The sequence below is a fragment of the Lygodium microphyllum genome, chromosome 24 (assembly GCF_053477565.2).
Source record: "Lygodium microphyllum isolate KBCC chromosome 24, Lygodium_microphyllum_v1.1.10, whole genome shotgun sequence".
Taxonomy (NCBI): Eukaryota; Viridiplantae; Streptophyta; class Polypodiopsida; order Schizaeales; family Lygodiaceae; genus Lygodium; species Lygodium microphyllum.
In genome coordinates, this window is record NC_141158.1 from 5860320 (window position 1) to 5932408 (window position 72089).

Consider the following 72089-nt stretch of genomic DNA (forward strand, 5'->3'; position numbering starts at 1 on the left):
TAGAGTTCCTTTGGCTTACACAACTAAGAAGAGGAAAATTGTTTTCAGCCTCCACCTTTGTGTGTATTCCCCCATTGTGTAAGTGAGAAAGCTACAAGTGAGACTCCTTCCTTCTCTCCCACAATCTTGACATGGTATCAGAGCTTGGTTCGTGGTAAGGAGCTCAAGAAAGCAAACCAAGTTCGTGGCGTTCTCGTAAGAGGACCAGTGTTGCTTTCATTTTTTGAGTTTGGGAATAAGTCTCTGTAGGTAGCATAGCCGAAAACTGCAAGTGTGCATTGTCTCAGATTGAGACGCCCTTCACTGTGTAGCAAGAGGGCAGTATATGCTGCGGGCAAGGACTTTAGCACTTGGTTGCCCTATTTTTTTCATTTGAGGCCATTTCAGGGCCTGTTTTGGAGGCGGAAGTTTTCCACACGCACTCAAGAAAAGGCCCTGTTTTTTGCTGTGCGACCATTGTTCTACAGGTCGGTGAAAAGTTACCATAGAAATTGCATCGTATGCCTGTGCGCAGAGACATTGGGAGTTACAGAATCATCATTGTTGCTTGTTGATGCAAAATCGTCACTAGGAAGTGACTGTGTGGTCAAATACCACTTTCGTCAGTTTTGCAGATTTGCCCTTGTGAGGCTGAAGCTGTGTTTTTTTGCAGTGGCAGAATTTTTTGTAGTGTTCTGTAATGGCGTCTGATTCTCTTTCACAGATTGTCACTGAAAAGCTTGACAAGAACAACTTTCAAGCATGGAAGTTTAGAATGACGAATTTCCTTATGGGAAAAGGATATTGGGAATTCGTTGCAAGAAACGAAGAAGAACCAGTTCTTCCTTATGTTCCCAATCAACAACAAATGCAGGCATTTAAAGGATGGCATGAGAGAGCTAGAAAAGTTATGTACTGTGTCTATCAGTATTTCAGACTCTATGATTGTGCATATTCAGGATGCAAGTACGCCAAAGGAGGCATGGGATACTTTGTCAAAAATGTATAGCACAAATACGCAAGCCAGGAAAATGCAGCTCAAGCAAGAGTTGCACAATGTGCAAAGAGAAAGTATGAGCATCAATGACTACCACATGAAGGTGAAGAAGATTGCAGATGCACTTGCTTCCATTGGGTCGCCAGTGGAAGATGATGATTTAGTTTCTGTGACCTTGAATGGTCTAGGAAAGGATTATGCACAGTTCCGAACATCCATTTCCGTCCGTGAAAGATTTCCTGATTTTGAGGAGTTGATTGTTCTTCCAATTTCTGAGGAGCAGAGAAATGGTGGTGCATCTTCTTCATGAGGGACTTCAAAAGAAGTTGTCTTCTACTCAAATGCTGGAAGAGGTAGAGGCAGAGGTAGAGGAGGCCGATCTGGAGGCCGTGGTAGAAATCAAAATATGTAGCAAACTCAAGAAAACTAGTCCTATGGAGGAGGACATGGTAACTCTAGAGACAGAGGGAGCCAAAGAGGTCGTGGTGGATGGCAAAGAGACCAAAATGTAAACAGCAATGTTGAATGCTACTACTGTGGTAAAATGGGTCATATGGCTAAAGACTGCTATAAAAAGCAGAATGACATCATGAATAGAAAATTGCAACAAGGAAATTATGCATCTTCTAGTAGACAGGGTGATGAGAGAAATGAGCATTTGTTTATGGTACAGCACATGACCAATTCTATGACAAGTGTAGAAGAAAGAAACAATGTGTGGTATGTTGACTCAGGTGCATCAAACCACATGACAAGTCATGCAGAATGGATGCAGGATGCAAGGAAAATGGAAAAAACCAGGATTTGTGGAGACTGGTGATAATACTACACATCCTATTGTGCAAATTGGAAAAATTCCTTTGTCTATGCAGGATGGAAAAAAGAAATACCTATCAGATGTATTTCATGTCCCGAATATCACCAAGAACTTGGTTTCTGTTGATCAAATGGTTGAGCATGGCTTGCAAATCAGATTTAATTCTCATGGATGCTTTGTTGAGGATATGAAAAATAAAGGTCGCTTGATAGCAAAAGGAAAGAAGAAGGGCAGAATGTTTACGTTGGATGCAGACATGCCTGAATTGAGTGCAGCAATGTTTGCACATGGGACCGGTGTAGTTGCAGATATTGATATCTGGCATAAACACATTGGTCATGTTAATGTACAGCGACTTAAAGGAATGCAAGCCCAAAATATTGTTGCAGGATTGCCTAAATTCAAGGTTGCAGAAATGCATAACGTATGTGAAGCCTGTCAATTTGGAAAACAGGCAAGGAAACCATTTCCTAGACATGTTCAAGAGAGTAAGAAGCCATTGGAATTAATCCACTCTGATGTGTGGACTACTAAAGCTGCATCTATTGGAGGCTGTCATTATTTTGTCACTTTTATTGATGACTATAGCAAAAAAAATTGAATGTATTTTATGAAAAAGAAAAGTGAAGTGTTTGGGCATTTCAAAACTCTTAAAGCTATGGTTGAAAAGAAACAGGCTTGCAAATAAAATGCCTAAGGTCAGATGGAGGGGGAGAGTACCTCTCAAATGAGTTTGCAAGGTTCCTGCAGGAGCATGGCATAAAGCAACAATATTCATGCAGTCATACCCCACAACAAAATGAAATTGCAGAATGGAAAAACAGGCATATTGGAGAGGTATCTCGTGCCATGCTCAACAAAAAAGACTTACCAACTTTTTACTGGGCTGAAGCAGTTGCTACAACAACCTACATAATGAACAGGACTCCCACTGCAACAATAGATGGGATGACTCCAGAGGAGAGGTATACTGGTAGGAAACTAGATATTTCTCATTTGAAGATTTTTTGTTACATTGCCTATGTTCATGTGCCATATGAGTTGAGATCCAAGTTGGATCCAAAGGCTGAGAAGTGCATCTTTATTGGTTACTCTCTGCAGCAGAAAGGGTATAGATGCTATAACCCTCCTACTCGTAAGTTTACAGTAAGCAGAGATGTTGTTTTTTATGAGATGAGTAGCTGGTATAAACTAGTAAATGTGATTGATGATGTAGATGCACAAAATGCTGCACAGAATTCATAGCAGCAGTCACAAAATATTAGTGGACCTGGAGTGTCCTCTAGCAGTGGTTCACATTCTTCGCCATGGATAGGCAGATTGAGATCAGGAGAATCTTCTCAAAGCAATGCAGATAGCGGTATGCAGGTTTCATGAAAAGGAAAAGAGAAGGTAGATCAACCCATGTTTGATGTGAATGCGGGTCACTCTTATGTGGATGGTGAATCCAGTGGCTCAGAACAGAGCATTGATGATGAGTTGGGTATTCCTTCTATTGTTACACCTGGAGTAAGGAAGACCAGGGATGTTTTGAGAGCACCTGGGAGTAAACCTACTTTGCGCAGGTCTACCAGAGCTAGGTATCCTGTGGATAGGCTGAAATATGATGGATTTACAGCCATTCACTATGCCTATATGGTCAAAGTGATATAGGAACCAAAAACCACTTCTTTTGAGCAAGCCATGGGAAAAGAAAAATGGGAGAAAGCCATGGATGAAGAAATGGATACCTTGGAAGAAAATGCTACATGGGAATTGGTACCTTTGCCTAAAGATAAGAATGCAATTGGTTGTAAGTGGGTTTATAAGATGAAGCACAATGCAGATGGTTCTGTGAATAGATACAAGGCAAGATTAGTAGTCAAGGGGTATGCACAAACATATGGCATTGATTATGAAGAAACATTCAGTCCGGTTGCAAGGATGGCAACCATAAGAGCAGTCATTGCTATGGCTGCATCAAAGGGATGGTATTTACATCAGATGGATGTAAAGAATGCCTTCTTGCATGGTGATTTGTAAGAAGAGGTCTATATGGAGCAGCCACCAGGTTATGTGCATGCTGTTCATCCTGAGTTTGTTTGCAGGTTGAAGAAAGCCTTGTATGGCTTGAAGCAAGCACCTAGAGCATGGTCTGACAAGATAGGATTGTATCTTGTCACTATTGGCTTTCAGATTTTCAAGGCAGATTTCTCACTTTATTTGAGAAAAACAGAGAAATGTATTATGCTACTTGTCATTTATGTTGATGATTTGATTATGACAAGTGATAGTAATGAAGATATCCTTCATGTGAAAATGCTATTGAAGCAGAAGTTTGAGATGAAGGATTTGGGAGAGCTGCGTTATTTTTTGGGCATTGAGGTGATTAGATCACTAAGTGGGATACGGCTCTTGCAGAGGCAGTATGGATTGGACATACTGTCCAAATATAGGATGACAGGCTGTAAGCCTATTTCAGTTCCTTTGGAGCAGAATGTGAAGTTGAGTGCAGATACAAGTGAGCTTCTCGAAGACCCTACTATGTACAAACGCATAGTAGGAAGTTTGATTTATATGACTATTACTAGGCCAAATTTGAGCTACGTTGTTGGATTGGTAAGTCAGTTTATGCAAGCTCCAAGGAAACCACATTTGGATGCGGCTAGACGCATACTCAGGTATGTGAATTCCACATTGGAGTATGGACTATTTTATGAGACTAGGGTTCAGATACATTTGCATGGATACACTGATGCTGATTGGGCTGGTAGTATTTCTGATAGACAATCTACCAGTGGATATGTGTTCTCTTTTGGGAGTGTTGCAGTCACTTGGAGCAGCAAGAAACAGCCTACAGTTGCCTTGTCGACCACAGAGGCTGAGTACAAGGATGCAGCAATGGCTGCATGTGAGGTAGCTTGGTTGCATAAGCTAATTTATGATATGCATCAGCCTACACATGGGCCAGTTGTCATTTATTGTGACAACATGAGCAGTATACACTTGGCAAATAACCCAGTCTATCATGCTAGAACAAAGCACATTGAGATGCATTATCACTATGTGCGGGAGAGGGTTTTGCTAGGTCTTATTGATCTAGTTTATGTCGGCACAGAGAATCAGGTAGCTGACATATTCACGAAGGCATTGGGCGCAGAGAAGCTGCGCAAGTTCAGAGACCTGCTTGGTGTGCAAGAATTGGAATTGAGCTCGAGGGGGAGTGTTGAGGTATCGAGCTCCACTCGTGATATGCCAGGGTGACCATTGTGCATTTATGTCACCGACTTGTTAGCTGCAAATGCGGTTGGTACACCGCCCATGAATAATAGCTAGATGACAACTATCCTTATCTACTCTAGTGCGTGGCTCAGTTAGTATGCCACCTTAGTTAGTTGAGTTTGGTTTGAGACCCATATGTAGGGTTCTTCTATTTTTCTATACTAGAGTTCCTTTTGCTTACACAACTAAGAAGAGGAAAACTGTCTTCAGCCTCCACCTTTGTGTGTATTCTCCCATTGTGTAAGTGAGAAAGCTACAAGTGAGACTCCTTCCTTCTCTCCCACAATCTTGACAAGTACATGCTCAAGCCACTACTGAGCGATCTATTCCTCCTTGTACCTTATCATTTATGTGTATTTATTTATTAAAAGCAAAATAAAAGAGACAAAAAAAATTTAAAAAAGAAAAAAAGAAGGAAAAAAGGAAGAAAGAAAAGAAAAGAAAAGCACATCCACATTCACTACACCTAGGGAAACACCCTAGTCCCTTCCCCACATCGTTACCTCAGGGCACATCAAGAGTGGGACATTTTAGGCTTGCTTGGATGACCTGTCACCCTAAGGATAGCACCGCACCATACTCTCTCACCAACTAGGTCCTCAAATGTGGGACAAGATTCTAGGTTTACTTGGATTTTGATCCAACTCCCAGTTGCACATACATGAGTATACAACTACTGTATGAGTAGTTAAACATATCCCTTAGTAAGAGCACATGACAAACAAGTACCATAGAGTTCCTCAAATCCCATCAACATTGGTAGCCCCGTATCTATCACCACCCCTTCAACATGGGCCATTGCCTCTTCCTCCTCTCCAACCTAACTCCAAGACTCTTAGTTCCTTTTACCCCTCGCCACCCACATCTCTTCTACCACATCACACCATTCACTCCTACTATTTCCCTCATCATACATCCTAAAGCCTTTCGCCAACAATAGCAACATTCTGTTGATGAAAGTGCCATGAGGTTGGCACTCATCTAAGAGGGGGAATAAATGTTAACAAGCAAGACAGTTAACAAGAAAGACAAGGAAAAACATACCTACAAATTTTGGAGAAAATAAATATTATTGTAACACTTGGTGTTGTTATTTTATGAGAGTTGGGCTCCCTGCCATGCAAATTGTACTTAGTAGAGCTAGGATTCTGTGACTATTGTCGCTATCACTAGCAACCGCTGAGACCCTACGAATCACTTATCAAGTCAAGCATTTCAAGCTAGTGGCAATGGCTACCTCTCACATAGCCGTGTATACTCTCACATAAGGACATAGTGAGCTTACCATTGAATCCGATTGTTATAGTCCTTTTCCTCAACTCCTTCGAAGGCTCCACGATTCAAGGTGCTATCAAGCAAGCTCCATCTCCATGCTTCAAGCTCCAACCTCCATAGTCGTGCACGTGAGAAAAGAGAAGAGAAGAAGGAGAAGAGGAGAAGAGGAGAAGAAGAGCTTCTCCACAATCCCTCACTCTCACACACTTACACTCTCCCTCTCTCATGCATAAGTAAGAAGCAAGAACAAGAACAAAAAGATAGCTAGTTTGCACACACACCGAGAATGAGCTTATCCATTCACTTTTTGGCTTTTATACATGCCCTTCTCCCTTTGGCCCCCAACCCATTTCCATGACCGGTCATCTCATCTTGGTCCTCTTTTTCACTCTTTTCCTATTCTTTCCTATTCTCATGGCTCTTTTACATGCGCCTTTTCATTTACACCTTGCACAAGAGGGGACCTGGTGCTCTTTTACAAAGGACTAAAATACACTTTATCTCTTGTGTGCCTTGTTCTTGATTTTAAAATTTTCCCCATACTTCTTGGTCTTCTTTTTCCATCGGGCTGTCTTCTCAAGCCTTCTTTGTGCCTTGTGTTGTTTCGCTTATGCATTGTGTCATTTTGAGGGTTAACATTACCCCCGTCCTATCTGAGTGCCAGTTCCATGGCAGTGACTAATATGGATTGGAGAGGTTGAGGGTGGTCTGTGAAATTGTACTTGGGGCTTTTGGGAAATTGGTCATGTAGGATAAGCTTGTGACATATGATCGGAGATTGCCGGTGCGCTGAAGATATATGGACTGATTGAAGAGTGCCTCCAGAGTTGTTGGCTAGCTGCACAGCTATAGAATGTGCGTGTAAAGGAAGAATAGGTGCTCCCCAAGTCTATATGTTGGAGGATCAATGGTTACTACAAGATCATCCTCTACGAGTGGGGTAATTGTGTCTTCAATAGCTCCATCCAAAATGCCCTAGGTTCTTCATCGTGCCAAGCAGTTCAATTTCTGGTACTATAACTCGACAGCCAAGCACAACTCTTACCCCAAAAGTACCTTCTGAAGTTACAGGGAAAAATGTGGAGATAATCAAAGAGGGACCCTACAGCTGCCTTATCATCAAGAGGTCATCCAAGCAGGCTGCTCTGATCCTTCTCTAGGAATGGAGTCTTGGAAATATCCTCCCTCTCCAATTTTATAAGAATATCCATGTTACTAATAATCCTTTGGTCCCATAAACTCAATGCCTCTACTTGCTTTCAAAACCTTGTGCCATGTTCTTGTAGCTCACAAGTCCAGTTTTTAATTAATGGCCATGGCATTGCCTACTGGTACCAAACCTTGCTTAAAAAGGGACAATACCTCAGCACAAGTGAACTTGACCTCACCTGCCTAGGTAGGGGCCATAAATTTGTCTATTACATCAACTTGTTTCTCGTTCTCTTAATCTACTTGAGCAAATGCACTATCCTAGTTTGCTACACTAGTTGTATAATCACCTCATTTCTCTTGTTTTCCATCTTCCTATCTCTATCTACAACTAGGCGTGATCACCAACTGTATGAAGGAAAGTGGGTTCCTGACTCACAGCCAGCACTTAAAACCCCTGAGGAGAAGGTTGTTCTAGGTGCCTACGCTATTTCATCTAAAGATTGCTTTGAGGCATTGCAAAAAAATGGTCCATTCCTAAGAATTTGACCCACAGTGTGCATCCACTTCCATCGCTTGACCACTATTCTATTGTTATGCTCTACCTATTCCTCCTAAATCCATTTGAGCTCCATGCACCAAATTTCCTCAACAGCAAGTCACATAAACTAGGTAGATGACTTTGCCTTTGACTCTACCTCCATGAATAAATCTGCCCCCGTAGGAGTCTTAGAGCTGAGAGTGAATGTAGTAGGAACCCCTGCATGAATGTTTTCTACCCTGCTTGTATGCCTTCGTCTATCACAATAGGAACATGTTGAGAACACAAACTCCAGGAGAAGGAAATACTTCTTTAGGGGCATCAGGTAGTGGCCCTAGGGTAAATGGGGAGTAGGAAATTGAGATACAAAGAAAGGATCAAGAGTTTGGCTAGGTACATTTGACATAGCTGAAAAAGTAGCCCGAGCCTAAGATGTTGCTGCTTGGAAGATTCCTTAACTATTGTTATGGGTAATGCAAAAACAAAGAAAACTTCTCCCTTCTTTCTTTGGACTGAGAATCGATGGGAGTTCCTCAAGAATGAAGAAGAAAACTCTCCTTTGAAAAGTAATTGTAGTCAAAACTATCTCCAAGTCTTATAAGTCTTCTTCACCTAAGAACCCCTAAAACTTTACCTCAAAGTTGAAAACGAGCTACTAAATTTGACTTGAGTACCTCCAACTTGGCCATGGCTACTGTGGGAACTCCAATAAAGGTTGCTTGTGGTACTCCATTAAAGCTTCTTAAAGCTCCTATCCATGTTGTACCTGTGTGACTATGGTTTTTTTTTTGGTAAAATCTAACTGGATATGAGAAAAGAGAAGAAAGAAGGGACCAAAGTAGCCCAAGGCTATGATACTAACTGTAATAAAGGAGACCTAAGAGAGAGAAAGAGAGAAGGGAGAGACTGTAGAGAGGAGAGAGAATGAGGGAGAAGATGAGAGAAGAGAGAGAAAGCTAGGAAAAGGGAGAGAAAGAGAAGGGAAGCCATGAAAGCTAGAAGGAAGGGTAAAAGAGACTTGATTATTGATAATAACCGATACCCTATTTGGGTTTCTCAACACCTTAAATACCCCGTGAGTATAACTGGGTATTCCCATGCTAACCTATGTCCTACCCATCTATCCCCACTCTTTTAAATCAAGGTATTTGTAAAAAGACCAAAAGTTCAAATCCTTCTCCATTCACAGTTATGCTGCATACAAATAAGTTGAAATTCTCATGCAATTTGTCCTTTACTCCTAAGAGTGCTTTGTGTCGTTTATGAACGAAGGTTACATGAACATGAAGAATGGCAAAAAAAAAAATCGTATCAAGGATAATTATCTTTACGCTTACTAACTTCTTAAATACTCCTTTAGTGCTTATAAACAAAGAAGAATAACTTTGACTTGTAACAACTAAATTAAAAAGGATAAAATAGATGATCAAGATCTTCGATTAGGGGTACTTCTTAAGGAAAAAGAATCCCCACTATTAAAATAGAAATTCTTTTAGGATAATCTTTAGATTTCTTGATGGGATTAACAACCAATCCCTTAAAAGAAATATGAACGAAAGATTGCAGTGAAAGACTTACGATAATCAAGAAAAATGATCAAGAAGAGGAAATCTAATCGAGGGTTAAGAGAAAAGAAAACAAGAAAAATCCAAGCTGAAAGGAAATTGGGAAAAAAACTAAGAGTTAGAGGAAAGTCAAGTTGGAAAGGATTGCCTCCAAGTTCTTGCTCAATCACCTCTTGTTAAGAAATCATTTGAAAGGGATTTCTTGTGTTTGTAGCAATGCATATGAATTGACTCAATGCATTTAGAAAATTGATTAAATTTAAAAAAAAATCTAATACACTAAGTCAGCAACATGATAAAAAGAAAAGCGCACTAGACCTTCCCCAAGGCTAGTTGTGGGTCCCTTCCCCCAAGGGGGTAACAAATTGCCGCCTCAGAGAGTTTTTGGACCGACCTTGATGCGAGAGGTCACTCCACATGAAGTCCTTGGCAAGAGGAGAGAGGGTGCCAAGGGGACTCTTGCCGATAAACTCTTGGACTCCTAGGAACCACCCAATTTCCTATGTGACACAGGATGGGTTTTCTGAGGCCCCATGAGAGCTTCTCACATAGTCATTGCATTAGAATAATAGGAGAAGTTGACCCTTGATTCAACTAGGACCCTTGACTTCGTATTGTTTTAGGGGAAAAAAGTGAGACTTTACCTTATGGGTAGAGGGATTGAGGTTCTCATACCCACCCTATTTTTTACTCTCCTTGAACTAATTACAATACGAATCAGCTTCGGCTCGAGTAATCTAGCACAAGCAGTTGCTCAAAGGTTGACACTAGATAACTCCAAAATATGAGACTTTAGTTTACATAGAAAAAGTGAAAATTCGGGTTGATTCTTGTGGAAACTACCATGACCTTCCGTTGCAAAGTGGACCCGAGTAGGCAACCACCCTCGTGTTATTCGAAAGAGTACCAAGCGGTGTTGCCTAGGAGGAACCATCTCAAAGGACCACTATATCATGCCACCAAAGATGCATCAAGTAGGCACGTCATACATAATCATCATTATCGCCTCCATCTTCATGGAGATCATCAACCACATCTTCTATTGTATCAACTCAAGGGCTGCCTCAACCTGCTCTCACGGCGGTTATGACCATCATCATCATCTCCATGTTCATCTCCTAATCAAGGTGTTTGATTGCATGCGCAACTTGGAAAGAACCTCTTGCTCCTTGGTCAATGTTGTCGGCATTATGAAGCATACTATTGCCCTCATGGAAACTCGAGGTCATGCTGACCACTTGGAAATAACCTCCTCCTCCCTAATCAATGTCATCCCAGCATTTTGAAGCACATTATCATCCTCATAGCAATTATCACTATCATAACCTCAATCCTTCCTTGCTCAAGGTAGTGGTGCACATGGTTGCTCGATGTATCCATCATCAACAACTTTTTCATCTTCTACCACAACCTTTGCATCAACAAACATCACCTTGAGTGTGATCTTCAAAAGCACCCTAGTCGATCTCTAAAGACACCTCAAACTGTCTTTATAATGAAAGTCATCTCGAGCAAACAACAATGAAACACCTTGAGCTATCTTAAAAAACCACCAAAAGCATAAAAAACAAGGAACCCAAAGGGCAAAAAGTAGAGGACAAAAGGAAAAACATACTCATTTTTTGCACCATCTTTGTACTACCTTTGTCATCTCATGATCATCCAACTCTTGTGCCTCCAAGCCGAGCATCCACCGCAAAAGTCACACCCCTCTTGTCACTATCCTACTCACAATTACTAACACCACTCAACCATTATTGCCCCACTCTCATAAGCATCAATACCGCATCAATCTCGGGCTTGCTTGATACCAAGAGAGCAACCTTTGGTCATCAGAAAGGAGTAGCATGGGAGAGACATCATCTCAATGGGATGCAACTTCAGGGCCTAGTACTTTGACAAAGACCTACCTAGTGCGGCAACACGATGGACATCACCAAGGATTGCAAGTTCAACTTTTAGACATAGGGTAGAAGGTACACACTATAATCTCTTAATCAATTATGCTTTTCAAGTTCTATCTTATTGTTAAATTGTCCTAGACAAACTTTGAAAATTCTTAACACAGTAGGCTAGGTATTAGAAGCGCACACCTCATCCTCTAGCAAGTGAGCCTCACAACTATATTGGAGATCAGTGATTGAACCATCTTTCATTGTGAATTGATAATAAGCATTGCTCTAACAAGTCATTGTTGCCTAGTTCATTTACTCATCTTGAGAGCAGTACACTAATGCGATTTCTTGAGTGTACCATTTTGGTCTTGTACGCCACCACAACCTCTAGTTTGGTAAGTTTGAATTAATAAAAATACACATTTATAAAGAGAATTCTAACCACCCAAGCAAACTTTAAAAACAAGTAGAAAATAACGCATGGAGCCAAGGTGCTACAAAAAGTAGAGGGCTCCTTTGTGTGTGTGTGTGTGTGTGTGTGTGTGTGTGTGTATGTGTGTGTGCACACTTAAGAATATTGTTCATATATTATTTCAACATCTGGATTGGATTGAAGAATGGATCGATCTTTATCATAAATTCTGAACCCATTAAGTAGTGTTTCCACTGTCTTAATGCTTGTACAACTACTAATAGTTCTTTGTCATATATAAAATATTTCAGCTCAAAGGGTTTCAGCTTACAACTAGAATATGCTATAGGATGATTATCTTGCATAAGTACGGCTCCTATTCCTAATCCACTAACATCGGTCACTACTAGAAAGAATGGTCTATTAAAGCCAGACAACTGTAGAACAGAAGCATTGGTTAATGCATGTTTCAGTAAGTCAAAGGATTTCTGTTGATTTTCGATCCATTGATAAACAATTCCTTTCTTGTTGCAAAGATACTCATATTATATGTAGTTATGGCAAAGAGAGCACTCACCAAGTTTCTAAACACTGATTGAAACTATTAATCAAGTTTACCAAATACAAAAAAATCCTAAAATACAAATACTATTATTAATTAATTTCCTAAATACCACGAGATCTAAATTCATCTATTAAAACTTGGTGATTTCAAACAAATTTGCCTTTTGAAGCCCATACACACACAAACATGCTTCTTTAGTATCTTCGATTATTTGTTGTTTCCTAGCTAGATATTTTCTTTTTAGATTACAATTTCTTTATTTTACTTGAAAAACATGTCAAAATCTTAAACTTCAAAAGCATTTATTTCACCTCATGGATTGATTTGGCCTTTTGTAGACTGTCACATGGACCAAATTGGCCTTTTGTAGACATCAATACAACACACACACACACACACTCTCTCTCTCTCTCTCTCTCTCTCTCTCTCTCTCTCTCTCTCTCTCTCTCTCTCTCCACTCCTTTTAATCCAAAATCATGGCTTTTCCTCGACCATATGCAAATTTCTAATGCATTGCCCAAAGCTTATGGTGCTTGAATCTACCATGCTCACCATCCAATGAGATTCCTAACTCCATTTCTTATTCAACCTAATGGAAACTAAATCAAGCATTAAATATCTATACAAACTACCTTGCTAGACAAACCAAAACATGCAAATATTGACACTGACTTTATTTCCACTATACGATTGCCATATGGCCATCCTCGCAACATCACAACACACGAGCATGCACACACACATGTATGTGTATACACATACATGTATGTGCAAATATACACGGGTATGCATGTGTGTTGCAAGTGTGTGCGCGCAAGCACAACACGGCTTACCATATGTATGTGCACATCTATGTGCATGCATGCCTATGAGCAAGCACATGCATGCCTACGTGCTCGACGCACAAGCACACGTGTGCCTACAGTCCACTTGCAACATCTTTAACTGAAATATAACAATAAAAATGATGCTCTCTTGATACCTTTCCACACGGAACTCTTTGACAAAAAACGATTACTTGTGTACTGATTGTTGTCTTGAACTATCGAATATGCCATTCAAGTGTCACAACAAAGCACATCTAAAGAGAATCCATCTCATAAGTAGGAACACTACCCCAGCAGCCATAGTAAATCTTATGGTGGATTACTTGGAGTACAAGTTGTATGAGACCAAGTTTGATATTGAGCTGGCACGGTTAATTATCCACACCTTTGGTGGCAAAACCCATCTCTATCATGTGTATGTATGCAAGTTTCAAGGTAGTTCAACATACTACAGAGAAGCCAGCAGTTGGATCCTTGACAGAAATGGACGGCCCATTGCAGTAACCTAGGAATGAAGGCATCCTATTAAAATTTGGCACAACTGGCAACTAACCCCAGTAGTACATTGATAAGAGATTGGTATTACTTTGGCAGAGCTCTAGAGGGAAAGGAAAAGAGCCCCAAGGGGGGCTCAGTTGCGAAGTAATAAGGATCTCTGATAAATGCACATGGGACGAAGTTCCTCTAATGAATCAATGTCACGAGTACCATCGACCTCCTGCAGACCCAACCATCCTCGTCGCCGAAGAAAATCTTGAAAATCATCCTCACTGTAAAATGTCCTGTCCTCGGTCGTCAAATTCCCACTATCATCATGTAAGCAGACCTTGATTGTCAAACCTGCACAATTTCCATCCCAAATCTTAATTAAAAGCTTGATAGATAAGCTGTCCAATTAAAATCTCAAACCATAAATCTTAATTCCACCAGTTAAAAGGCAAACATATTCACCACTTAGACGATTTTACCTTCGTCTAACTGAAGATTGTAAGCACCTAATGGCATTTCTCGATCAAGACTCCGTACAATTCCTTCTTCATCCTCCAGCCAAAATGCTCGCTTCGTCCTCAGTTGTAAGGCAGACTTGATTGCTTCTTTGATAGATTCAGCTGTCCCATCAATGCCAATTTTTAAAACAGTATCTCCAAATTTCAATTTTATTACTCTTCCCTCAAATGGTGTGTGTTGATCACCATCTGCAAAAAATGTCCACTGATTACATGGTCGAGTAAGGTGAACCATATCAATTAAATAAAACTGCTCAAAGGTTACGATGTACCAAGGATATCGTGCTCTTAATTATTTCAAATATATGCTAGAGAAAGAAAGAGGTACATGAGCAAAAATGCGTGCCACCATTATTTGATTACACACTGCAAGCATTTGGGTGAGAAGTGTGGAATAAGAATGCTTTTAAAATTATGTCATGGGAACAAGAGGAACTCAGCATAGCCCAATTGAAATCAAAATAGCATACTTGGGTTTTCAGAATAGGATTAATAAATGGTACTCATATGGATTGTAAGCTTGCACAAAGAATCTCAATCTTCATAAAAGGACAAGGACTTGTCTCTACTTCAAGAAGCTCAGGTATAGAGTCAACAACATATATTATCATGCTGAGCTATTGTTTCAAGAGCAACGTCAAGTTTAAAAAGTAGATTACCATTACCAGGAGGATCTCTCCAACCCCACTGACGCATCCCATTTTCCACACCATTATCACCAGAAGGCAAGGCCATTGAATGCCCTTCTTGATCCAATCTGCGCTCAATAGAGAGAGCGGATTTGTTAGGCCCTGCAACAAAATAATATCTTAGAACATTCCAGTGCACAAACTACGAGTTTTGAAACAAATCTCAGGGCTCAGTCGAAGCCATGATCTTCAGAACAAGACACAATCAACCAGCCTTTTGGACGTCAAAAGCAACATCACAATATTGTTAACAAAAGAATGGAGCTCACTAAAGTCAGGCTAGCGAAGGTTGAAAAAGTAGTAATAAGTATCAAAGATTGTTAACCAAAGCATAAGCATAGTAAAGCAAACTAAACTAATACTATCGTTGTGTGTTAACCTGGGGTGTTATGTTAACCTGTTGCCTCAGACATAGGACCAATTACAAGAGCAATTGTACATGGATGATATCACTAGCCATAGCATCCTGCATGTTCTCTCACAAAAATTAGTAACATTTAGATTGTTCAGCCCTCAGGAACCATGCCTATTCTATCCAACCTACCCCCTGCTGGATAGTTCCAGCTACTACTGTTGGCAGCTGAAGCCTAAGAAATCTAGAACTGCAGTAGTCACAAACTCAAACAACAATTCCACAAAGCACAAACACCTATAATCTTTCTCCTTCACTTACATATACTCATAAAATATCCTTATCAACAAAACAAAGAAAGTCTCTACTACTGAGATGTAAAACTAATACCTGAACAATTTCCTCCAGGGGGAACCAAAACTTGAAACATTTTCCTTGAGGCAAACCCAAGAGTGAACGGCAAAGCCAAAGTACGAAGTACAACTAAGGTCTAAGGTTGACCTAACCAACCTCCCACACCTAGCTAGAGTTGGATTAACTTAACTCTAGAGCCTAGTGTCACCACATTTAAAGTCCTAAGCCACCACATTTTGACATTTTAATAAGTGTCCACACCACACAAATTACATTGGGCACTGCCCAAAATTGGCAACTTCTAACACCCCTGCTACAATGCCAATGTGATGAAGTACAAGGATCATCAATCACCAAAGGATGATAAGTTCAAGGACTTGCAGAAAGCCTCAAACTTCTCACGTGCTAAACCCTTGGTAAAAATATATACAACATTTTCCTGTGTGGGAACATATATCAAGCTGATCTCTCCTACATAAAAATCGCTCTGACATAGTGGTAGTGAATCTCAATGTGTTTCGTGCGAGCATGAGACATAGGATTTCACGCTACTACAATAGCACTCTGACTATCCGAGAGAATGGACACACGACCCTTAGAATCTCTAGATCAGCTAACAATCTATGCAACCATACACATTCAACTATTGTTGTGAAGGCTACCCTATACTCAACCTCACAAGACCAAGTAGCCATTGTAGGCTGTTTATTACGAAATCATGAAATGGATGAACGGCCCAAAAAGAAGCAATATCTACTAGTAGACTACTGAATATCTTAGTCTCCAGCCCAATCTAAATTGCTATAAGCCTGTAGTTGCAAGTCTCTCACCCTAGGAAATATCAAGGCATGTGTTGAAGTACCTTGCAAGTAATGAAAGATCCCCTTGACAACTTGCCAATGAATTGTACATGGGCTGTGTATAAATGTACTCACATGAGATACTGCAAACTGTATGTCAAGGCATGTGTTAAAGATAGATAAGACATCCAACAGCCTGGCTGTAAATTGCAACATCAGTCATCTCACTACCATCATGCATAGAAAGCTTCAGCCCTTGCTCCACAGGAGTACTCATAGGTTTACAATCCTACATGTTAAACCTACATAGAAGCTTTTCCACATACTTTGACTGCAACATAATGATACCATGCTGATTTTGGGTGAACTGAATCCCCAAATAGTAATGTAAGAGGCCCATATCTGACATAGCAAATTTATTCCTCAATTCAACCTTAAAATCTGCAATTCTGCCCTCTTTAGGTCTAGTGAGCAACATATCATCTACATAAAAATGATGACCAACTGCTGATTTTGGGTGAACTGAATCCCCAAATAGTAATGTAAGAGGCCCATATCTGACATAGCAAATTTATTCCTCAATTCAACCTTAAAATCTGCAATTCTGCCCTCTTTAGGTCTAGTGAGCAACATATCATCTACATAAAAATGATGACCAACAAGTCCCCCCCCCCCCCCGGCCCCCTTTATTCTTAATGTATAGAGTAGGAGCAATTGGGCTGCCCTTTGCTATTCAAATAAGCATCTATCTTTGAATACCATGCATAAGGAGTTCACTTCAAGCCATATAAAGCCTTGTTTAACTTGGAAACCAAGTGTTCTTTGACTTTAACCACAAATATTGGAGGTTAGGATACATCGGCATCCTCATGTAGGTCACCATTAAGAAATGTTGTCTTAATGTTCAACTAATGCACTTTCCATCCAAGATGGTAGCCATAGCAATAACACATCTAACAATACTCATATGGAATGTAGGAGCAAAAGTCTCCTCAAAATCTATACCCTTTTTTTGAGCATATCCTCTGGAAACCTAGCATGCCTTGTACCTTATATCTATCAATGGAACCATCAGCCTTGCATTTGAGTTTAAAAACCCATTTGGTGCCAATAGCCTTCTTGCCAAGGGGCAACTCAACAAGATCCCAAGTACCACTACTAGCGATGAAGTCAAACTCTATTAGGTTGGGATTCAATAGTGCACGCGCACTCTCAGAATAAACAAGTGGATAATGATAGGAGTGTTGAAATGTCACATCCACTATATGATAATGATATGAAAGTACAATCCCTAAGGTAGTAAGTACCACACTCACTGACCAATATTCACATGTGGAAAAAACCCTTTTTCAACTAGAATGTTAAAAGTGCCCGTAGATAAGGGAGTGTTTACACCAAACCTTAGGAGAAACATGATAAGTGTAACAAACCCCCTTGAATGAATGATGTGAACAAAAATTATTCCCATCTTTGCAGACATAAAACATGCTTTCAGTGTTTGAATTACTGAAGCCAAGAGCAATCAAATATGTATGTATCTTTTCATACCATGCCCTAGGTGCCTCTTCCAAACCATAGGGGGCCTTACGCAACTAGCACACTTTGCTCTCTGAGCCTTTCTGAACAAAGCCTAGAGGTTGTGTTACATAAACCTCCTCATGAAGATCAACATTCAAAAAAACAATCTGCTAATCAAAATAGACAACCAAAGCAATGACATTGTGAATGGTGGCCATATGTAAAGTGGATACAAACGTCTCATCATAGTCAATTCCATGTTGTTGTGCATATCCTTTGGCAACAAGACATGTTGTAACAATTAATATTGCCATCTAATCCACATTTTAATTTGTATACCGGCTTTATGCCTATAGTATGCTTGCCAACAAGCAAGTCATATAATGCCCATGTGTTGTTTTAATGAAAAGTCCGTTTTTGTCTACATAGCTACCATCTCATGCTCATCTTATAAAGCATCATGTAAACAGACAGATTCCTCATTGCATGCAGTAGCTATCACGAGGACGTGAAATTTTACTACTTTGCTTAGCATTTAATTAAAAGTTAACAAATGTGCTAATGTGACTTACACATGTGAGGTGCAAGTTAATTATTTCACAATGTGGGAGCCAAGACCCCAAGATATCAGTTCACGCCAAAGGCAAAAGTTATAAAGAGTTATACTTGGCAAGTACTAGGTGGTACATAGTCTCATATTTGAGCCTAGACTAATTCATTGGCCACTAACATCAATGGTGAAATGAGAGACTACGTATTAATTAATTAATCAATACTAACCTAAGGGCTAATAACTACTGAGGATACTTGAAAGACAAATTGGCCTAGCCAATTTAATTATTGACTTGTAAAATTTATTTTTTGAGTACTAGAATAATTACTAAATTAATTTTTAAAAATAATCTTTTAAAAATTAATTTAATAATTTGAATAATGCTAAGAAATGGGATTTGAAGGCTGCCACTTGACAAAACTTGCCCATGCAAGTAGGAAAAACGTTTTTGAAGGCGGATGGAAGTCTATTCGAGCCATTGTGAGAGAAAAAAAGGTTGTTAGAGAGCAAGGGGATGTTGTTGATGTAACTTGCATCCACCAAGGACCAATCCTGTAGCAAGCAACAGCAATTTGAAGCCCTCCAAGTGCAGATAGATGACAACAATCCAAGGTCCTTTTGATACAAGTGACAGCATACAAAAGGGGGCAGCAACCTTTCTAGTGATCCTAAGCTATAGGTGATAGCTTCCATGGTTGTTTGAGCAAGGCAACAGCAGTTTTCCGCCTTTCTCGAGACGAAACTCTAAAATTTCTCTCTCTACAGCATTCTCTCTCATCCTACAATCATCTCTCAAGTTATCTCAACATAATCCAACCATTTGAGTCATCAAACGTGGAGACATTGAAAACTCTCTACTATAAACCCTAAATTACAACAAAAAGTAAGATTTGACAGTCACCTTAGAATGCGTACTCAAAATTGAGGGCCTAGGACTTAAGCTGAAATTGAGAAATTTCAAGGAAATTCAAGAGGCCAACCAATCAATATCAAATTTGGAGCTGAATTTGTCTTTCAAAGAGCAAAGTGAAGACCAATCCCCAAGCAAACCAAAGGGAAAATTGGTTTGAAGGCTTGTTGGTCAATTTTGACAGTAAGAGACTTGGATTAGCAAAAGAGATCAGAGAATCTTAGTTGTACTACATCCATTTGCAATAAAAGCTAAAGAAATACCACAAGGGGCGCCAATTTTAGGGCTAACAAGCTATCCATTGTCCAAGATTAAAGTGGTATAGTGTGCATTTTCAATTTATGTGAGTTAATTACTTGCTGTAATTATTATTAAATCAGGTGAGTATCACCTTATCCAAGAGAAAGGCTGGTTTCAGTAGTTGTGAGTGCTTGCGCAACCAAGTTACCTTATGCATGGCAATGGCTACTCTATTTCTACCAGGAAGTGAAACAGATTGTTTGCTATCCCATAATCTATCTAACAACCATCTAGAGATTATTTTAGCTGCCTGAATAACAGCCCCCCCAATGACCGCTTCATCATCAACAATGCCTTTATCAATGGGCTGAAATCAAGCTACCATTCAGCATGTGTTTGCTGCAGATTTTGCTGCTGTAAACCCTCAACAGGTTACTAAGATTGACCAAAATCAGATACACTTTGCTTAAATAATGGCGACAAATTGTCAAACATGTCCATAGACTCCACATTGGGCTGATTTTGCAATCCATGAAGGGCTGGCCAGCATGTTCAGCAAATACCACATTTCACTTAATAAAGCGGTGCCCTTTACTTTCTGCATTGTAACCAATAAAAATGCATTTGACAACCTTGTCCTGCAATGTATGTCTTCATGGCTATGGCACCAAAGCATATGCCAAACAACCAAAGATACAAATATGTGACACCACTGATTTTCGGCCATTCCAAGCCTCATAAGGCGTACATTCAGTCAATGCTTTAGTGGGGCTACAATTTAACGCATACACTGCACACATAATAGCATCAAGCCAAAACTTTGGGGGCAGCTTATAGTATGAATGCATACAAAGTGCCATTTCCATCAAAGTCCGTTTTTTCCTTTCAACAATGCTGTTTTGTTAAGGTGTGTAAGGCATAGTATATTGATGTATGAGCCCCTTTCAATTAAAAAAGAGTTAAACTCTCGTGACATGTATTCCCCCCTTGACCTGTACGAAGTGTAATCAGCTTGCATCCACTCACATTTTCAACCAAGGCCAAGAAGGTCTTAAAGCATACAAACACTTCTAATTCATGCCTCAAAGCATATACCCAATAATGATGAGTCATGTCATCAATGAAGGTAACAATGTACAAGTATTCTTCAATGGATTTGACACACATGGGTCCACAAACATCACTATGCACAAGCTCTAATTTCTGATCAACACGCATAAATTCACCTTTGGGAAATAAAACGCGATGCGTTTTACCAATTACACAACTTTCACATACATTATAAGTAGGTGCTTTCAACAAAGGAAGATCAAGCACCACATTTGTGCTTCTAAGGTGAAGCAAACTAACACGGCCCTTTTCCAAGAGAGGCTATCATCTCTGCACATGGTCGCATCATAGTTAATAAGCTCACTGGCATATCTATCACCAACCGATCAAGCTGATGTCTATCTCTAGTAGACCGCCGCAAAGCCCGCAAAGCAGGCTGTGGGGCTTGTACCTCTAGTCTAACATCATGGTCCAAGGCCACAAGAGCATTAGCTGCTACAAGCTATCTAGGTGGCTGTACAAAAACAAGAGGCTCCTCCTGAAATATCACCCTGCATACCTCAACAACCTGCTCAAGTTGCATATGCATTTTCTCCTAATGAAAAACATCATAGCTACGAATGACCTTCTAAGCCTGCAAATCCCATAGGCGATAGCCCATCTCACTTGCATCCCAAACCAAGCATGTCATAACTCAATGTCATCCACAATGGTGGCATCAACCTATAATGCATCTTGTAACGCTCTCCTCTCATATTAATCAAGCTAATAGAGGCCATTGCATAATGTACCAGTGACAATGAGGGCATCCCCATCACTACAATCATAGACACTGCATCGATCCATGTGGAATTTAACCACAAAATCAACACATGTAATGGCTAAAACTAAAAGCAAATCTCTCTTTATGCGACATATATACAAGACCTTTTCAAGCATGATAGTTTTCCTATCTACTACAATAATGGGAATCTTTCCAATGCCTTCAATTGCGTATAAAGCATTATTTGCAAGTACAACTGATCCCCCCTTTTGTACATTTGCATATGATACAAACAAGTCACGAAAGGATGTTACGTGCTTATAAGCTCCGCTATCAAAATACCATGTGATGCTATTTTCAACCACTAATAAACCATCTGCATGGGAAAATGAATCAGAACAACGCACAACAGAAGCATAAGACTCACCTATGAAGAAAGGCTCTAAACACGAAAAACACAATATCAATTGTATGACAAAGCACAAACTAATAACACAGAACACAGCTAAGGTTAGGGTTAGAATAACTCAAAGAAAATGAACACAGAGAATAATGAAATGAATGATTGCTGAATATACAATGCTCATGCAACAAACACACTATACAAAGAGTGAATACTATACCACAAACTCCTATATCTCGAGGATTAGGGCAAGGGTAATGAGCTGGAGAGTGTGTCATACTCTGAATAAATCTCGAAACGTAGTCAGGCAACCTTCCAATGTCGAATACTAGCAAACGCAACTACTGCGCTAGGTCTGATGCAGATGGCAATGTGCAGTAACACACACAAAGCTGAGGGGAGAGAAAATCTGCAAACGCAGAGTGAGAAGAGAGAAAACAGCAAAACACAACCTGTGCAGGCTAGGCGATAGCTGGCTAAGGTGAGAGACTGCCAAACGCAGCAATGCAACAGCTAGAGGAGAGAGAAAATCTGCAAACGCAAAGTGAGGAGAGAGAAAATTGTCTATACAATAGCAAATCAGCAAATGCCAACAAGGATTGATGATGTGGCAAGATGACGTCAGCAGCAGTCGCCTAGCTGTAATCAACTCTGATCAGCATGAAAAGGTTGGAAACATGCACCAAACTGATGTACATAGCAATGGCTAGCTTGGACTGCAATATCCTCCCCATCCGAGGTGTGGGCAGCAAGCTGAAAGACCTGAAAACTGCAAAAACGAGATGGGAAGAGTGGAGGGCAAGCTGCCTATTTATAGATAGTTGGGGAGCCCCCACTTAACTCTCTTGATCCGCGCCCCATTTTAGGGTTTTAACTAAAATAAGTTGTTTTGGGTGGCTAAGTGCATTTCTTAGCTCAACATCACCAACGTCCAAACTTGCTAAATATGTAGTTGCATCCTTCGCACTTGCTAAATTTTCAGTAACATTCATACCCGGTTGTTTCCTCTTTTCACTTGCCATCCTCTTTTTGCGTTCTTCAATAACATGCCCCTTTTTCCTACAATCATTACATCTCTTTTTCTTCACACCCCCACCCTTGGTGCTTGAAGAGTCCATGGAAGGTATTGATTTGCCTTTACCCTTTGAGTTTGATGGCTGCCATGACTTCCCTTTATTCCTATAGTTGGCTGAAATGCTTGATTTTCCATACTTATGTAAGAGCGATTCACCAAGGATTGCTCTTCTTGCAATAGCAATGACACCAACACATCAAATGGTATGCCTCAGCATCTACTTTTGCAAGTAAACAAAGTATAGTGGTAAAACTCTAATAAGTATCAAGTAGGCCAGCCAAGACTGTAGAAACAAGAGAAGCATCAAGAATTATTTCATCAATATTTACAAGTTGCTCTATTATGTCATTGACACATGTAATGTATGCATCCACTGAATCACCCTCTATCATGAGCTCCATCTCAAGTTGTTTGCCCAAATAGGCTACACAAGCCTCATCACACCCCTAATACAATGAAGCAAGGTTTGTCAGAGTGCAGTGATGCGGAAGCGTGGGACCAAGACTGAGAGAGAGTGAACACAGAGAGAAGAAAGAGAGAAAAAGAGACAATGAAACGCAGAAAATCTGCAGTGAAGAATGCTGTATAGGGATGCAAAATTATACACGGGTGCAGAGAGAATATCTGTGTGTGTCTCCACCTTGAAGACCTCAATCTCCGTCAACTTGAGTGTTGTCTGTCACCAGCAGGCTGTCTCTGTCAGATACAAGTGATAGACAAGTGTTGGAAGGGCTGCTATAAATAGTAGAAGAAAAGGCCAAATAATGACCAGGTCGGCTGCATTAAATGCAGCCAACTGATACAGATCTGTCTGACTGCACCTGATCTGTCCAATTGCACACTGCAACGTGGCATCTGCGCTGGCTGCTGACGTTGCTGATGTGTCCTGCTCTAAAATTCGGAAACTCTCCTAGCTGTCCAAGGAATGGCAATTACTAACATCCCCTCTCTATCCTGGACGGGTCATAAGACTGAGGGATCTAGCATGTCTCCGAAGAAGAGCCTGGGGAAGCGCCTTCGTGAACAAAGTCTTGCAATACTCCACATCAATGGTCCCATCCAGAAGCTTCTCCCGAATGAAGTGGTACCAGATCTCAATGTGCTTCGTCCGAGCATGAAAGATAGGATTCCGTACCAAGGCAACGCAACTCTCATTGTCGCACCGCATAAGAGTAGGACGAGTCTGGGGGCAGCCAAGCTCCTCCAAAAATCTCTGAAGTCACACAACCTCACATGTGGTGGAAGATGTGGCCCGATACTCCGCCTCAGTACAAAAGGGCTACCATGGGCTTTTTCTTACTACTCCATGAGATAACACCTGAACCCAAGGTAAAACAATAGCCTGTAGTAGACCGCCGGTGGTCCACATTGCCAGCCCAATCCGAGTCGCTCCAACCTGCCAGAACAAGATCTGAAGTACCTATACCTGCGGGATAAGAAATCCCCAGGGCAACCTGCCAATGCACCGGTTTGGGTTCACTCATGAACCCCGCCAAAAGACCTACAGCAAAACAAAGATCAACAGGAGTGTTGAGTAGCCAAATCAAAGATCCAATCGGCTGACAGTAGCGGGAAGCATCCGTCAAGGGAGAAGCTGAGCGTGAAGTGGCCTTCCAAGTCGGATCCATAGGAGTGGAAATGGTCCGACAAGTCTCCATCTCAAAAGTCACAAAGAGCTCCTGAAGGTATCTCTGCTAAGAGATGAAAATCCCCCTCTAAGACTAATAATTCTCATGACCCAACAAGAAATGAAGAAGCCCCAAGTCCATCATCTCGAACGTTTGATGTAAAGCTGTCTTTGTCTCTTGGACCTTCTGTGCATGATTACCTGTAACAATCAAATCATCAACATACAACACAAACAACACACAACCAGCCTCGAAAGTGTGTACATAAAGTTACGGATTGGCCTCAGAGCACTGATATCCCAACTTTGACTGAAAGAACGAGTTAATATTCTTGTTCCATGCATACAGAGCCTACTTTAGGCCGTACACGGCCTTCTTCAACCTGTATACTTTCCCATCCGAGGATCCAAAGCCAAGAGGATGCTCTAAATAGATCTCCTCCTTCAAGTCACCATTGAGGAAGGTCGACTTCACATCCAACTAATAGACAGGCCATCTCCTATGGCCAGCCAAGGCAAGAACAGCTCGAATAGTTGCCATATGAGCAATGGGGCCAAAAGTATCATGGAAGTCAATGCCTGGGCGCTGAGTAAAACCTTTAGTAACAAGGCAAGCCTTGTGCTTATCCAAAGAACCATCACTAAGGTACTTGGTCTTGAAGACCCACTTGACACCAATCACCTTCTTGTGAGACGGACAAGGCATAACGTACCAAGTGCTATTCCTCTCAATAGTCTCCAACTCGGCTTCCATAGCTTTCCACCAATAGTCAAATTGCAAAGCCTCCTTCGCGGAGATGGGCTCTCGATCCTGCATAACACGGGTCATTAAACAATAGTTAGAGCAAACAAGCTCCGTAGAATGTGCATGGTTCCTCTGTGACCTCCGCGGTCCATCCTGCAATTCCCACTCCTCACGGACCGCCTCAATCCCTAAATCTCGGAGTGTGTCATGGGCCTAACGAGGAGGAGACCGGATCTCTCCTCGTCGCTCGCCATCTGCTGAAGACTCTGGTATATCCACCGGCGGAAGCTCCACTGGGATGGCCGGTGGAAGGGAAGACTCTAAATCAGAAGAAGAATCTCCATCAAGAGGCTCTGACTCTAGAGAAACTGTCTCGGGAGCCCAACTCTCCCCTAGATCTCCAAGGACGGGATGCTCCTCACCCCACTTGTGTAGACATCCTGCTTGACGGGATCAAACAAGCGATAACCTTGGGACTGGGAGTTGTAACCAACAAAAACCTATCGTCGGGAAGCCGTCTCAAACTTGTCACACTGCGTCTTCGAGATATGCACATAGGTGTCACACCCAAAGATCCTGAAATAAGAGACATCGGGCTTAGTCACAAAGTAAGCCTCAAAAGGGGTCATCTTGTCAACGGCCGAAGTGGGAGATCGATTGAGGATGTGAACTGTCGTAGCCACTGCCTCGGCCCACAGAAACTAAGGTGTCTGTCGATGCTCCATCATGGTGTGCGCCATCCCGATCACACTTCGGTTCTTCCGCTCCAAAATGTCATTCTCTTGAGTGTTGGTATTAGCAAACTCCTAGTGAATGCCCCTAGCTGCACAAAAACGAGCAAACTCATTAGAAATAAATTCACCATCCTTGTCAGATCGCAAGGTCTTCAGTCTCCGACCAGATCGGTTCTCCTCGAAGAGAAGCCAATCCTTGAAGTTGGAGAAGGCCTCCGACTTCAACGTCAAGAAGTACGCCCATGTCAACCTGCTGTAATCATCTACGATCAACATGCAGTACAAGCTTCCCTTCAGAAACTCGGTCCTCATCAAGCCACAAAGATCCGTAAATACAAGTGCCATAGGTGAAGTAGACTGCCTCGAAGCTTTGTTGGGAATCGCCTCCCGATGTTGTTTTCCACGAATGCAGGAGACACATGGCTATTGGCTCACCACTATGTCCAACAAACCTAGAACAAGCCATATTCGCAATTCCTTCCGAAGATTCTCATAGTTTAGGTGGCCAAACCGAGCATGCCATAGCTCGAACTGTGTCTGAGAGGTAAGAAGAAGAGTAAGAGCTGTAGAAAACTTCAATTTGTAAATGCCATTCTCCTCATGCCCTAAAGAGAGAACCCTCCTCGATCCACGATCAAGAACTCGAACAAGATCACTGTCAAACTCCACCAAGAGACCAAGAGAGCAAATCTTATGTATCAAAAGTAAATGATACCCTAAACCTGGCACATGCAACACCTCCGAAGTGTGGGTACCACCATATCCATCTGGAATCAGCTGCATCTCACCCCGTGCAGCAATAGACACAAAAGAGTTGTCTCCGATGAGAATCTGCCCACACAAAGGTTGCAAATGGGCAACACCAACTGTCAAAAGAGTCATGTGCCGTGAGGCACCACTGTCCACGATCCACTCTCGAGCCTGGGAAGCTATCATCACAGCATCAGAAGTCTTCGGTATAGGATCCTCAACGACTGCTAAGTGTAGAAAAGCAGCTAATGAGGGTGTAACCACCACTCCAAAATCCTTCATGTCCTTCTTGGTGTCCTTGTCCTTGGGGCAATCCTTCTTCCAATGACCAATCTTACCACAAATATGGCATGTCAATTATTTCTCTTTGTCCGTCTTGGATTTGCTGTCATTTTTCTTTTGGTCCTTCCCCTTCTTCTGAGAGGCTTGACTAACCAATGCCTCTGATTTGAAAGCACTCCGTCTCTTCAACCGTTCCTCTTGGTCCAAGACCATAGGAACCAACTCTTCCCATCGAAGAGTCAACTCCCGCCCTGATGCAATAAGAGCGGAATAAAAAGTACCGAATCGTAGCGGCAATTGGGACAATAAAGTGATCGCCATGTCTTTGAAGGAAATGGGCTTCCCCGCATTTTGAACCTGCATCTAAAGCTGCCAAAGCTTGTTGATGTGTTCCCGAAGCGAAGAAGACTTATTCACGGACAAGGTCTGCATCTGCACCTCCAAAGAAACCCTCTTCATCAAGGTTATCCGGCTATACATCTGGTCGAGCTCCAGTCATATCTCTCGAGCCATCGTCAAGTGCTTGATGTGAGCTATCACGGCTGTAGTACAAGATAGAAAAAGAAAAGAACGAATCTTGGCATCCAGTTTGTCCCAGTGAGACTTGGCCTTGGTCAACTCCGCATAAGCATTTGAAGAGAGTTTGGACTCGTCTCCCACCGAGGGCCGATTAATCTCCTCCATCACAAGCTCCGCCAAATCATAAGACTCCAAGATGGCCAACATCATCAAGCGCCAGATGCAGTAATTGTCACCATCAAGCTTCTGATCTGATGGAAGAGCTGGTAGGACAGGCACCTTTCGGTCCATGGTCGCTTGGAACTCCAAGCTAGTCTCTGTAGACATTTTCACTAGCAATGCCTGCACAAATGCAAAAGCAGCCCCTTCTGACTGTGAGGACGCAGCCAACTAGGGGTCTTTCCTCCGCTTCCTGAATCTTCTTCAGCCGCCGAAGGCGATGAAAAGGTAAAATCTACAATGGAAGGCCGAAAACACAGCCTTTCTCCTCTTCAAACCGCAACCACCTGCAACAAATTCACCTACTGGACTTCTTTCCCACATGCCCACGCTCGCTTCAGCCTTGTTCCGATGCGCAACACTCCTGCTCGCCCTCGAATGCTGGAAACGCAGCCTTGTGTCGCTCCTCTTCAAATAGGTTCTTCACTCAGTCAGTCTATCTTCACCGCTCTGATACCATGTCAGAGTATAGCGATGCGGAAGAACGGGACCAAGACTGAGAGAGAGTGAACACAGAGAGAAGAGAGAGAAAGAGAGTGAAACGCAGAAAATCTCCAGTGAAGAATGTTGTATAGGGATGCAGAATTATACACGGGTGCAGAGAAAATATCTATGTATGTCTCCCCCTTGAGGACCTCGATCTCCTTCAGCCCGAGTGTTGTCTGCATCAACAGGCTGTCTTTGTCAGATACAAGTGAGAGATAAGTGCTGGAAGGGCTGCTATAAATAGCAGATGAAAAGGCCAAATAATGACCACGTTGGCTCCATTAAATGCAGCTGACTAATACAGATCTGTCCAACTGCAGACTACCACATGGCATCTACGTTGGCTGCTGACGTGGCTTGCCTGCTGCGCTGTCCTGCTCTGAACTGTGGAAACTCTCCTAGCTGTCCAGGGAATGACAATCGCTAACAACGTTATCCCAAGCACCCTTGGCCATTGTGCACGATTGAATATGTAGGATTACATGTCTTTTGCACGAGAGTGCAATCGATGCATGAGCTTGGACATCACGCCCATCCCATCTCAACCAATCTACAGTGGGAGGTGCGGCAAAGGCTAAAGCGGAAGATCCACTAGTGATGAGCTAGATGAACCTGTAGCATTTTGTGCAGTCGAACCTGGAGGCCTAACCTCTAAACCACAAACATAACCCTAAAGATGCTTGGCAACTAAGACATGCTTCATCATGTATGCCCACATGGGAATATATCAGGCAAATCATTTTGGCCTACCAATCATTGCTGCAAATTGCTGGTATTTTTGACCAGCTGCTATCCAAAGTACAAATGCAAGGACAACACAAAAATAAAGCAAAGAAAAGGCCAACAAACATACGATTTTTCCCAAAATTGATGATGGCAACAAAGAATTTGCAGCTGACAAGGCTCCAATGTCCACGAATGTCTATCTAGAAGGTGTAATTCAGTTCAATGTCAATGGATTCGGACAAATTTCACAAAAGCCCCAAATTCATATAAAAGCCCCAAATTTTCGCATGAAAGGGCAATTTTTATGCACTAAACATAAAATACCCAAAATTTTGGTGAAATTTGGGATTTCTAGGCAAAAGCCCCGATGTTTTTGGAGAAATTGAGTGGAAATTGAAGTTTGCTGCTGAAAACCCCAAATTTTGTGCCTGAGAAGGGGCTGCATCTGAATACTTATTCGTTTTATGATTGATTAAGGTTGTAGGCTAGAAATATTTTAATAATATTACGTCAGGCAGATGTGGCAAACATATGTGCAAGAGAGAAGCAGTTGTCGGCTGGAGAAACTGAGCTGTCCGTGGCTGGAGATCGCACAAGAAAGACACCGTTTGGAATCCCAGGTGCTGTCACAAAGGTATGGCAAAGTGTGTCTGGGCATCACACCGGCTGCATTTTACAGTGCAGGCCCTGAGACCTAACATGTTTCTCCTTCAGCTGCTGCATTTTGCAGATTTGGTGCTCTCTTTGTCATCAGACGCCTTTCTCTACTGTCATCTCGATGCCTGTTGCCTCGATGATTAGTGTTTTTCTCTTTCCCACTCTCCAACATCCCTGACTAATGGTTACAGCACTCCAGATCCATCTCTCATGGACGTCACACTCCGACACTCACTACTCTGCCCTTGAGCATTTTGTACACTCTTACATTCATTTCTTACATTGATTCATGCACTTCAGAGTTCTCTTCTTTCTTTGTCTATGTTTGTGTTTTTGTGTTTTGAAATTTGAGTTTTGTGTTTAGGGTTTGAGTTTTGCACGTCACTATCTGAGTCTTTGTGTTTTAGTTGTGGTCATACGCTATGCGCTTCCTCGGTGCAAACCCTAGCATATCTTCACATGGTATCAAAGCTGGTGCTCTTGTAAAGAGAATCCTACAAATATTGTGAAGGCTTGGTTTTGTGCGAGGTACATGAACAATGCATAATTTATTCATGATGTCTCAGAACTTTCTTCTCGAGTTCCCATGATGTCTTATCAAGCTTCTCCATCATTGGAGGCCCTAAGAAGGCATTATGAACTCGACGAGGAAGATGACACCCCACATTCACCTTCACCTTCACCTTCACCTTCTTTTTCTTCTCCTATGCCATATTTTAGTTTCATAACAAAGGAGTTTGAAGAGTACTTGCGTATCACGCTTATCGTGCTTACAACCCTCCTTCTAGCTTTGCTACTACATCCAGACCAGTTGGTGAGACTAATTACCTTTCCTATTATGGAAGACATACGAAATTCGAGACAACTGGCAACCCATCTTCATCTCAGTCAAGCCCAATATCAAGTTCGTACAACCCCTTTAAGTCGTATGAATCAAAACCCCCTCCTATTTCTCCTTTTGGTATGCAAGATCCTAATAATTTTCAGAACGTAAACTTCAATAGAGGGGGCACTCAAAGTAGACATCCTTCATCAAGTTTGCACTGGTCCCTCCTGGGCTGGAGTCATGGGATGTGCATCGTTCCTTTCATGCTTTCATCTTCCTAGCAGATTTGCTCTTCTACCAACATGGAGACTTCCCATCCTAAGAGGCAGATCCTGCAACATCTCTCTTGATGCTATCATGGCGGTGGCTTCTACCTTGCTCTTCTAGTCGGGGTGCTTCATCTTCACCTTCATCCTCATTTCTATCATCATGGTTCTCAACACCACACAAAGACCAATATCATGCTCCTCTTCCTCCATCGCCATCAATATTAGGGTATCAAGTGCGGTCCGTCCGATCCGTCCAATCTCTGGACTTAGTATGGTATCGAATGTACACAAAAAAATGTCGGATAAAATCCGTTGTTTCGTAGGCTCATTAAAAAATACAAAGAAAATTAAGGTTAGGCTAGTAAATATACTCATTTTAACATGAGTGGCTTCCCATGACATAAGAGTGTCACAATGCAAGATCTATCCAATACTAATACAATTTACAAACCACAAATGTCTTTGCTTCAATTTTCAACAATGAGGCATGAACATGATGAGAGGTTGAAATAAAATGTAAATCTAAGACTCCACTCACAAGAAATTTCCAAGATCCAATTTCATTTATAAAATTGAAAACATGTATAGTGGATCCAAAAGAAAAGCTAGCAGCAATGATGGATCATGATTCATGGATCATGGTATGGCAAGTCACAAGTGCCAATCATTACGAATCATGATAGAGATAAAGAATATAAAGATATAGGTAGAGGTAGGGAAAGGGAAAGAAGAGGTAATGGAAGAGGACATAGAAATAGAGCTACACATAGGGGGATGAAACATAAGAGAAAGAGGATGTACATTGTAAAGGTAGAGAGAAGTGGATGGAGGAGTTCTGAGAGAAGAGGAGCTTGTAAAAGAGAGGTAGAAGAGGCAGCGGTAAATGAGGTACAAGTAGAGGTCAGTGAGAGGATAGAGAGAAAAAGGTTAAAGCAAAAAAAAAACACTTTTCTTTTTACACCAACTCACCCAAAAAAAAAAAAGAGAAAGAGGACAAAAACTTGATGAATCATACACGTCCAATCAGATTGGACAAATTGTACTATATGGATCCCTCCGCGGATGGAATGCAACCTTGGATGTCGATTAGGGTTGCATTCCATCCCCAGATGGATCCCTCCTTTGCATTGCATGATTTCATAATCTTTATAAAGGGCACTTGGGGTAAGTGAACAATTTCCCCATGAGAGACACTGTCCAAGTGGCACCTGTTGCATGCACAGTCTCATCATGTAGCGTTACTCACTATACAGAGCATACCTGGCCGATCCTAAGCTATCTCCACTAGCAGTTCTTCACCACCACCTTACCATATTTCATCACCCTTTCCCTCATCCTCGACACCCTCAAGTGGTTGGGTTAGCTTGTTTGTTTTGTGGTGTGTTAGATCTAACCATTCCTTTTCATCCTCCCCATGGGTTATAGTTACTTAAAGGCCACAAATCATATCTATCAATACCCCCTCGAAAAAAAGTTCAATGTGGTTTCATTCACCTTTGCAAGACTTGGTAGGCCACTGGATAGCCAACAAGCACCCTTTGTCTATTGCTCTATCCTCTTTGGGGTGACTCCTTGGACTCCCTTGATAAGATAACCATCACCTCTATAGTCTTGGTAGGCCACTAGGCAACTGGCATGCACCCTTTGTCCGATGCCCTTGAATGCTTTAAAGTGGGACGCCTTGGGGCAAAAATGGGCTTGAGTTTTTCTTTCAATCCCTTCTTGGTTTCAATTTTGGGCTTGAGAGAGTGTATTAAAGCTAAAAATTCTCAATCAATGTTTTCAAACATTGAAAGGACTGGTTATCACTACACCGATGTTCAAGTCGGCAAGTCGCAGGCCACGTGGACACGCTGCAGGCGCATCGGACCAGCAGGCAACCACTGCAGACGGTGACGAGCAGACGCAACGACAAGGCTGCCGACCAAGCTGCAAACGAGATGGCAGTCCGCAAGTCGCAGGCCACGTGGACAGGCGGTAGACAACATGTTGCAGGCGAGTCGGACCAGCAAGCGACCACTGCAGACGATGATGGGCAGACGCAACGACAAGGCTGCCGACCAAGCAGTTATCACTACACCAATATTCCAATCGGCAAGTCGCAGGCCACGTGGGCAGGTGGTAGACGACACGCTGCAGGCGAGTCGGACCAGCAGACGACCACTGCAGATAGTGACGGGCAGACGCAACGACAAGGCTGCCGACCAGGCTGCAAACAAGACAGCAGGACGCAACGATCAGGCTGCAAACAAAATGCCAGGACGCGACGACCAAACGGGCTGACTCACATGGACAGGCGGCGACCTGTTGGACAGGTCACCCATGACCAGACGGGTCACGAACTTAACCTGATAATCATCAAAAAAAAATTATTTAACTTCTGCAGTTACTTTACCAGACATTCACACGCAAAGGCACAAAGTCAAATTTTGACCAAGAAAATTGGGGCTTTTCCCGGATTTGGGGACTTTAATGCAGAAGTGGACAATCTGACTCAGAAATTGCAAAATCGGTGCACATATGCCCGTGAAATTTTGGGGCTTTTCACATTTCAATGAAATTTCTTCAATTTCAGTGAATTTTGTGCACACCGGACACGAGAAATTTGGGGCTTTTGCAGAATTTCATCAATTTGTGCAAGAATTGCCTGGTATATGCACTTGGGTACGTGTGTTGATGCAATCTAAACGGATTATCCTCTAAAATTTTGGGGCTTTTGATCCAAATTGTCAAATTTGTGCCTGGGAATGCCTTTGGAGCAGAAATTGCAGTGAAATTTTGGGGATTTCACGTGTAACTGTGGCTTGGTCTCTAAATGTGTCAGAAATTGCTTGAGGATTGCAGCAAACGACATTTTTTAATTCTGAAAATCTATTTGCAGATCTGATATTTCTGCAATCTTGGGATTTTCATTGTTGGTTGGTACTCTTGTGTACTGTAGTCACTTATGTCACATTTGGGCTTGCCTTTGGTGGCTGGTTAGTCAGTTTGGGATTGCAAATTATGGCTGGAAACAATAACAGCAGTAATCTTTTGCACATTAAGAAACTTGAGGGACTTAAGAGAAATAGATTTTTTGTGTGATGTTTGAGCATGTTTACCATAGATACAATGATCACACAGTTCAGAATCAGCATACCTCAAAGACGGTAAATAACCCAAACGAGAGAGTACTTTCATTCCAGATTGATTCACATGTCCCAACTCGCTATGCCACAAAGAAACACTTGGCTGCTCAGTTATGACGACAACATGGTCACGCACACTAGATACATGCAAAGGATACAATGTATCACTTTTGGATCCCTTGGCAACAATGCGGGAGCCCCTATAAATTTTCCATTTGCTATCCCCAAAGGTGGTGTGATAGCCTTCATCATCTAGTTACCCTGTGCTTATCAAGCTCTTCTTGAGCTGAGGTATATGTCTCACATTATGCAAAATAAACACGAAGCCATGTTGAGATTCCAGTTTCACATTGCCAATGCCTGCAATTTTACATGCATAGTTATCCCCCAAGTGAACAACACCACATACAACACCATTGTAGTCAGAGAACCACTCATGATGTGGTGTGACATGAAAGGACACACCTGAATCAAGTATCCAAGTCTGCATATCATCCTCACAATCTGCAATCAATGCATGTCCATCCAAAGAAGAAGCGTGGTCAGGCAAGCCATCTTCGTATGCTCACTTGAAAGTGTTTGGCTGCATACACAAGGAAGAACGCAACAAACTTGCGCCAAAGTCCTGTAAATGTATTTTCCTAGGATATAGTGATGAAGGTGAGATGGGGTATAGATTATGGGATCCCGAGAAAAGAAAAGTAGTATGCAGCAATGATGTCATCTTCCGGAAAGACTACTTTGCGAACCATCTTGGGCTTGGTTGCATCTGAGGACATGAAATCATTCAGATGGATATAAAAACTGCCTTCCTACATGGTGATCTGCATGAGGAGATCTATATGCAACAGCCTCATAGTTTTGTTGCAAAGGGAAAAGAGCGCATGGTATGTAAACTCAACAAGAGTCTGTATGGGTTGAAGCAGCCACCACGAGAATGGTATCACAAATTTGATGCATTCATGCAATCTCAAGGATTTCATCGTTATCAAGTTGATCACTGCTTCTTGGTTTTGTATGTGGATGGCATGCTAATTGTCATCTGTTGTCGGTTTCATGGATGCAGACTATGTTGGCCATCCTGACTGCAAGAAATCTACTTCAGGATATGTATTCATGTTCATAGGAGAAGCAGTCTCTTGGATATCTAGGCTGCAAAAGTGTGTTGCATTGTCTACTACAAAGGGAGAATATGTGGCTGCCACAAAGGCATGCAAAGAGGCTTGATGGCTTTCACATCTGGTGAGAGAGCTTGGGATTACAGAGGTTCCTATCCCCCACTGTGATAGTCAAAGTGCTATCATGCTAGCACGGAACCCAGTCTTTCACGCAAAAACAAAGCACATACAAGTGAAGTATCACTTTATCAATGATGTACTTAATAGAAAAGGCATTGAGCTTGTCAAGGTACATACAGATGATAACCCTGCAGACCTTCTTACGAAGGGTCTTCCAACCGAGCGGTTTGCTCATTGCCACCAGATGATGGGGATTGGATAGTATATGTGTCTTTCACCTTTGTACATACACAGACTTAGCTGATTATTTCCTCTACCTTCATGCACGTTGCCTTTAGGTGGGAGGTTGTTGGGAATAAAGGCTCACCGTGCCTTTTTACTAAGTTTGGGTTGAGTGGGTGTGAACGCACCCTTCACTACTTGTACTTTATATATATTCAAAACCTAAAAGTGGTACACTAGTCTTTGCACCGAACATCAAGTGTCGTGCTCACTCTCTCACTCTACTGCTCTCAACTCTCTACAGATTCACTCTCGACTGAGAAAACTACACATCAAACTAGTACACACAGATGATAACCCTGCAAACCTTCCTACGAAGGGTCTTCCAGCCGAGCGGTTTGCTCATTGCCGCTAGATGATGGGGGTTGGATAGTATATATCTTTCAGCTTTGTACATACATAGACTTAGCTAATTATTTCCTCTACCTTCAAGCACGTTGCCTTTAGGTGGGAGGTTGTTGGAAATAAAGGCTCACTGTGCCTTTTTATTAAGTTCGGATGTGTGGGTGTGAACACACCCTTCACTTGTACTTTATATATATTCAAAACCTAAAAGTGGTACACTAGTCTTTGTACCGAACATCAACTGTCGTGCTCACTTTCTCACTCTACTGCTCTCAACTCTCTACACATTCACTCTCAGCTGAGAAAACTACACATCACTTTTGTATACATAAGGTGCTTTCAATAGGGCTATCTGTGAAACCAACGCAAACCAAATAAGCATATATTTTCTCAAAGCACGAGATTCTTGCTTCAAGTCATAAAGAGCCTTTTGCAAAGCAACAAACTTTATGCACATGCCATTTGATCTCAAAACCAAGTGCTTACATATACTTTTTTCATGCAAATAACCATTTAAGAATGTTGTCTTAACATCTAACTAATGCATTGGCCAATTATAATAGATTGCAATAGAAATGACACACCTAACGGTCGTCAAGTGAGATTTGTACAAATGTTTCCTCATAATCAATGCCAAGTTTTCACCACGAGACATGCTTTGTAGCAATCAACACTATCATCACTTTTCTTTTTTATTTCATTATGAAAAATATACACTCCAAAAGGACCCATTAGCTTAGAAGTTAATATCTTTCCTAATTGCAAGAGATTTCAAGTAAACCAATGGGAGAGGGGGCGGTGCACACATTTTATCCACTCCCTTTTCCCCTTGGGTCAACCACTTACACACATATCCCCTTTTCTCCTAAAAACCCCTCAAACTTTTAGCTCCTATATCAAGTGGACCCCACTAAGCACCCTAAAAGAGAGGTAAATTTAAAACATCCCCCCCCTTCCCCAGCGGCCTCCCCAAAACCAAAAATGACTTTTCTCCTCACAAAACCTCTCTTTATGTCATATATACTCGAGAAAAGCATTTTTTTTGTGGCTTTCTATGAGAAATGCTTCCAATTTGGATATTCTCTTATCTCCACTTCATGAATCTATTCATCTAATCTCTTCATTCTATACTCACATAGCCATAGCCACATAGTCACCATTATCTTCTATACATCCTCTAGCACCTTCCTTTCTTCCATTTGCATTTTTGCCATTGTTCTATAGTTTTCCTAAATACTCTTAAGTGGCGTTCCTCTCCTCCTAAGTAGCATTCTTCTTAAATCCATTTTAATGGCATATATATGTCAAAAAATGTGTCCTTATCATTCTATCTCTACTATTTTCCTACACAATAGAAAGAAAGAGCACAGCCAATAGAAAGGAGCAACATTCAAGAAGGATTCATGGGTTTATATGCAATCTTTAGTGATTGGGCATCACCAAGTTTGCCATCATATTTGATCATTGTGATGTACTGCAAAATCATTGAAATGGAAGATTGCCTAGATTTTAGGATGCTTGAGATAGTGGTTTTCTTGTTGCAACTGTTGTTAGCAAAGGATAGTTGTACTTTGTTACCTTCATTGGTAACATGACGCATCATTGTTGGGCATATGCTTTGAGGCACAAATCAAAAGTGTTCGCATGCTTTAAAACCTTCTTAGTCTTGGCTGAAATGGCAGTGGATCTAAGCTGATTACTCCCTATATAGATCGATGGGGGGAATATATGTTACAAGTGCAATAACACCAAATCTAAGAGGTAAGCCTTACAAAATTAGGATATAACACCTTGTCAGAGATAGAGCTTTTCTGCAACAAAAAGCCAGCATGTTCAGCTCATGCTGCATTGTCAAAGGATTTCAAAAGAGACTGTGGGGTCTAAGTCCTTCTAACATCCATGAGTTGGGACACGGTACACCCATCATTTTGAGTTCCACCGTCACCCCTTGGGGTTAACGATTAGTGTAACTCCAGGAGCTCTGTTTCCATGAGCTGAAATTAGGACAGGCGCAACACACTATGTAGATAGAATGCACTGTACTAAACGAAGGGGCAAAATGCCATAATGCCATTGGAGGCAAGTGTTTTAAAGCAATAACAGCAGATATGTTCAAACCATCGCAACATCCTTCAACACAACCCAAAGGAGAGATTTTTCCCGCCACAGAATAAATCAGCACCAATACAGCATTGAAAATAATTTCTCATACGCAAGCAGTGGCATGATCTGACAAGCCTTTCCAGGTTACCTCTTGGAGAATACTGCGCAAATGGTTCTAACTTTCCAGGCACAGGACTCCGGTAAGGTGCCGCCTTGGACCGTTGACGCAGAAGTTCCTCCAGATCCTTATAGCATGACATCTTCGCCGAGCCTGCACGGTCATGATGTTTTGCCTTCTTGTGGTCCTTGAGAAGATTCCTCCACTTGTCTGTACACATTGCGGGCGACCTGTCAAAACCTCTATCCCTCATCTTCCTTGATATCTGCTCCCACAGATGCTTGTTGGACTTGGATGTGTTGAACAATCTGTCAATTTCGGCGCGGAATGCAATGAGAGCTCTGATCTCTTCATGGACCCACGTCTCAGCCCTTTTCTTGGTCACCTTGACCTCGTGGTCGTCCCCACTGCTTTCATGCAGGATAAGCTGTTGATGGGGGAGATGATGCATCGATGGCGGATTTGTCACAACCTCCATGTCGAGAGTGTATCGGACGAGCTCCAGCTCAGGGGGCCTGTCAGGGCACGGCAGCACGTCAGCCATTGGTGGAATGTGCGCCACTGCACACAAGCTTACATAGGACCTTCTGACGGTGGACGTACAATTACTCCTCTTAACACGACTAATAAAGACAGTTGAGCGGGGTTTCCGCGCTCACATAAAAGGTTGAACTTGCAACTGCTTTTGAGTTTTAAGAGTGTTTTCGAACACAACCTGCGCCAGCCAGCTCACGCAATTCAGGGAAAAGTTAGACAAAACGACAACTTGTTTTGCTTGCCCGCACCAAACCTAAGGGCTTGCAATATAGTATATTGTATTATAAGTAAATTTATTAATCTATTTGCCCAATGCCTAGTTACTAAGGCTATATCAATGATTCATAATAAAGTTGATTAAATCGAATATGTATAGTATAAATTGAATGGAAAAGTTATCTTACATATGAATTAGAATTTTATCGTTGTTAAGTGATTTTGATTAAAAAGCTTCTTTGCACAAGGTTAAGATCTTGAAAGGTAATATTTATTGCACACACAATTCGAAGGCCATATTTTAAAAAGTGACATTCAAGTGGAAGGGCAAGATCATAGAGAGAACTTCAGGAGAAAATATAGACTAGCCCTTCAAAAATGAACACTGCCTATCATGACTTCCCACGGGTTTGAATCCACCCAACAATAACGAAATGTTATAAAAAATGCTTCTTGTCCTCACCAATCCTGCCATGACTTCCCACCGGTTTGAGTCCACCCAACAACAACGAAATGTTATAAAAAACACTTATTGTCCACCTTTGTAACATAGCGCAAGACTTTAGATTAAACTTCCATTCCTCCCCAACTTCAACCCTCTCCTTCGTAGGACAACCTCGCTATTGTCCTTCCTGCTCAATCACATTGTGCCAAAACATTGCTCATCCGCCTTCTTACACAATGCTGACTATAGATCGCTTCCTTTCCTTGTTGACTTCATCTCTCCCCTTCGCAACACAATCTCATTATTGTCCTTCTTGCTCGATTACATTGTGTTTGAAACCTATTTGTAAGTGAACATTTGGGGCAAAATGTGTGATTCAAATATAGTTTCAAATTCATGTCAGCTGTGCAATTTTAATTTTTCCTTGAGAATGGCAAATTCTTTTAAAACCCACTTATTCTTCTTGGCTTTTGCAGTGCTTCTTTTGTGCACCATGCAATCATCTGCACTCCCTGCAATTATTTTGCTATATATTACTGTTCTGCCACTTTGGCTACAAACTATCTAGTCTATTTGTCCACATTGTGCCATATCATCTACACTAGTCCCCGAATGAGGTGGACCAAACCTCACATTGGCCAATGATACATCAAGCCACGATCACTACATAGGTGGCCCAACTATGGGAGTTGGTGCTTGAGGGATGCTCAACACTTCTAGCCATTCTTCAAGTTGCCCCCCGCCGCAATGTTTTCCCATTTATCTCAACTACTTCACCCTTTCTTCGCCCAAGGAAATATTCATGCTTCTCTCCTTCAAGTTCATGGTCGCCAATTCCCAATGGAGCAAAATGTTGCAATTGCTTAGGTGTACCTTGCCACTAGATGCTCTTTAGGGTGGATTCAGAGCAATTTGGATGTGGTGTGTCCACAGTCTCAGTATTTGTGGATGCCTTCATTGAAGCCTTGCTTCCATTCTAGAATCAATTCATCAAGTAGCCTACCACATCCAATGAGATGGCTATTTTGAAAGCGGGCATGCAGCAACAACAGGGGTGGCCTAATTGTTGTGGTGCAATTGATTGCACCCATATTTGTATGGATAAGCCCGCCCATGAGTTTCAACCACTAGGTTCAATCACAAGGGGAAGTACTCCATGATATTGCAAGGCATTGTGGATTTCAACTTGCGATTCACAGATATATACATCAGGTTTACAAGCTCCACAAATGATGAGCATGTTTTGCAAAACTCGGCATTCTTCCACCTTGCGTAGTCCAACTCCTGACTTAATGAACCGTGCTTCACTAGTCTGGGTTATAGCATTAGGGAGTACATTATAGGGGATGGTGGATACTATCAACTACCATGGTTGCTCATATCTTTTCAAGCACCTCTGTCACCCTTGCAAGCATGCTACAACTACCAGCTTTCTTCCACACAAATGGTTGTGAAACGTGCTTTTGATCACTTGAAGAACATCTGACGGGTTCTAAATGGGATCATCCCCAACTCAAACATCTATAAGCTTCCCAAATTGATAGTTGTTTGTTGGGTTTTACACAATATGGCTATTAACCATGGCCTTGGCATGCTAAAGGATTTAGTTGACCATGCTTTGGAAGCTTATCATCATCAAGAGCAACATGACCTTGATGATGCTTACATAGCAATCAATAAAGAAGCCATTGCTATGTTCTTGGACTAGTTGCATGGCACTTGTAAGTGACAATAAGCAAGTTGTTCATTTTGAAGTGACTCTTTTCTAGTTACGTTGTTCCTTTAAGAATTTGTGCTCGATAAATGGGTTCTTTAGTCGAGTCATGAGGAGTACTTTCATTTTTTTAATGTATATGTTTGTGATAGACCCCTGATTGCGTTATTGTTTTACATAAATGTTGTTAGATTTCTATAACTATTCTAATTGCATTTTGCAAAGAAAGATCCAATATATTGAATGTGAAAAAGACAATGAGCATGCGTGTTGAATGGGACAACCTTGCACTTGCACTAGCACAAAAAGCTAAAACTATGAAGTGCGCAACAAGCTTATTACTATAAAATAAGTAGACATGGTAGGATGGATCTAGGCGAGAAGTACACCCATGCATAAACTACCCAAGCTAAAATGACAAAATGATCGAAGATATGAAATGCATGAGAAATAAATTATCTCCCACATTTGTTGCCCAGCACCCATCTACACCTCAAAGGTGCTGCACTAGGAACTGCTCCATGAATCATGTCATCTATTACAATGCCCTCTGCACACCCTGCAACTACTCCCTAGTTGTCTCAAAAAAACATTCTTACACGGCAACTAGCTCTCACACCTACACTCGTTGATCCTCCGATTGTTGTTGCTATCCCCAATCAATGGTCTCGATAAGATTCCTACTAATCTCATGAAAGTCCTTCTTTTTCAAGTTGCTCTCGACCTCCTGGCAAGCCCTTTTCTTTGCAGTGTAGTTCATGTCATTCGTCGCACTACCACCAATAACTTTTGCACCAAAACTAGCCAACATAGAAGTTGCTTTTCCTTTCCATTGCCATTGAGTGTCTCTAAAGAAATAGTTAATGTTATTAACCTCAAATTCATCTTTACAAAAATAAGACAAGATAATCTGAAGTAAAAACCTACTGTAGAAGTACATACCAATGCTAAAAAAGAATCTACGACTATTGGACCAAGGTCTACAAGGACATCCTCAGGAAATCTATATTGGATGATAGTAAAGAGGTCCTCATCAAAAGTCTTTGGAAGACCCCTCTCCTCCCTCTCCGTGGTGTCCATTTGTGCCCATTTGGTACATATGGACGATACCCTCTTGTCCCAATTGTGAATCTTCTTATACTTTGGTGTCCCATTTGTGCCCATTTGGTACATATGGACGATACCCCCTTGTCCCAATTGTGAATCTTCTTATACTTTGGGAAGCAGTCCTTCCATTTATTATGGCATTGCAATGTGGTCTTATGCACCCCATCTTCCTTGCACCAATCCATGATCTGCTTCCACCAATCATTAAGGGAGACAATTTGTTGCATCCCCTTTGTTGTCACCATCTCATCATCCAACCTTCTCTTTGAATCAGTAAGCACCGCAAACTGCTTTTCACTGTCTAACAGTCCTTGTCTTTGCTAGAGATCTCCGACCCTACCAACTTCTTCCATCTAGCTTTCCCATCCATTCACTTTTTTAGCTTATAGTTGGAGTTTTGAAACATGGAGGTAGTAGGGGTACTTGAATGAGTACTAGTAGGTGAGGTCACTTGCACAACATCTAGGGGAGGGGGTGCAGGATCTACAGGGGGTGGTGCATGCCTTGGTTGATGTTGTGGGATTATTGGTGCACAAATCGGATGCTGGATGCCTGAAAGGGAGTGACGGATCAAAGGTTGGACTCAAGAGCTATGGCGGGAGAGCAAGAGCAAGAAAGGGAGAGACTAGAAATGGGAACTCCAACAGCCACAATGTGTGACCGGGCCTTTCTTTATTCAAACTGTCACTAAAAGAATAAAGAATAAAGTAACGGTGACGGGCGCTTGCCACCTGCAGTGTGCAGTGGCGGTGACTGTCAGTGTAGTAATACACGGGCGGCTAGGCAGAGGCGCCTTTACCCCCAACAACCTCCCACTTAAAGGCGAATCTGCCCCAATAAGGAGTGAAAAGAAAAAGAAAAAAGACAGTACAACATGTACACATGTACAACAGGGTGAGGAAAGACTTCATCTCATCCCACACCCATCAACCTCCTAAGGAAGGCAAAGTGCTCTGTAGAGAGGCTTTTCGTGAGTAGATCTGCAGGATTCTGGTCAGTCGAGATCTTAACATGATCAACAGACTTGTCCTCAATGACCCCACGTATGAAGTGATACCTCACCTTAATGTGTTTCGTCTTCGCACGGAAGACTGGATTCTTGGCTAACTGAATAGCACTCATAGAATCCGAATGCAATGTAGGGATAGCATCAATACCAAGGTTGCAAGCCTCAGTAGCTGCAACATACTCAGCCTCTGTAGTAGAAAGGGCCGTGCATTTCTGCACCCTGGACATCCAAGAAATAGCACCTCCAGCATAGGTGAATACATAGCCGAAAGTGGACTTCCTACTATCTGCGTGTCCTGCATAATCAGAGTCAGTGTACCCCACGACTCCTGTATCCTGACTGCCATAGCATATGCACATATCTGAAGTGCCCTTCAGGTACCTCATGATACCCTTCACGGCATCCCAATGCTTCTTGCCAGGTGTAGCCATATAGTGTGCCACAACACCAACTGCAAAGGCAATATCTAGATGAGTGGCTATCATGGCATACATAAGACTGCCCACTATGGACGCATAAGGAATCTTGGCCATCTCGGCCCTTTGCTCATCTATCTACAGATAATCAGCCTATGATACCTTCACATAAGAAGGCAATGGACAGCCAATAGGCTTTACGTCCTGCATGCGGAAGCGCTCAAGGACTTTATGAATGTACTCCCTCTGTGACAAGTAGAGGAGTCCTTGATGCCTGTCGTGTCTAATGTGCATACCAAGTATGTGAGTGGCATGTCCCAGATCTTTCATCTCAAAGCTCTTCTTGAGCTGAGCCTTAAGAGCAACTAGCTCATCATGAGTTTTCCCTGCTACTATCAGCATATCATCCACATAGAGTACCAAAATCAATAAAGAACCATCACGGGATTTCTTCGTGTAAAGACATGGATCCATAGCACTCTGGCTGTAGCCCTGTGACTGCATAAAGGCATCAAACTTATGATACCACTCCCTAGGTGCCTGTTTCAAGCCATAAAGACTTTTCTTTAATTTGTACACTAGGTGCTGCCTGCTAGGTTCTGCAAAGCCCTTAAGTTGCTCCATATAAATCTCATTATGCAAGTCCCCATGTAAGAAAGCAGTCTTGACATCCATCTGGTATAAATCCAAGTCAAGCTAAGCAACCAAAGCCAAGACTAAGCGCAGGGTGGTCATCTTAACCACAAGAGAAAAGACCTCGTCAAAGTCCACACCATGCTCTTGCTTAAAACCCTTTGCTACCAATCTAGCCTTGTATGCCGGCTTGGGGTGTCTAGGGGTACTTTTTAGCTTGTACACCCACTTGGATGGCAAAGCCTTCTTGCTCGTAGGCAAGGAAACCAAATCCCAAGTGTCATTCTTATGCAGAGAGTCTATCTCAGACTGCATAGCCCTCTCCCAAGAGTGACTGTCACCCTTGCGCATAGCCTCATCATAGGTGAAAGGCTCTCCTGCATCTGTAACCAAGACATAATGCATCGAGGGATGAAATCTATCAAGTGGATGTCTGTCTCTAGTAGACCGTCTCACGGCAGGCTCTGTTGCCTGCCCAACTGCCTATCCAACACCATGACCATGAGCATCTGCTGCAGTTGTAGGTTGTCCAACTGGCTATGCGGGAGCTCTCAGCTCCTTCTAAAATATGACCTTGCGGATCTCAACAACTCTCTCAGACTGCCTATGCATTTTGTTTTCATGGAAGACTACATCATGACTGTGGATGACTTTTCGCGCCCGCAGATCCCAGAGACGGTAACCCATCTCGCCTGTATCCCCATAACCAAGGAAAATGCATTTGACACTCTTGGGATCTAGCTTACTTCTCTTGTCCCTGGGCACATGGCAAAATGCCTCACATCCAAAGACACGGAGATGCGCATAAGAGGGAGGTTTTCCAATCCATACCTCCTCTGCAACCTGGAAATCCAAACCACTAGAGGGTGATCTGTTTATGACATGCACAGCTGTACTAACTGCCTCAGCCCAAAAGCTCTGTGGTAGGCTTGCTGATGCCAAGAGGCATATTACACGGTGGATTCCATGCCACGGTGGATTCCGTGAGGTTTTACGGTGGATTCCGTAAGATTTTATTACCGGGGCTCATACACAAAGTGGATTCTTTGTGCGAGAAGTCGATGGGGATGCCTATCCTTTTCGGGCGTTTTGTTAATTTTATGTGTACATGGGTGATTCCATAGCGGGTACTTTCGCAAAATACATATTTAATTAATAAATGTTTATGAGTTTAGAGTGCGCACTTGTGATAAATTAAGGTTAGGATTGATTTCTAACCAATTTATTTATGTAGCTGAAGACTGCCAGGTATTCACTTTTGTCAGTTTAATTGTATTATCTTACTAACAATTGTGAATGCTTCAGTTGATGTGTAGAGATAGCAGCGGTGGCTGTGGAAAGCATTGGAGGATAGTGTGTATTCAAATTATCGTCAATATTTTGATGGGCGCATACCTTAGGCATGGCACCTATATTTTGTCATGCTTATTTATCAAAGCGCTTGATATTTATTTATTATTTTTGTATGCGCATGGGCGCACGATTTAGATATTTGTATTCGGACATTGTATTTGGGTACGCTTGACTTCTTGGGCATCCATTAGCTTTAATTCTATTTGGCACAAAAGCAAACTCAAAAGCTAAAGCGTGCTATTTTGTAATTTGGGCTATTATTTGAGCTTGAAGATGATTAATATATGAAATACATGCTTTGTGGAGCGCTCACACAAGGCACGCGGGGAGATTGCACCCAATTGGTCTCTTGTTCATGTCATGCAAGCTTTCTACATTGATTTGTGTGCAAAAGTAGAGTTCTTTTGTTCTTGGGGACCTTCTGATGCTCACTACGCGCGCATATGGTGTCCGATCTATACACCAGTGGTATTACAGTAAAGCTGAGAGCAAGAGCTTCCAATCGCTTACCATCTTGCGCGAAGGCAGAGCTCCTAGAACGATCGAGCTCTATAGTCAGTTTCGTCGTGAACGGTCGATACTAATGTGTTCTTGGTGGTCAAGAACCCCCTTCTGCACTCTCTGATCGCGAAGGACCAGCCTGTGGAGGCGGAGGACCACGTAGACATCTCCTTCTTCAAGTCATTTTGAAACAGACAAACAGTAAGCCCCATAGCCAAAAAAGCTTAAAAGCTTTATTTCAAATTTTATTAAGCTTAGTAAGAAGCTTTAAAAAAAAGCTTCAATCCACGAATTTGACGAACGGTGGCAAGAATATGTTCTGGGCGGCGTCGAATCCGTCGCCAATATACTGACGTCCTCAAAAATTACGATTAGTTTCAATTATCAAAGCTTCATAATATTCCAAGTCTACTAAGCAATCTTGCAAGTCATCAAGGTCACATAAGTCATAAAAGACTTACTTCAACCACTCCCATAAAGGCTATTCACACGCAGAAGCACAGAATCACGGTATTGCTCTCTGGTAGACTATGTTCACACCTGCAGACTTGCTAAACCAGTTTCAGCAAACGCAGAAGGTCATACACACTTCATATGCAGTTTCTACGAAGACAACGAATACCGCATACGCAAAGGACAAAGACCATAAAAGCCAAAAAAATTTTACAAGCCTTGTATACCCGCCTTTGAGCTACGCTCATCCCGCTAATCAGATTTCGAGAGTGTGAGGTCTTTTGGATTTTACAGGATGACCGATCCAAATATGGATGATCTTATGGGCTGAAGGTGATTTACCCGAACCAACGATGGAGCAAAAGTTGGATTTGATTATGATGCAGCTCGAAGAAGCACGAAGAGCCCGACAAGCTTTGCAAGTTCAATTGGCCAATTTGCAACAATCTACCACCGACAAAGATGGACCGCAACCCGAAGATCTTATATGATGTACCATCGATGCGACACTTGAAGCCCTATCCATCTGCAAAGAAACAAAGATAAGTAAAAGAAACTTCAAATTTCGTACTTTCAATGGATCACGAGATGGAAAGACTGTACTTGCATTTATCAGTCAATTTGATGATTACTTCCATGAAGAGACATATGCTGAGAAAGACAAAATTAAATGTGTCACTAACCATTTAGTTGATCGAGCATCCTTATGGTGGACTGTGGTTTGCAAGAGCATTGATTGTCCCACTACCTGGGAGACTTTCCAAAAGAAGTTTTTGCAGAATTTCCTTCCTCCTCAGTTCCATGAAAAAGCCATTAAGCAATGGGATCTTCTACAGCAAAGAGATCGCAAACCTATTTCCCAATACACTGAATGTTTTTGGAATGCCCTACTGCAACTACGCATGCTCGAAGATGTACCTGAAGCGACTCACAAATGCAAGTTTATGTCTGGCCTACTTGGACATTATTATGTTGAAGTCAATATGTTCAAGCCAATAACCCTTGAAGAAGCAATTTCTCTGGCTCATGACACTGAAGACAAGATTAGAGGAAGAGACAAGCGACCACAACAATTTCTGACTAATGGTAACTATAGTTCCAAACAATTCAATTCAAATTTTCGAAGATTCAATCAAAGTCGTTTTCTTCCATCTTCATTCCGTAAGTCTTGGACACGACCACCTGCTTTGCCATCAAATACCAATCCAAACACTAAGCCATTCTCATAGCCAAATCCCAATATTCCTAAACTTCCTGCCATTACCAACCATGTATCTAAAGCCAAACCCATAGTTTGTTACAAATGCCATCAACCTAGACATCTAGCAGCCAATTGTCAATCGAAAAAGCCACCTGTCCATACCAATTATCTTGGAGCAATGGAAGAAGAAGAATGTGAGGAAATGCCTGACTTTACAGAAGATGATGATGACATTGGTACTACTTCGGACACTTTGCCAGGTATGCCAACTCCTCATTCTTTGTTAACAATGAAATGTTTTGTGCATGGTAAAGAAAAGACTATTTTACATGATGATGGGAGCACACATGACTTTATTTCAGCAAAATTAGTCAAAGAATTGAATTTACAAACTGTTTCTACACATTATCGCATTAAAGCTGCATTCCTAGGCACAAGATATAATGGAACACAAGAGATGCATAACTTAGAAATTAAAATTGGTGAATATACTAAAGAAGGAATTTCCTAGTTGTACCTTTGCAGTCTAGTGACATTATCTTAGGAATGCATTGGCGTCATCAGTATAATCCTGACATAGATTATTCTATGCATTCAATTAAAATTTATTTTCAAGGAAAACCAATCACATTGCATGGTATGCACGCTTCCAATAATTTTTCACTGCTTACTCATACTCAAGCTAAACGTGCATTATGTAAAAGTAGCAAATCTTATTTAATATGGGTGAATGAACTTCAAGCTAAAGAAAAACAAGCATCCTAGGCATACACAATTTCTTACTCAATTTCAAGATTGTTTTGCTGATGATTTACCACCTGGACTACCACCTTCCCGACCTGAAGATCACAAAATAGATTTAATTCTTGGAACACAACCACCATGTAAAGCACCATATAGGCATAACCAAATTGAATAGAAAGAAATTCAAAATCAAATAGAGGAATTGCTTAACAGAGGATTAATTAGACCTAGTAGTTCTCCATTTGGTGCACCTGTCTTATTAGTAAAGAAGAAGAAGAATACTTATCGCATGTGCATTGATTATTGTGCCCTAAATAAAATTACTGTTAAGAATAGATATCCAATTCCTAGGGTAGATGATCTTATGGATAAACTACAAGGATCTGCCATATTCAGTAAGATAGATTTTAAATCTGGTTATCATCAAGTAAGATTGGATAAATCTGATATATTAAAAACTGCATTTAGAATACAATTTGGACACTATGAATTTCTAGTGATGCCTTTCACTCTAACTAATGCACCAGCTACATTTAGTCGTATGATGAATCGCATATTTTTGAAATATTAGCATTGTGTTATAGTATTCTTTGATGATATATTAGTATTCAGTAAAAATGAGAATGAGTATTATGAACATTTATCTTTAGTTTTTAAGTTGTTAAAAGACAATCAATTATATGCTAATCCAGAAAAGAGTGAACTCTTTCAAACAGAAATTGAATATTTAGGATATATTGTTTCATCAGAAGGTATTAAAGTTGATCCTAAAAAGATAGAAGCAATTTTAAATTGGCCCATACCCAAAAATGTGCATGAGTTACATTCTTTTCTACGTCTTGCTAGTTTTTACAGAAAATTTGTGAGAAATTTCTCATTACTTGCATTACCTTTGACTAAACTTTTAAAGAAAGGTATTGTTTATAACTAGACTGACAATCAACAAAAATCCTTTGATTTATTGAAACATGCATTAATCCATGCTCTTGTATTACAACCACCTGATTTCAATAGACCATTCTTTTTAGTAGTTACTGACGCTAGTGGATCTGGAATAGGAGCCGTCCCTATGCAAGATAATCATCCCATAGCCTATTCTAGTTGTAAACTCAAACCATCTGAACTTAAATATTCTACGTATGATAAAGAATTGCTAGCTGTAGTACAAGCCTTACGTCAATGGAAACATTATTTAATGGGTTCTGAATTTATAATCAAAACTGACCAACAAAGCATTAGACATCTCCTTAGTCAACCCCAAATATCTGACCGACATATTAAATGGGCAGCTTTTATCCAAAGTTTTCATCCCCTTATACAATATCAACCAGGAAAAGAGAATGTTGTAGTCGACGCTTTGAGTAGAAGACCGACAATTCATAATATTTATGTGATATCATTTGATTCCCTTATCCCTATGAAAGATACTTATCATCATGATCTTACTTTTCAAGCTGATTGGAATAAACTAGTTGCAAATAATTGGATTCCTATTGATTCATTGTCTTACAATAATGGATTCATGTTTTATGAAAAAAGATTATGTGTAACTGTTCCATTTCGATCATTTGTTTTGCATGAGATTCATTGTCCTCCATATCAAGGTCATAGAGGTATTATATCTACTTTGCGTACATTGACTGAAGATTTTTATTGGCCACATATGGATATTGATGTATCTAACTTTGTTTTTGAATGTTTAGTTTGTCAACGAGTTAAAAGACACCATGGTAAACAATATTGTTTACTAATGCCACTATCTGTTCCATCACGACCACGGAACAGATTTCAATGGACTTTATTACTGGTTTACCTAACACTAAAGCTAACCATGATATGATTTGGACTGTTGTAGACAGGTTTAGCAAACAAGCATATTTCATTCCATGCAATAAAACTTTAACTGCATCTCAAGTTGCTCACTTGTTTTTGAAAACTGTGTTTACTAATCATGGTTTACCAAAAGTTATTATTTCTGATTGTGATTCTAGATTTTGTAATAATTTTTGGATTACTTTGTTTGCTAACTTAAGAACAAAGATTGATTTTTCATCTGCATTTCATCCTGAAACAAACGGTCAAACAAAAGCTACTAACAGTACTATTTTAGATCTTTTGCGTGCTTACACTATTTCAAAACCACACACACGGGATACACATCTACATTTACTTCAGTTTGCATATAACAATACACCACATACAGCTACAAAGAAAGCACCATTTGAAGTTATTTATGGATATAGATTGCCTACACCTGTTGCATCATTATCAAACAAAATTCATATACAAAACATGCATGCCATTATTTTTGATGAAGTTAAAGACATGATTGCCAAAGCCCAGCAATCATATACAAAACAAGCAAATAAGAAAAGACAGGCTATGAATTTCAAAGTTGATGATTATGTTTGGTTACGCATAGAAAAGCGTAGATTACAAAGTGTAGATAAACACCTAGTAGTGAAATTAGCACCTAGATTTTATGGACCATTCAAGATCATACACAAAATCAATGACAATGCATTTAAACTAGAACTCCCACAACATTGGAAAATCCACAACACCTTCCATATCAGTTTACTACGACCCTTTAGAGGCCAATTATTTGTATACCCTATCTATAAAATCCCACCTTTGCTAGATGATGAGACTGAAATCCTTGAGCCTGAAACTATTATAAATACTGACTTTATGACCACCAGAACTGGCCGTAGATATTCTAGATATTTGGTATCAAGTTTAAAAACCATCCTGCTGAGAGAGGCCAAATGGATGCACGCTAGAGACTTAAATGCTTTCCCCACTCTGTTAGCTCCACATTGAGCTAATAGCAATTGAGGTCAATTGCTATCCCACCCCGGGGGTATGATGCCAGGAGGCATATTACATGGTGGATTCCGTAAGATTTTATTACCGGGGCTCATACACAAAGTGGATTCTTTGTGCGAGAAGTCGATGGGGAGGCCTATCCTTTTCGAGCGTTTTGTTAATTTTATGTATACATGGGTGATTCCATAGTGGGTGATTCCACAAAATACATATTTAATTAATAAACATTTATGAGTTTAGAGTGCGCACTCGTGATAAATTAAGGTTAGGATTGATTTCTAACCAATTTATTTATGTAGCTGAAGACTGTTAGGTATTCACTTTTGTCAGTTTAATTGTATTATCTTACTAACAATTGTGAATGCTTCAGTTGATATGTAGAGATAGCAGTAGTGGCAATGGAAACCATTGGAGGATAGCGTGTATTCAAATTATCGTCATTATTTTGATGGGCGCATACCTTAGGCATGGCACCTATATTTTGTCGTGCTTATTTATCAAAGCGCTTGATATTTATTTATTATTTTTGTATGCACATGGGCACAAATTTAGATATTTGTATTTGGACGTTGTATTTGGGTACGCCTGACTTCTTGGACGCCCATTAGCTTTAATTCTATTTGGCACAAAAGCAAACTCAAAAGCTAAAGCATGCTATTTTGTAATTTGGGTTATTATTTGAGCTTGAAGATGATTAATATATGAAATACATGCTTTGTGGAGTGCTTACACAAGGCATGGGGGGAGATTGCACTCAATTGGTCTCTTGTTCATGTCGTGCAAGCTTTCTACATTGATTTGTGTGCAAAAGTAGAGTTCTTTTGTTCTTGGGGACCTTTTAACGCTCACTACGCGCGCATACGGCATCTGATCTGTGCATCACCTGCATGGCTAAGCATACTGCATACACGCTCCTTGATGATTCTATTCATCCGCTCAACCAACCATTCTAAGGGGGGTTGTAGGGGGCGATCAACTGATGCTTAATACCCCTCTCATCATATAATTGCTCAAAAGCACGTGAGACATACTCACCCCCATTATCTGTCCTTAGGCATTTTAGCCTATACCCAGACTGGTTCTCAAGCAATACAAGCCATCTTTGAAACACAGCCAAGACATCGGATTTCAACTTAATGGGATAAGCCCAAACTTTTCGTGAAAAATCATCTATGAACGTAACAAAATACTTTGCACCACCCATAAACTGACAAGGCATGGGCCCACAGACATCCGAATATACCAATGCCAAGGGCTCACTCATGTGTGGCCTACCAGACTTCTTATGTGTAGATCTAGTCTGCCTGCCATAAAGACAATGCTCACATGAATCAAAACATGCATAATCAAGGGGTGGTAAGTACTGCAAACTAGAAAGCATTTTCATTCCCTTCAAAGACATATGGCCCAAATGAGCATGCCAAAGAGATACATGTGGGATAGAACCCACAGATAAAACATGATCAAGGGAAGAAGCTGATACAATCAAGGGGTAGAGATTGCTAGCCTTGGCACCTCTCGCAATCACAAGTTTGCCACGAGTGATCTTCCATGCAGAGTCTCCAAAACATATATGATATCTTACATCATCAAGCTATCCAACTGACATGAGACTGCGTGTCAAAGCATGTACATGACGTACATCCTGTATAACAAAACTGCTGCCAGAAGGAAACTGCAGCCTAACATCACCAATGCCCACAATATCAAGAGAGATGTCATCACCCAAGCGCATAGAACCCGAAATAGTACAGTATGAATGAAACCACTCTTGGCAAGGTGTCACATGAAAGGACGCACCTGAGTCCAAGAGCCAACACTATGCATACATAGAGTGTATCTCTGTCATCTGCAAAGCACTAGAAGAAGCTTCTAGGATATAATCATCATCATCAACATTCTCAGGCTGCATAACATTGATCTCTTTAATTTTAACACTGGACTTTGCAGGTACTACGCTGCGATCAGAAGACTTATCCTGCACTTTGTCTTTCCCCTTATCTTTGTGCCTTTCATTGCGCAATTCATGGCATTGTGGCCTAATATGGCCCTTTTTCCCACAATGGTGACAAGTAACATCTGCATTCCTGCCACGGGATTTGCTACGTGACTTCCCACGAGACTTGGACTGAGATTTCTGAGAATCTCGTCCACGGCCACTACCATTGCCATGCTTTCCATATCCATCATTCATGCCTCTAACTGTCATAGCATGAGACACACAAGAGGCATCCAAATTCTTACGGTTAACCTCTTCCTGCAGAAGAGCACTCTCAACATCAGATAATTTCAAGGTAGCAGTAGAGGCACATAATGCAGTGCGGAATATATCCCATGACTCATTAAGAGTACCAAGCAAGAAAAAAGGAGTGACATCCTCTGCAAAAGTGATGTCCTGCGAAGTCAAGTTCTTGAGTATAGCATGGAACTGGCTCAAGTGAGCAAACATAGTCACATTCTTCTAATGCGCAGATCCATAAGCTGCTTCAGCCAATACATGTGACTCGCTGGATTTTTCTTGTCATAGAGATTTTTTATCTTTTTCCACAACTACCATGGACTTTGTTCTTCCTCAAAGACATTATAGTGAACCTGTTCTGTGAGAGACAATACAATAGTGGACTTGCATAACTCATCAAGCTCAAGCCATTCCTCATCTGGCATAGTTGCAGGCAGATGCCCGCTTAATCTCAAAGGTTTGATCTGCGATTTCTACACCAACACCTGCAAAATCTGGCTCTTCCAATAAGAGTAATTCGTACCATCAAGCTTAGTGATGTTGAAAATAGCATGATCAGTGGACGAACTCGCCATAATGCAGGCTGGAAGACTGTAGATAGTTCAAAACTGCTTGTTGTTTACTGCAAAAAATGACCAAAAAATCACAAAAATCGAGGAAAAATGACGAAGAAAGTGGAACCAAAGCTACAGAAAATGACAAAAAAATCACCAAAATCGAGGAAAAATGACGAAGAAAGTGGAACCAAAGCTGCTGCCCACCAAGTACTAGTGAAAGTAAATCATTTCAGAGTGTTTTAGCATGAAAAATCCATGTCAGTCCCCATACATATATGCTTGCTGTAATAAATTTCAGATTTCAGTAAAAGAGAGCTAACAGTGCCAAAATCGGATCCCAAGGCAATTAGATACTACCAAGACCAAAGCGGCATCATGCGGGCATAGCATAAGCATATGATGGTCGATAATCATGAATCCAACACCCAAGTATGTCATTCAAACATCTGCCAATGAGTAGGCACACCCCCCAGGCAACGGGGCAAAGTGTTCCTGCCACTACCAAAACTTGACACAATTAGGTGTCAGTTCACAAAGATACAGATCCAAAACTGAGACTTAGCTCATAAGCATACAGTGAACCAAGACATATGATGTATCATCCCACAAAATGTAAGAAGTCCCAAAGTCTGAAGTGTCTGTAACTGCTCAATAGCATGTAATGGCTCAATGCATAAAAGTACCACCTGCTCAATGTCTGATAAGCATTCAAGAATGCTCCCACTGGCACAAAAGCCATATGTATGAGCTCAAGAGCTCAAGCCAAGGCAAGACACAGTGCCAATGATATAAGTCCAAGACAATACATCGATAGTACATCCCGAACATGTAGGCGGTAGAGCATTCGTATGTAGCATCCATAAGCATGTAAGACATCAAGTACATCCCAAGATACAACTCTAGCAAGCCAATAAATAGCTCAAGTAAGCTGCGAGAATCCAAGGTCAAGCCAAGAGCGAGCTCTAGTAGCAATAGGTTCCAAACAATGTAACTAGCATGTAGTAATGGCATAGGCTAAGCATGTCAAGACCGGTCAGACATAAGCAACATACATGCCATAAGTACATCCAAGATGGAGCATCCAAATGCTTTGCAAAGCGAGCTCAAGCTCAACCAACAATCCCGAATCAAAACCAAGCTCTATGTCGAGCCCCAAGTGTCAATACATCACCATATATGTCTGAAACATAGCCCAAAAAGCATAGGCATAAGTATACATGAGTAAAATGACTTCAGCCCAACTGTGTACAGCAGTGATTTACTGTTCATAACTGAGAATTTCAGCACCAAAATCAGCTCCAAATGGTTGCCAAACAATAGGCATACATTCCCCTAACATCTGGGCACGGGACCAACCGTGCATCAAATGACAATGCCAAACAAGTTGTAGCATCAAATGTCAGTGTAACACTGTCATAAACTGAATGTGGACTATTATGACATTCCCAAAACAATGTTAAATCGGTCCAAATCCTATGCCAACACATCAACCATCAAAACCAAGCATCAAAGCATGTTCATATGCCCGAAATGGAGCCTTTCCAAGTGCCAATGGAGGGGGAGAGCTGTTGTTGTGACTGTCAATGCTGAAGATACATATGGGAGGGCTGTGTGATTCCGCCAACTGTAAATGCTAGTCCTGGGGCTGCAAAAAATGGTGGCCAAGCTTCGAAGGGGTCCGGTTAAAGCCAAGGAAGGCCTCAAACAAGCTCCAGCAAGTCTTGTTCAAAGGCAAGTGAGATATGAAGCAAGGGAGCTTCAATGGTGGCTGCCCCAATCTTGTTTACAGCCTGTGAGACCTAAGAAGTGAAGTAAACCTTGAAGAAAATGATCAAATACCTTTGATGTAATGCCTTGAAGGTGCCCAATAATGCCGGAAAGGTGTTGGGAAGCCGGGGAGTGACAGGAGCTCAAAGGAGTCGGATATGGCTGCCGGGAAGGAGACCCAATGCAAGTAGGGAGTCGATGGGATGTTGAGAATGCCACGAACTAAGCTCAAGATTCGGAAAGCAAAGCTCTGATACCAGTTGAAAGGGAGCGACGGATCAAAGGTTGGACTCGAGAGCTATGGCAGGAGAGCAAGAGCAAGAAAGGGAGAGACTAGAAATGGGAACTCCAACAACCACAATGTGTGACCGGGCCTTCCTTTATTCAAATTGTCACTAAAAGAATAAAGAATAAAGTGACGGTGACGGGCGCCTGCCACCTACAGTGTGCAGTGGTGGTGACTGTCAGTGTAGTAATACACGGGTGGCTAGGTAGAGACACCTTTACCCCCAACAATGCCTACATAGCGAGCCCTGGAAGGTCTTTAAGAACAAAAGAACTCTACTAAATCTCATTAAACAAGAAGAAAGATTTGCATGACATGAAGAAAAAAGACAAATTGGGTACAATCTCCCCCCATGACTTGTGTGAGCGCTTCACAAGGCATGTATTTATAAATTTATTCATCTCAAAGCTCAAAAATAGCCCAATTTACAATTAGCACGCTTTTAGCTTTTGTGTTTGCTTTTGTCCAAATAAAGAATAAAGCGGTTGGGCATCGCAAGTGTGGGCTATACCCAAATACAATGTCCAATAATGAAATATTTAAACCGAGTGCCTATACGCATACAAAATAATAAATGTCTGTCGAGCGCTTTAATAAATAAATATTAGCGCCATGTCTTTAATGATAAGGCACGCCCCCATAAAAAATGATAATTTCTTGTAGATAATCTGAATATACCCTATCACCCAGTGCTTTCCAACGCCACCATTGCCTGCTCTACACATCAATTGAAGCATTCACAATTGTTGGAAAATAACAAAATTAAACCGACAAAAGTGAATACCTAGCAGTCTTCAGCTACAAAATAAATATATAGGTTGGAACTTTGTCCTAACCTTAAATTAATACGAGTGTACTCTAAACTCACAAACGTCCATTAATTTAAATATGTATTTTGTGGAATCACCCACTATGGAATCACCCATGTGCACATTAAATTAATCTGACACCCGAAAAGAATAGGCATCCCTGTCAACTTCTCGCACAAGGAATCCATTGCAAAACATTGTGAATACCTAGCAGTCTTCAGCTACAAAATAAATAAATAGGTTGGAACTCTATCCTAACCTTAATTTAATATGAGTGCACTCTAAATTCATAAACGTCCATTAATTTAAATATGTATTTTGTGGAATCACCCGCCATGGAATCACCCACGTGCGCATTAAATTAATCTGACATCCAAAAAGGACATGCATCCCTGTCAACTTCTCGCACAAGGAATCCACCTTGTGTAGGAGCCCTGGCAATAAATATAGTTTTACGAAATCCACCGCGTAACCTCAGGGAATCCACCGTGGAATAAAAATTTCCGCCGTGGTCTCATGGAATCCACCGTGGAATATGCCTCCTAGCATCAGTTATTGACTTGGTATGTGGGGCACAATAGAACATGGAAACATAGTAAAGAATTGGCAAAGGAGGAGGAACCATGCCAAAAGATCTAGAAGGCAGTAATATGAAGGACGATGTGGCACTAAATTGCATTGACACATGCAATGGAGCATATGGTTTGAAGGAGGAGCAGGAGAATTGTGTTGCTACTGGCAATCTATGAGGAGATGTCTATGGAACTTGGGTTTGTTCAAACCAACCCATGTCTTCATGATGTTCCTGGTCCTCGTTAATGGAGTTCGTGAGCAAATCATAGTATGAGGACATCATGATCTACCAAAATCATAAAGTGTAGCATGACATCTACCTTGAAATGGTTACAACACTCAAAAGCACAAGCGCAAGCAAAGTAATATTCAATGACTTAGATCGCATGTGAAAACTATTCATCCTCATCAAATTCACAAACAAAGATAACATGCATGAACACGCCACAAAATAGCCCTTGAAAATAGCAAATCATGGCATAAATACAAATGTTAGTGATCCAGCTTCACACTTAACAATTTGAAGTAACACATTATGTCATTGAAGCATCAATCCCATTTTTCATCAACATTTTGGTGCTGCCATTATGTCATCGAGAAATCATGGTGCCTTTCACATAATTCGTACTGGTCTAATCCATCATATTGTCAATAGAAAAGACATACTATCATGCAAGGTTTCAAGTAAGTGTCTTAAAGAATTGCTTATTTGGAGTACTTTGCAACATAAAGAAGACATTACTATGTCTTTCAATATGAAAGACATAGTATCACTTTATAACATCATGCCTTTCAAAGAGTTGCTTGTTATTAGGATTGGATTGCAACATACAATGCATGTTCATGTTCTTCAAATTGGATTCAATTGCAACATACAATGCACATTCATGTTCTTCAAATTGGATTCAATTGCAACATACAATGCACATTCATGTTATTTAAAACAAGAGACATACTATTGCTTAACACCATGTTGTTCACATAGTATCATTTCATAACATCATGCCTTTCACATAGTTCCTATTATTTGGATTCAATTGCAGCTTACAATGCATGTTCATGTTCTTCAAAACAAGAGTCATTATCGCTTCAAACCCTTGTGCAAGATTTCATGCGAGCCTTTCTAATAGTTGCTTGTTTGGATTGCACTACAACATAAAGAAGACATATCACCATGTTGTTCACTGGAAAAGATGTAGTATCACTTCATAACATCACGCCTTTTAAATTTTTGCTTATCATTTAGATTAAATTACAATGTTGTCAAAGAGTTTATTGTTCATAATATAAATCATGGAATTCTTATGAACACAGAAGAACTTTACTAGGATTTATATGAGGAATTTTCATACATAACTCAATCATTATTACCCAACAACCAACTTAGATATCACTTAGTTACATAAGTTCTTTTGTATTTGTCATATAATTTTCAGTTGTACCATGTATATTGATAAGAAAAAAAAGTGTATGGGAACCCACAACTTGATCAGCTGACAGTTTGCAAGCTAAACCACATTGATTCAAGTGGAAAATTTGGTTAGAAATTAAGAAAAGTGCCAAAAGTCCACTAGCTTCATGGGGGACCTGAAATAATGAACTTAAATGACCTGTAAGTGACCTAAGTGGTCAAAAAGATAAGTGGGAGCTGAGCAGGATGCAGCTCGCATTTTTCGGTGCAAAAAGCAGGCCTGCATACCTGTGGCAGATGGAGAAGAGTTGTGGGCTATGGTGCATGCTCCAAAGCATGCAAACTGAAGGCAAACTGGAGCTGAAGAAGGAGATACAAACAAGGAAGGTGAGAGCTCCTCTTACTCATCCATTTGGTATGACAAAAATGAATGGTATGACAGTCTATAAAAGGGGGAAACCTGAGAGAAAAGTATTCAGCCTGCTCTTATGTATGTCTTGTCTCATTTTTTTTACATTATTCATGGTTCAATGAAGCCCGTCTTGTACCCAAGTACTTGAGTGACTTTGGGGCAAGCAAAAGGGGAGGATTTTGAAGATGTATGGGCTGTTATGGACTGAAAAAACCAATCATAAACATGGCAGCCCACTATTCTTGTCCATTTTGATGAGTAAACAAGTGATCTATGTGGTTGTAATAGAAGAAATTGACCTCTTAACATTAGGGCTTTACTTATGAATGATTAGAGGAGCTTATTCTTGAGTTTATGTACACTTTTGAAGCTTGATTATGGGCTGGAAATAACTGTTTTAAAACAGGGCTGAAGTTAAATTTATGCTAAATCAATGCATTTCATGAGCTTTTGAACTATGCCTTGTATGTACTTGAGTCTACCATCAAAATACTTGTTTCTTGAAGTTGTTATCTATCCATGTACATGAAATAAAAATCATTTGAGCTTGCATTTGGAATATGCATTTGGTGTGATCAAGACAAAGTCATTCATTCCATTCATGTATGCTAAATAAATAGAAAAAGCTTGATATCTTCTTCTTCAACTAAGTCATTTCTAAAATCCAAATCTTGTCAAAACCCAATCTTTCCTCCTTCTCCAATCCTTGAATCCCACACTCTTCTTCTGCTCTAAACCCCGGTGGTAGGCCTTCGACCTTCAACCTGACGACAACGTACAATGCATATTCGTGTTCTTCAAAACAAGAGACATATTATGGCTTCATACCATCATGCAAGCTTCATTGCAAGCCTATCAAATAGTTGCTTGTTTGGATTGCATCACAACATAAAGAAGACATATCACCATGTTGTTCATTGGAAAATACATAGTATTGCTTCATAAAATCATGCCTTTTAAATAGTTGTGTATCATTTGATTGAATCACATAATCAATGCATGTTCGTGGGGCAGTCAAGGCATGAAGTCCCAGGATTGGGTTATGTGTGTCTAGGGAGGCCTGAGCGGTTGTCCACCTCCTATAAAGGCATTGCCAAGCATTTAGAGAGCTATTTTTTAGAGTCATCCTAATGACCCTATCTTGCTAGCTTACTAGATAGCAGTTACTAGGAGTTTTTGCTAATTGTGAGGTAGATAGAGAAGCCTACCAAATAAAAGAAAGAGAAGAAACAATGAATATATCTGAAGACTATATATAGTATATGGAGGTGTGTAAAAAAGGTATTTGAACCTTGAACAAAAGAAAAAGGAAAAAAAAAGGAAAAATGCCAAGAGCAAATGCTCATTGCCTTGTGAAGGCATGGTAGGTTTCTGGGGACAAGTCACCCAACATGGCCAGACCAATGCCTTGTCTTCCTAGGGGTGACGTCTAGTTGAAAAAATAAATAAGGACGGTTGGAGTGAAAATAAAAGTGAGTGAAATAAAAGGATTTAGTGTTACATTGAGAGCACTTGGTAGGTTCTTGGATACCGAGACATGACCTAAGGAGACCGATGCCCTATTCTCGTTGGGATACCATACACTCTCCTTTTTACACGCCCAAGTATCAAAAAATGATGAATCAAAAAAATCTAAAAATGCAAGATCAAGCTATAAGAGTCCTTGCCTAGTAGGAGTTCCTAGTCCCATTGTCCTAGATCAGGTATGCAAGTCAGGCCACTACTTAGGATGACTCCCTCGATAGTTCTTTGTAGCTAGTTTGTGTTGGAGCAGTTGGTTAGCGACTAGCTCTAGATCTCTGTCCAATTATACTTGACATATCCCTTGTGGATCTTCATGCCTTGATTTGGTCAAGGGGCAGGATGAGAGTTGTGTTTGTGTTTTAATGTTTATTCTTTTTTGAAGCAGTTTGATGCTCTTTATGGTTTCTTTATGTGAAGATCAGTTCGTGGATTCAATAAGCTGAGTCGCCCTATCCCATGGTCGCTAACGAGAGCGAATTTTTGAAGTTGATTTTGAGTGTCAAAGTGACCCTGAAGGCATAAAAGAGTAAATTTTCATGGAAAATGAAATAGTCACAAATCAAAGATCTGGAATTTCGACGCCAAGAACCCAATGCAAGTCTCCGTTTGTGAATCAGTGGTTGTTTGACTCTCCATTTAATCCCCACAAGGTCTAACGTTATGAAGCAGCTATTGGATGTGGGAGCCAGAAAGAGCGTGACAGAGGCCACATTAATAGTTTTCGATGCCACGAAGCCAGCCATCCAATCCCTTCACAATTCAGAGCTTGTTTGGTCCTCTGTCCACATTGAAACCACTTTCGGATAGTGTGAACATGCAAAAATTGAACCGGTTACTTCTAAGGTTAATGATTAAGCTAAGGGCTTAAAGAAAACAACGTTTTTTTAGGGTGGAGGAAGGGGGGCACTTTTTTTTTTTGCACCCCTTTGATTCATCAAGTGTGGCTTTCCTATTTGGGCAAGATTATTAGATATAGAAGGCATATCCCTGATCTATGCATTGAAGGCTTCAATTCGCCGACTGTATGCACACGCAATATAATGAAGGGAATGAAAATCTCTAATTTCAATTTTTTTTCTCTCCTCTTTCTCTCTCCTCTTTGCACCTTGTTCTCATAGCTTGATCTATGTGAGAGAAGGGTGGGCTGAAGCGATAGATTTTGGACGTGTGATGATGTTGAAGCATTGTGAAGAATAAATAGAAGGTTGGGGATGCATCAATAGCCCATAGAAAACCATCGACTTCCTGACTTTGAAATACGTGTAGCTTTGTATTAAATTAAAATGTGGAAGTGCTTGTTTTTTACGTTTTATGATTAATCTTTCGCACTTATTATGGGAAATGGTTTCAAATGATTAAATATGATTTTTAGTGCTTGAAAAATCAAAATTCTCAATTGGTTTTTGCTATTCACATGATTAAAAATGAAAAACTGAGAAAACCCGCAATGCGAGAATTGCAGGATTTTGGAGAAATTGAGGGTTTTATGAGTTTTCATGGTTCTTTTGGTGTTCATATGGGATCTTATGAAGTATAATGCTGGTTCTTGGTTCTTGTAAAATAAGAAAACCCATTAATAAATAATAAGATATATTTAGAAAAAATCAAGAAAAATAAAGAAAAATAGATTTTACGCATGGAAAATTTACAAAAAATTATGAATGTGTCTGTGTATGTATGGTGGGGCTAGGACATGAGGTTCAACCTCAGTTTATCCCCATTCTTTATGTTAAAGTGCGTATTTATTGATTTTTATACACAAAAAATACATAAAATTATTATTTACACCTACCAATGAATGCAAAACCAAAAGCCATAGGAGAAAGGGTTGTGGGCAGTTGAATATTATTAAAATATTGAATTTATGCATATCTTGACACATAGGATCCGATTGTTTTAAGTTTTTAAAGAAGGGCAGTAGCACGAGTTACTTCGGTGCTACTTGTTTATACACTCTATGGCATTCACTTTGCATCTTCATTCTATATATGTGGAATCATTTGGGGCCTAATCTGGTAAGGATTGAATTATCTCCTGGAACGAATATTAAAAGGATGGACTATGTTTCACATGTGTTTTATGTTGAAACGTCACATCTCTTAGAGCTAATCCCTGGGGTGTAGGAGAGCTGGAGTGGGCCACAACAATCAACTAGGGGGTGCTCCATGTGTATGTGATATGAGGTGCTAAACACCATTATGTCTAGGAACTCCAATTGCTTGGAGTTGGGAAGGGTGATACATTGGACTATGATTTAGAAATAGTATCTACAAATTGCTAAACTCCATTACATCTAGGAACTCCAATTGCTTGGAGTTGGGAAGGGTGATACATTGGACTATGATTTAGAAATAGTATCTACAAACGCATCCTTTAGTTAAATCAATTCATAGTGTCTATACACTCCTGGCCGCGAGGTGCTAAACTCCATTATGTCTAGGAACTCCAATTGCTAAACTCCATTATATTTAGGAACTCCAATCGCTTGGAGTTGGAAAGGGTGATACATTGGACTATGATACACTCCTGGCCACAAGGTCGTAGGGTTATTTAGATGAGGTAAGGAGGCCTTGCTAGAGCCCTAGAGCCAATGTCGGCCCCATTTTTAGTCTCGATAATGTCATGACTTGCATCGATGATTGAGATATTTTCATAGGCTTGGCCATACATATCCTTCCATCAATGTCTTTTGGAGAGTTAATTTGAAAGCATAGTATCCGCCACATGCTCCTTTGTGATTATTCTCTAGTATAGTATATATTTATTCTTTCCAAGGTACTCTCCTTAAGATTAGATTAGGTCCTAACATAAACAAAATGTCATTTAGGGTTTTGTATTTTTTAGTTCATCCAACAAATCTATAATTCTTTTCTTTGGGGATAGTGAAGGGTATCTTTTCACTCAGAAGAAACTCTTCTTCAAGATTCAATGCTTCCCTTCCTCTATAGAGCATATACTCTACTTTAAGGGAAAAATTTTGGCAACTAGCCTTTTGGGCTGCTTGTATGCCTCCTTGTTTTCCTTGACTGTATGTCATCTAATATTCCATGCTTTGAATTGACTAATATCCCTCTTGATTCAATTGCATATTTTCTTTAATCATGGATTTTTAATTCCTAGAATCTATTTGACTACTAGGAGTGCATTGTAGAAATTACACAGTACAATAGATAAACTTTCAGCAAGGAGTAGAGAATACACAATAAATATGAGAAGAACAAAGACTGCTTTAATTTCAAACAAACTGATACAAAGATGGCTCTTTCCACCCATGTGCTTCCACTGAGAAGCTTAGATGGTGATCTAGATAGATGATATGTGAAGAGCTTAAGGTAGTTGGAAGAACTCTAAATGGGTGAAAGATAGATATATCGATGGCTTTAGAGGGTCTTCCTTTTATAGATCAGGAAAGTAGTCTGATTGGCATGTTCGACCATACTATGAACCTTCCCTAGTTTGCCAAGGAATATTCCCTTTACTGTTGGGCCGAGGGTGCTACCATTGAACCCCAAAATAGGAGTCCTTGATAACTCCCACACACTGCAAATTAGTGGCGCCTTACAAGGGTGGGGCATTGAGCATATCTAATAACCCCCCCCTTAATGTTCGCCCGCAAGTGAACTACATTCTCAGTCCAATGATGAGTCTTTGAAGATGAATTCAAAGGAGATCATTCATACGAGATTTGGTGAAGCTATCTGCTCCATTCTCCTCTATTGGACAGTAGACCAAATCTCTATTATCCCATCCTCGATCAAGTCACGCACATAGTGATACTGGATCTCAACGTGTTTGGTGCGTGCATGAAAAACTAGATTTTGGCAATGGCGATGCAACTTCGATTGCCACATCTTAGCACAGTTGGAACTTCATCATGTACTCCCATATGCCATAGGATCCTCCTTAACCATATTGCTTCACATGTAGCAAAACAAGCTACATTGTACTCTGCTTCAATAGAAGACAATGCTAGAGTTGGTTGCTTCTTACTAATCCAATATAATATTCCTGAACCTAAGAGAAACAATATCTAGAAATTGATTTCTTGGAATCATTGTCATCTGCCTAATCTGAGTCACAATGTCCCATAAGAGTGCTTTTGGAACTATATGTGATACCATAGTCAAGATTTCCCTTCAAGTATATGAGCACCCACATCCCAGCTTTCCAATGACTCTCTCATGGTTTGTTTGAGAACCTACTCAAAATACCAACCACAAAACTGATATCTAGCCTAGTGTTACACAAGTATATGAGGTTGCCAAAACCAACCTCCTATACTCCCCAATGTCTACTAGTGTTGATGTATCCTCAATGGATAACTTCACATTGACCTCCATAGGTGTCGTTATCTCCTTACACTCGATCATACCAAATGCTTTTAAGATCTCCCATGCATACTTCTTTTGAGAGATGAAGATTTTGCCAGCACTTGCCAAACTTCAATCCCCAAACAATAGTGCAACAAGTCCAAGTCTGTCATTTCAAACTCAGAGCTCAAAGCCTTTTGAGTGTGATGGATCATATATTCATAGTCACCTTTAATAAGAAGATCGTCCACATATAGGACAATCACTATAAATTTCTCACTCTCCCTGTAAATATACAAGTTAGTATATGAGATACATCTTTTGAAATTCAAACCTAGAAAGAATTTATCTATCCATTTGGGTACCATGCTCTAGGAGCTTGTTTCAGCCCCATACAATGCCTTCTTCACCTCACAAACTTTATTCTTAGAATGGGGGGCCTCAAACCCTATTGGCTGAGCCACCTACACCTCCTCCTTAAGGTCACCATCTAGAATGCTGATTTGACATCCATTTGGTAAATTGACCACTTCTTATGAGTAGTTGCAACGCAAGTACTATGTGAATAGTGGTCATCCTAACAATTGGAGCAAATGATTCTTGGAAATCAAATCCTTCAACCTATGAAAATCCTTGTTCAACTAATCTAGCTTTATACCTTTCTAAGCTACCATCAGCTTTGTATTTTACCTTCTAGATCCACTTAGTGCTAATAATCTTCCTCTTTTCTTGTAGATCCACTAGCTCCAAAGTATCATTCTTTGTTATCTTTCATACTCAACTTGCATAGCTGCTCTCCATGTTGGATCGACAAGTGCTTCTTCCAAGTCTGTTGGCTCCTTTAATTCTCTCATAATCTTAGCTATCAAGGTCATACTGACTATGTGAGTAGAAGCCTTTCTTTGTTCCTCTATTCTCAGTTACCTCCTTGGTCCATCTGCCTTTTCCTCAACTATAGCAGGTATAGGATTACTGTGATCATAGAGCTACTTCACCTACCATGGCAATGGCTTTTCCCGTGGCATGATTGTAGATTGGAGAACTTTGTCCTCATCATTTGAAGATGATGCTTCCTTCTCCTTGAGAGTAGGGATAGCTCTTGGGATAGGTTCATAGTGGACTAGTTCTTCAATGGATGATAAAGTAAAAGAACTTATATTCTCCTCTACTATCTATGGCTACTCCCTTGAACATCACATTACGGCTTGCTATGATCTTCTTTGCCTCTTGGTCATACAATTTGTAAGCCTTTTGCTCATCACTATAACCCAAGAAGATACATTTTGTGCTTTTTGGATTTAACTTATTTTTTTAATCCTTTGGTATATGTGCATAACATTCACATCCAAAAGTTATAAATTGTGAGACAAATGGTTTCTTTACCAGAATAGGCCTCATGAGGAGTTTTGCCCTTAAGAGCCTTTGTGTAACTTTGATTGAGAATATAGACTACAATATTAACATCTTTTTTGCAAAACTGGTTAGGCAATCCCTTGCCCTTAAGCATGTACCTTGCCATTTCCACAATGGTGCAATTTCAATGTTCAACAACACCATTCTACTGAGGTATATGAGGCATCATCAATTGATACTTAATCGCTTTGCTCTCGATAAATGCTTCAAATTCCTTTGAGTTGAACTCACTACCACCATCTATTCTAAACTTCTTCACACTGTCTTGTTTCATTCTCAACAAGTTTTAACCATTCTTTAAACTTACCAAAAGCTTGAGCCTTATCACAAAGGAAGTACATCCACATCTTCGTACTATAGTCATCGACTCAACATAAAGTAAAAAGATCCTCCTAAGGCTTTTGTAGGCATTTTACCACACAAGTTAGCATTCACCAACTCTAGAGAAGCCTTTGCTCTATTCTTGCTTTCTTGTGGAAATGCCTTTCTCTGTTGTTTGCCCATCATACAAGCTTCCCATGGATCCTTCATTTCAGTTCTGTAGGTAGGTGAGTAACCATACCTTGCTTATGCATCTCCTTCAACACTGCAAAACCAATGTGACCAAATATTTCATGCCATATTTTACTTGTGCCCATACTAGCATTGGTTGTAAGAGCACTTAGCTCATACAAGTTATTTGTCCTTTCTCCTTTAGCGACAACTTTGCCAACACTATCGATAGTTTATGTACCTGTCTTAGTGAACCTCACCTCATGACCAATATTAGTTATAGAAGCAATTGATAGCATATTTCTCTTAATCTTTGGAATATACAACACATTTAAAAGATTCTTGAGTTCACCATTTGCAATAATAAAGGAAATAGTACATTTGCCCTCAGCAGGGCATTTTGCATCATTCCCAACTATCACAATGGTGGATTATTGCAGAGGCTTCATAGAATTATATAGACATTTCTTTTTGGTGGTCATGTGGCGAGAGACACCATTATTCAGTGCCCATGAGTTAGTGTTAGATATTTCTTACACTAAGGAACACACTTCCTCAATGGTCACAATGAATAACTCTAACTCTGCTTCAGTTGTATTGGATGTCTCCTTCTCTTTAGTCTTCATAGTGCCATTATTTTCATCTGCCTTCTTGCTTCTTGACATGATAATCTACAATTGCATGTCCTTTCTTCTTGCAGTAGACACAATCTCCTTGAAACTTTTTACTACTCTTATTCTTTTTGTCACCATTGGTAGAGGAACCACCTTTGCCTTTTGCATTGGCAGAGAATGCAGCATCTCCACTAATACTACCTTCTTAGGCTTTAAATCTCAACTCCTCCTTCATTAGTAGTGCACAAAATTCCTCAAACATTAAAGCTTGGGGTCTCACCTAAGTGTTTAGGGCAAGTAACAATCCATCAAACTTTGGTGGATAAATTTGAAGACACCTCCTCTGAGCTAGCTCCTTACTAGTCTTTTGTATCTAGTGCTGACCATCTCTGGTCGTGCAGATTCTTGATCCGAGTGGTGGATGCTTCAATTGTCTCTCCCTGGTGCACAAATCGGACGCTGTATGCTCGTGTAGTGAATGCCGAAAGGTCCCCAAGAACAATGAATTCTACTTTTTGCACAAGTTACTAAGTAAAAAGCATGAACGACAAGAGCAAGAGACCAATTGGGTGCAATCTCCCCCCATGCCTTGTGTGAGCGCTTCACAAAGCATGTATTTTATGTATATTTCATCTTCATGCTCAATAATAGCCCAATTTACAAAAATATAGCAAGCTTTTAGCTTTTGAGTTTGCTTTAACACAAAAATAGGAATAAAGCTAATGGACGGTGCCCAAAGAGTCTGGCACGCCCAATACAATGTCCAAATAGAAATAACATAACTGTGTGCCCATGCGCATACAAAATAATAATAAATAATCGATGCCTCAATAAATAGGCATGACAAAATATAGGCGTGGCGCCTATCAAAATATAATCCATAAATCGAATACTCGCTATCCTCCAATGCTTTCCTCCGCCACTGCTGCTATCTCTACACATCAACTGAAGCATTCACAATCGTTAGTAAAATAATACAATTAAACCGACAAAAGTGAATACCTAGCAGTCTTCAGCTACATAAATAAATCAACTGGTTAGAAATAAATCCTAACCTTAATTTATTACGAGTGCGCACTCAAAACTCATAAACGTTTATTAATTTAATATGCATTTTGCGGAATCACCCGCTATGGAATCACCCATGTACACACTAAATTAATGAAACGCCCGAAAAGGACAGGCGTCCCCATCAACTTCTCGCACAAAGAATCCACTTTGTGTATGAGCCCCGGTCATCAAAGTTTACGGAATCCACCTTAAAACCTCACGGAATCCATCGTGAAATATGCCTCCTGGCATCATACCCCCGGGGTGGGATAGCAATTGACCTCAATTGCTATTAGCTCAATGCGGAGCTAACAGAGTGGGGAAAGCATTTAAGTCTCTAGCGTGCATCCATTGTGCTTCCTCAAAATTAATGACAATGCATTCAAGTTAGAATTACCACCTCACTAGAAAATTCACAACACATTTCACATTATTTTATTACGACCCTTTAGAGGCCAATTACCTGTACACCCTGTTTATGAAAACCCACCTTTGTTAGAGGAAGAGACTGAAATACTTGAACCTGAAGCTATCATAGACACTGATTTTATGACCACTAGAACTGGCCGAAGATATTCTAGATATCTAGTTAAATTTAAGAACCATCCTGTAGAAGAAGCACAATGGATGCACGCTAGAGACTTAAATGCTTTCTCCACTCTGTTAGCTCCACATTGAGCTAATAGCAATTGAGGTCAATTGCTATCCCACCCCAAGGGTATGATGCCAGGAGGCATATTTCACGGTGGATTCCGTGCCACTGTGGATTTCGTGAGGTTTTACGGTGGATTCCATAAACTTTGATGACTGGGGCTCATACACAAAGTGGATTCTTTGTGCAAGAAGTTGATAGGGATGCCTGTCCTTTTCGGGCATTTCATTAATTTAGTGTGTACATGGGTGATTCCATAGCGGGTGATTCCGCAAAATGCATATTAAATTAATAAACGTTTATGAATTTAGAGTGCGCACTCGTAATAGATTAAGGTTAGGATTGATTTCTAACCAGTTGATTTAATTATGTAGCTAAAGACTGCTAGATATTCACTTTTGTCAGTTTAATTGTATTATTTTACTAACGATTGTGAATGCTTCAGTTGATGTGTAGAGATAGTAGTAGTGGCGGAGGAAAGCATTGGAGAATAGCGAGTATTCGATTTATTACTTATATTTTGATGGGCGCATACCTTAGGCATGGAGCCTATATTTTGTCACGCCTATTTATTGAGGCGTTGGATATTTATTATTATTTTGTATGCGCATGGGCGCACGATTATGTTATTTGTACTTGGACATTGTATTGGGCATGCCAGACTCTTTGGGCATTGTCTGTTAGCTTTATTCCTATTTTGTGCTAAAGCAAACTCAAAAGCTAAAAGCTTGCTATTTTATAATTTGGGCTATTATTTGAGCTTGAAGATGATTAATACATAAAATACATGCTTTGTGGAGTGCTCACACAAGGCATGGGGGGAGATTGCACCCAATTGGTCTCTTGTTCATGTCGTGCATGCTTTTTACCTTGAATTTTGTGCAAAAAGTAGAGTTCTATTGTTCTTGGGGACCTTCCGGCATTCACTACGCGAGCATACAGCATCCGATCTGCACACCAGACAAATGCTCATAATGTTCTTTCTCATTTTGACTAAACACCAAAATATCATCAAAGAAGACAATTACACAATACTGATATTTCAAAAATATACGGTTCATCATTCTACTAAACATAGCAGGTGCATTAGTCAATCCAAATGGCATCACTAAAAATTCGTAATGACCAAACTGTGTCCTAAATGCAGTCTTGAATATGTTAGACTTATCTAGTCTCACCTGATGATAACCAGACTTGAGGTCTATTTTACTAAATATAGCAGATCCTTGCAGTTTGTCCATAAGGTCATCAACTCTAGGAATGGGATACCTATTCTTTACAGTGATCTTATTTAAAGCTCGATAATCAATGCACATACGATAGGTATTATTCTTTTTCTTGACTAACAGGATAGGTGCACCAAATGGAGAACTACTAGGTCTAATCAATCCTCTATTTAGTAACTCCTCAACTTGACTCTGAATTTCTTTTTGCTCTATCTGGTTATGCCTATATGCTGCTTTGCACGGTGGTTGTGTGCCAGGGATCAAATCTATCTTATGGTCTTCTGGATGTGAAGGAGGTAAACCAGGTGGTAGGTCTTCTGAGTGGAAAAACATTAGATGCATGCATACCATATAATGTAATAGATTTTCCTTGAAAGTTAATATGCATTGAGTGTGTAGAATAGTCTATATTTGGGTTATGCTGATGACGCCAAGGCATACCTAAAATAATGTCACTCGACTGTAATGGAACAACTAGGAAATTTCTTCTTTCAGTGTATTGACCAATTTGAATCTCTAAATCTTGCACTTCCTGTGTACCATTATACCTAGTGCCTAAGAATGCAGCTTTGATGCGATAATGCGTAGGTACAGTCTGTAACTTCAATTCCTTTACCAATTTTGCTGAAATAAAATCATGAGTGCTACCGTCATCATGCAAAATAATCTTTTCCTTTCCGTGCACCAAACATTTCATAGTCAATAAAGAATGTGGAGTAGGCATACCTGGTAAAGTATCCGAAGTAGTAGTAGTGTCATCCTCATCTTCAGTGAAATCAGGCATATCTTCATGTTCGTCTTCGTCCATTGCTCCAAGGTAGTTGATATGGGCAGGTGGCTTCTTTGAATGACAATTTGCTGCTAGATGTCCAAGCTGGTGGCATTTATAGCATACTATTGGCTTGGCTTTGGTTACATTGTTTGCAATGGCGGGAAGTCTAGGTACATTAGGATTTGGCTGTGGAATAGGCTTAGGGTTTTGATTGACATTGGATGGTAATGCAGGTGGTTTTGCCCAATTTTTGCGGAAAGATGATGAAGAGAAACGACCTGGACTAAATCTTCTAAAATTGGAATTGAATTGTTTAGGTCCATAGTTACCATTGGCTTGGAATTGCTGTGGACGTCTGTCTCTACCTCGTAACTTATCTTCAGTGTCGTGAGCTAGTGAAATGGCGTCTTCAAGGGTAGCAGGCTTGAACATGTTAACTTCAGCGTAGTAATGCCCAAGGAGTCCAGACATATACTTGCGCTTGTGTGTCACTTCAGGTACATCTTCAAGCATGCGTAGCTGGAGTAATGCATTCCAAAAACGCTCTGTATACTGAGGAATAGGCTCACGATCCTGTTGCTGAAGAAGATCCCATTGCTTAATAGCTTTCTCATGAAATTGTGGTGGAAGGAAATTCTACATGAACTTCTTCTTGAAATTCTCCCAAGTATTAGGACAATCTATGCTCTTGCGTACTACAGTCCACCAAAGAGATGCTCTGTCCACTAAATGATTAGTGACACACTTGATTTTATCTTTTTCTGCATGGGTTT

At 40.6% G+C, this 72089-nt stretch overlaps 1 protein-coding gene across 4 annotated transcripts; it reads right to left on the minus strand.

The window, feature by feature from the left end:
* Positions 1-13448: 13448 nt before the first annotated feature.
* LOC148014811 (trihelix transcription factor GT-1-like) lies at positions 13449-38721 on the minus strand. 4 transcript variants are annotated; one of them, XM_087665621.1, is made up of 4 exons: positions 38082-38721; positions 14956-15081; positions 14252-14392; positions 13449-14123 (listed from the first exon to the last, which is right to left on the minus strand). In XM_087665621.1, exons 1-4 carry the CDS (start codon positions 38593-38595, stop codon positions 13915-13917), a joined length of 990 nt encoding a protein of 329 aa, XP_087521747.1. In that variant the 5' UTR covers positions 38596-38721; the 3' UTR covers positions 13449-13914. The 4 variants fall into 4 exon arrangements, with proteins under 4 accessions (XP_087521747.1, XP_087521746.1, XP_087521745.1 ...); XM_087665620.1 differs by having other exon boundaries at positions 14950-15081; XM_087665619.1 differs by having other exon boundaries at positions 13450-14123; positions 14252-14479.
* Between the last annotated feature and the right edge of the window lie 33368 nt (positions 38722-72089).

What these genes read in the sequence shown, in the direction of transcription:
- LOC148014811 (XM_087665617.1), bottom strand. Translation starts at nt 38,595, where the DNA reads ATGGCTGACGTGCTGCCGTGCCCTGACAGGCCCCCTGAGCTGGAGCTC. An exon ending in GAGAGATCCTCCTGGTAATG is followed by an intron (nt 14,480 to 14,949) that starts GTAATCTACTTT and finishes CATTTTTTGCAG; the next exon opens with ATGGTGATCAACACACACCA. An exon ending in CAATCTTCAGTTAGACGAAG is followed by an intron (nt 14,124 to 14,251) that starts GTAAAATCGTCT and finishes GAAATTGTGCAG; the next exon opens with GTTTGACAATCAAGGTCTGC.